This window comes from Sminthopsis crassicaudata, chromosome 4, assembly GCF_048593235.1.
Source record: "Sminthopsis crassicaudata isolate SCR6 chromosome 4, ASM4859323v1, whole genome shotgun sequence".
Lineage (NCBI taxonomy): Eukaryota > Metazoa > Chordata > Mammalia > Dasyuromorphia > Dasyuridae > Sminthopsis > Sminthopsis crassicaudata.
The window spans coordinates 448,732,622-448,803,505 of NC_133620.1; the positions used below are offsets into that span (position 1 = coordinate 448,732,622).

At 44.0% G+C, this 70,884-nt stretch overlaps 3 protein-coding genes and 2 long non-coding RNA genes across 10 annotated transcripts in view; 3 read left to right on the forward strand and 2 right to left on the reverse strand.

Moving 5' to 3' along the window:
- Positions 1 to 22,039, forward strand: part of MYO1D (myosin ID) — a 372,129-nt gene extending 350,090 nt beyond the window's left edge. Inside the window, exon 22 of the mRNA XM_074263605.1 lies at positions 19,579 to 22,039. Coding sequence (XP_074119706.1) covers positions 19,579 to 19,735 — 157 coding nt within the window. The 3' untranslated portion in view covers positions 19,736 to 22,039. The remainder of the gene's footprint in view (positions 1 to 19,578) is intronic.
- A 5,058-nt stretch (positions 22,040 to 27,097) lies between these two features.
- On the reverse strand, positions 27,098 to 28,856 carry CDK5R1 (cyclin dependent kinase 5 regulatory subunit 1). Its single transcript, XM_074263609.1, has 2 exons — positions 28,610 to 28,856; positions 27,098 to 28,254 (listed from the first exon to the last, which is right to left on the reverse strand). Exon 2 carries the CDS (start codon positions 28,094 to 28,096, stop codon positions 27,176 to 27,178), a length of 921 nt encoding a protein of 306 aa, XP_074119710.1. The 5' UTR covers positions 28,097 to 28,254; positions 28,610 to 28,856; the 3' UTR covers positions 27,098 to 27,175.
- Positions 28,857 to 29,371: 515 nt separating this feature from the next.
- Positions 29,372 to 33,594, forward strand: LOC141540039 (uncharacterized). The gene is made up of 3 exons (XR_012481453.1): positions 29,372 to 29,829; positions 31,404 to 31,576; positions 32,694 to 33,594. It is a non-coding gene; the product is annotated as an uncharacterized LOC141540039 (long non-coding RNA).
- Positions 33,595 to 34,441: 847 nt separating this feature from the next.
- PSMD11 (proteasome 26S subunit, non-ATPase 11) lies at positions 34,442 to 58,932 on the reverse strand. 6 transcript variants are annotated; one of them, XM_074263608.1, is made up of 15 exons: positions 58,762 to 58,932; positions 57,092 to 57,300; positions 55,139 to 55,240; positions 51,138 to 51,262; positions 45,453 to 45,524; positions 44,896 to 44,953; positions 43,005 to 43,199; positions 41,703 to 41,847; positions 40,652 to 40,712; positions 38,638 to 38,700; positions 37,084 to 37,209; positions 36,282 to 36,317; positions 36,011 to 36,062; positions 34,837 to 34,979; positions 34,442 to 34,712 (listed from the first exon to the last, which is right to left on the reverse strand). In XM_074263608.1, the coding sequence occupies exons 2-14, from the start codon at positions 57,267 to 57,269 to the stop codon at positions 34,837 to 34,839; spliced, it is 1,356 nt and encodes a 451-aa protein (XP_074119709.1). In that variant the 5' UTR covers positions 57,270 to 57,300; positions 58,762 to 58,932; the 3' UTR covers positions 34,442 to 34,712. The 6 variants fall into 6 exon arrangements, 3 of the variants coding, with proteins under 3 accessions (XP_074119709.1, XP_074119708.1, XP_074119707.1); XM_074263607.1 differs by lacking the exon at positions 58,762 to 58,932 and adding an exon at positions 58,506 to 58,615; XM_074263606.1 differs by lacking the exon at positions 58,762 to 58,932 and adding an exon at positions 58,410 to 58,553.
- LOC141540040 (uncharacterized) lies at positions 34,865 to 51,406 on the forward strand. The gene is made up of 2 exons (XR_012481454.1): positions 34,865 to 35,008; positions 49,643 to 51,406. It is a non-coding gene; the product is annotated as an uncharacterized LOC141540040 (long non-coding RNA).
- Positions 58,933 to 70,884: the final 11,952 nt, after the last annotated feature.

A 70,884-nucleotide genomic window follows, 5' to 3' on the forward strand; every position in this document is an offset into this window, starting at 1 on the left:
CTACAGAAGTGGGTTACAGTCAGATAACAGGGCTTAAAACCCAAAGTAAAAAATTCAGATTTGTTTCAGGGTCAAATGAGAAACAACATGGTGGACAAGAGGCGGCGGGGTAAAGTAGAAGGAGCAGTGTTCTTGAGTCCTGAGGACCTGAGTTTGATTCCCAAGTCAAGCAGTAGTGGAGTTCCCCCTCCAATTTAATTCAAGCAAAAGCTGGATGACCACATTTCAGATATTCAGATATACATGAGAGATTTTTATTCAGATGATGTCAGCTCTAGGATGCTGCCATTCCATTTATGAAAAGGGTTGAAGGGAAGAGAGCCTAGAGACAAAAAAAAAAAAAAACCAGTTTGACAAGAGTCAGCAAAATCCTGAACCAGACTTAGTGGGGTGGAAATGGAATGAAGAATCCAAACTTGAGATGGTTATGAAGTCCTAGGATAGAGAGAGGAAAAGAACAATCACAGACCTTTGGTGGAAAAAAAAGAAAAATTAAAACAGGAGACAGAAAAAAGGTGGGAAAAAATAAGAGAAGAGGAACAGTTAATAAAGTAACTAGACTAAAAGTGAATGATTGCAAAAGCTAAGAGTGAATATGGGGTAGTTACCATTGTTAAATGCTATAGGGCTGCAAAAATGACAATAAATTTGGTGATGAGGAAGGAGCATGCGTATGAGAGAGTATTTTGGTAGAGAATTGGGGCTGGGGTTAAAGTTGAAGTGAGCAGAACAGCAGGTATAGACTCCTAATTCCAAAATTATTTGGAAACTCCTTAATTCCCCATAGTATCAAATTCACCAGTCATTTCTCTTTTTTTTTTTTTTTTTTTTTTTTTTTTTTTGCATGTCTCTAGAAGAGTTATCCTGTGGAATTAACGTAATCATTATTACAATCTAGCTCTTCTCAAAGAATACAATGAGTTCAAATTACCAAAATATAAACACATTTGTCTTTAGTTTATCATACTAGTTATTTCTAATAAATGTTCCTGATTATGAGTAACTTGCGAGGCTGACCAACAGTAAAGCTGAGGTGAATTGTGTAGAAGGATGTTAGGTTTGAGGGGAGGAGGGTTGTAACTATGATATAAATAAGTTAACTCGAGTCTTTGGTCAGAAAAAAGAGCATTACAAATCTCTCAAAAGAAAGGGGGACCCTCTGGAAGCTCTATGGAGACTTCAGTCCTCAAGAAAATAAGATATTTTCTTTGGCAGTTGACGAATATAATTGTGGATAGGGGAAAGGGGGCTTGAGACAGTAAGAACTGAGTGACTCTCGGTTAGCCAAATTTAGAATCACAGATTCTCTTGGGGATCATCCCCAGAAATTACAGAATTTAGAGGTCTTGTTCTTTTCCTGCTCCTGTGGTCTCTGAAGCGGTTTCCTATTCTTTCATGTTTTATAACCGTACTGCAAAAATGTCTAACAAATATTCATCGATGATCAGCCTTTTGCCAGACTTGGCAAACACTTTTGATATGCTAAGTCCCTAATAAGAAAACTAACCATATGGAGTTTATAATTATTGTTATTATTATTAAGTTGGGAGCCTAATGGTGACCATATACATTCTATTTTCTGATTGTTTTTGTACCATCACCATTTTAGGTAGCCGCTCGTCCCAACACTCAATTGGGAGGGAGGCTTATTTTTAAGCAAAGGTACAATGTTTCATTACTTAACTTTACTATCTGTTTTTATCTCCACCATCTCGAAGACATTCTAAAAAAAAACGATAGAAGAGTTATCCTGTGGAATTAACGTAATCATTATTACAATCTAGCTCTTCTCAAAGAATACAATGAGTTCAAATTACCAAAATATAAACACATTTGTCTCAGATATAAAGTTAAGAATGTTAAGGAAAGTACACAGTCTGCTAAAATATATTGAAATTGCAAACGTAATAATACTTTACAGTGCTGCTAAAGGTCTTTACAATTGGCCTGCATTGTCTTGATTTAATATTTTGTTTTTCACCCAGTTACATGGAAAACAATTTTTTTTTACATTTGTTTTTAAAACTCTGAGTTCCAGATTCTCTCCCTTCCTCCTTCCCCACCCCCACTGAGAATGCACATATGAAATTATGCAAAACATTTCCATAAAAGTCATGTTGCTAAAGAAAACATAGATTTCCCCCTCCCCTCCCCCCCCCAAAAAAAAACCTTCAAAAAAAAAAAGCATACTTCAATTTGTGTTCAGACACAATCAGCTCTTTCTCTGGGGATGGATAGCATTTTTCATCATAAGTCCTTCAGAGTAGTCTTGGATCATTGTATTGCTGAGAATAGCAAAGTCATTCACAGCTGATCATCCCACAACATTGCTATTACTTTATGCACAGTACATTTCACTTTCCATGAGCTCATGGACTTTCCAGGTTTTTCTAAAAGCATCCTGTTCATTGTATCTTATAGAACATAATATTCTAGCACAATCAACATAATACAATTTATTCCCCAATTGATGGGCATCCCCTCAATTTCCAGTTCTTTGTTCTCGAGAAAAGCGCTGCATTAAATATATTTGTACGTATAGGTCCTTTTCTTTTTCCTTTTAAGAGAAAACAAGCATTCTTTTCTCCTTTGTCTCTGTGGTATCATCCTTGAAAGTAGATAATTTTACTTGTGACTTTTCAGTCTATCAAATTCTTATCATTTATCAAATGAGATGCTTTGATATCATAGTATCTTGCTAAGACACTGATAAGTACATTGTCTTGCATCCAGTAGGCACTTAACAATGAGCTTTCCTTTCCTCTCCCCTTACCCATGTCTTCCCTAAAACCTTCTGTGGAAATCCTTCAAGAGACCCTCTCTGAATCTTTTCTCACCCTGAGACCTTTGTGTAGCCCTGAGACAGGTGGTCTTGATTTTTCCCTCCCTTATGAACATCCCAAATTATTTTCCTGCTTCTACCTGGCTCCATTGATTTCTTTGTTGCTATTTCTAGCATGTTGCATCATCATTAAGACATCACAGGCTATTGAAACCTATCATAAGTCTTTCCTTGGCCTTTTGGGTCACTTATAATTTTGATTCTTCCAAGATGATAATATTCTATGACCCACAGAAACATTAGCATCATCAGGAAAATATGAGTGTTAGAAATGAGATTTTGCCATAACAAATAGTTGAGGGGTCATTGAAAGTAATACGAATTTTCCTAAAATTAATCCAAATCTGTTTCCTTCTATTGTACAATTCCAAGCCTTTGTCCAGAGAACCTAAGTTCAAATCCTGCTTTTAAATATTGTTACCTGTGTGAGCTTGGGCAAGCCATAAGCATCCTCTACCTCAGTTACCCCATATGTTTAATGTTGGAGTTGGACTGGACAGGCTATGATTTTCCTTCCAGCTCCAGATCCATGATTCTATGATGCGTCCATATCACCCCATCCAAACTGTAGATGTTACTAAATCTTAAAACAGAACTAAGACCTTGGGGATTGCATCCACCTGATGATAGATCTTTTCTGTGGCTCTGCCATCCAGCTGTATATCATCCTCTAAAATTCTTTGTCTCTTTTCCGTTGCTATGGATTTCACTGTAGAGTATTTCAGAGCTCAATAACATTAGGGTAATCACTGACCATTTGGAGAATTCCCTCTCATTGAGTAGGAAATTTGTAATTTAGCTCCATTCTGCCGAGTATAGCTTTATGAGACTGTAAGTTCCATAGCTTAACATCACATATATACCCCCTCCCAATTTTACTTGTCTCTGTAACCACATCTGTCACAGCCTTACATAATTTTAAGATATGGGTGATTAACACCTTGTTTGTAGAGAGCCCACAAGCCCACGTTTTGTGCTATCGAGTCAAAAGCTTTTCCCCCTATTAAAAAAAGAAGCCATGCTAGCCAAGATCTTAAATTTTCCATGCCTCTGTCAGTTGAGTAACTGAAAAGCTAATGAATATAATAGAAAAATGTCTGTGAAGGCCTTCCCATCCACCTCTCGGGTTTTTATAAAGGGTACCCTCAATGTATACAGACTATTCTGATAAATATTTTATAGCAGTGGAAAAAGTCAATAGTTGCTAATACCTTCTTGATTACTTCCTCCCTCTTTCCCCTCCTTTTTTTGTAAAAGCAATGACTAAAAATCAGTTACATTCAGTTCCACAAACACTAACTGAGCACCTGCTGTGGAGCAGATATACAATACTGCTGGGTGCAAAGTCTCCTCAGAGAGCTCATGGGATCTTTTCCTTTTCCCACAATCTCCCATTATTCAAAGGATCTAGAAAAGCAATCCCCCCTCAGATTGTTTCACCTCATATAAAGTTGTATCAAATCAGATTCTGCCCTTCTTAGGTTCCTCACATCGTACATTAGGTGCTGAGCTGGGGAGAGTCCAGATGTGTTGTTGTTCAAGTATTTTCAGTTGTGTTTTCTTCATAATCCCACATGGGGTTTTCTTGGTAAAGATGCTAGAGTGGTTGGCCATTTCCTTCTTTGGCTCATTTGACAGAAGAGGAAACTGAGGCAAACAGAATTAAGTGATTTGCCCAGTCACATATCTAGTAAATAAAATATCTGAGGCCACATTTGAACTCAGATCTTCCTGATGCTGTACCACCTCGCTGTCCATTTCCACTTATTTTTGCTACTCATTTATTCCTATTGACTTACAACTTTTTGGCTCCAACTCAGTGCTCCAGTTTATCAATATCCTGACTCTTCCTTTATGTGATAGTTTTCACATTTGATATATACACCAATCTATACCTTTGTCCAATTCATTGATAAAAATGTCACCTCCTTTTCTTAGATAATATTATTCAGAGCTTGCCAAATCCAACGTCCTTCTACTCTCTCTTTGAAGAGTATAATCATGATTTACAAGCATAAAACTTCTCTGAGTTAACCTACAAGACTTTGACCTGCCGAATTTCTTATTTTCCACCATAATTTTCACAATTCTCTCACATCTCAAAGTCACTCATCTGCCCCTTTCTGTCACCATCTCTTTGCAGATGAAGAAAGATTCATAGGATCATTGACTTAGATTGAAAGGAAACTCATAGACCATCTAGTCCAACTCATTTATTTTCAGAGAAGGAAACTGAGGTCCAACAAGTTTAGGTGGCCTGCCAGGGTTTTACGGGGAGTCAGAGGAAGCTATTTTGGGGTCACCCTGTATTACCTGTGGGCTAAGCCCCTGGGGGTAAGTCAGTAAGGCTGACAAGTCAGCGGAGTCACAGCCTTTTCCCAGGCTCATGCTGGAATCTTTTCCTGCTCCAAGTATTTCTCAGAACGTGTTTTCCACTGGCACTAATTCCAGGAACCCAGGGTCACGTGGGTGACTCCAGCAAGATCCAATTCCCTGGCAAGATTCTGTTCCTCAGCCTTCAACAGTGTTCAAAACCCTACCTTCCAAGCCCAGAATCCTATGGAAATATTGATTGTGTCTGTTTAGGAGCCTTTCGGGGATTGGGCCTAGATGTGATCTGCTTTAAATAATCAACTTTTTGAGTTATGAAGGGTAAAAATGATGAATTATATCCCTTTCCTTCTCCTACATCTTCTTCTTCCACCCCCGGAATCAAATGAACCCAAAATGCTGCTTGATGAGAAGGAATAGAATAAATGTTGTTCCTAATAAGTCATTCCAAATCTCCTTCTGTTAAAAGTGAGAAGGGAGGATCTATTGGGACTGAGTTCGATTCAGCCTGCAAGAACATTAATGATGTGAACAGCAAGCAAATAACACGCTAGCAATGTTCACAGATGGTGCTAAATCGGGAAGTGCTGTTAGCACCACGGCTGAGAGAGGGGGAAAGGAGGCAGAAATGTGGGCAGGAAATAACCAAGATTTAAAATGTCACTAATAGAACAAAGGAGGAAAGAGCCTCAACAAAAGGAAAAGAAAAGCATTTTGTGACAGATTAAAGTATGTGTGACATAATGGGCAAAAGCAGTGAGAGAAAACGCATCCGGGGATTTAAGATGGAGACCCTGGAATGGATCTGGATCAGACCACCCTAATTCACAGATTAAGAAACTGAGGTCCAAATGGGGGAAGTCGCCTGGTCCGACACCCGCCAGTAGGCAGAGGCTCCTCACCTACAGTCCCATAGTTCTTTTCACCACACCATGATTCAGCTGTCTTTATCACTTCAAGCCACATAATTTCAGAGTTAGAAGCTGACCCCAGAGATTACGTTCTCCAAGCTATTAACCCACTCGATGGAGAAAATACTGCTCTCTATAGCTCATATTGGCGGGCCAGATCCCCAGGCAAACCTAAATCTAACAAACTAAAAGGAATTTAACTAAGAAGGAATTCACCTGAGCTTTTCTGAGAAATGCCACCCTTTGGCCATATTATTCTTATACACTTCAGTGACTTCTCTTTTCAATTTCATTTAGAATCTTTATGACCTACAGAAAGCCTATAGGTTGCCTTGAAGGTTTATCATATTCGCACAGCAATCTAACTACTTAGAATTCTGATGCTCTTTCCCTGGTGTAGGTCTTCAAGAAAAAATGCAATTATCCTTTCAAATTATTTCCCCAAAGTTTCTTCAAAGCATCAATTTTGTATAAATCATATGATTGTTTACCATTTAAGGGGAAGCAAAGAAGGAAGGAAAATAATTTAAAACTCAAAAAAAAAATTTTAATTGTAAAAACTGTTTTTGTGTACAATTAGGGAAAAATAAAACATGATTTAAAAAATAAATTATATACTATAAATCATTAATTTTAATATTTAGAGGCTCAGATTCCAAAGTTTATAGAGGGAGGTATGGTAGTCAGATCACTGTCTGTCCCAGTGAGGGAGAAAAGTCTGGGCAACAAAAGCCAAAAGCCTTTTTCTAGGCCCTCCATTGAAGTTGGGTGATTCAGTGAGGGTGAGGGAGTGGCCTGGCCCAGGAGAGCGAAGCGGAAGAATGCCAAGGTGCCGCCCAGCTCTGCCATTCAGCGTCTCATTCTAGATCAGGAGTTCTTAATCAGGACCTTCTTTATTTTTAAAAAACATTTTAATAACTATATTTCAATATAACTGCTTTCCTTTGTAATTTGTGATTATAAAAATATATTTTTAAATTTTATGCATTTAAGAACATTATTTAATAATAATAAAAATAAGAATGTTTTACATTTTTTAAAAAAGAACATTATTCAAAGAAAGGGTCCATAGACCTCACTCGAGTACCAAAGGGAGTCTGTGACCCCCAAAAAGGTGAAGAACCACCAGACTAGAGTTGTCCAAAGTGCAGCGGAAGTAGAGGTTTGTTAGTTGCCAAACACAGGGTCCCAAAACATGATAGAAGCCTCTTATTCCCATAGAGACGTGACCTCAAAAGCCAGCATCCTTCAAGAGCTAGACACAAGATGAAGGCCAGTCATAGCAATGAGGAAGTGAAATCAGTCTGCAAAACCCATCAGTGCCCTCTCCCTACAAAGCTACAGAGAGTCTTTGGTTAGATGAAACCTAAGGGGAGGGAAGCATTAGAAATAGGGTGAATATATTGGATTATTTGCTATTTAAGAGAGGGCATGGGGAGAAGTGGAGAGAGAATTGGAACATAAGATTTTGCAAGGGTTAGCGCTGAAAAATTATCCACGCATATCTTTTGAAAATTAAAAAGCTTTAATAAAAATAAAACATTTTTTTTTAAAGAAAGAAATAGGGTTGGAAGAGGCAGATCCTGGGAAAAGAGAACTGCGTGGGGCCAAATGTGTTTATGTAAATATAACTTTTTATTAAAGCTTTTTAATAGAATTGTCTAACTCTAGACTAGAAAACAAACTGGGGCGAGGTTACCTGAGATGCATCTGGAAGCTGCCCAGGGCTGGCTGTGAACCCTTCCTTGTCAGGATTCCAGAAATGTGGCCAGCTGGTCCACGGCGCTCTTTCACATACAACAACAGTGTGACCTTGAAGCCAGAGAGTCCTGGGTTCAAGTCTCACCTCTGACCCACACTGACCCACACTTGCAATGTGGACTTAGAAACCCATTTAATATATAACTGATCTGCTCAACTCTTACCATAAATTGCAAACATAGAACCGATTCCCATTGTCAGGGGTGAGGATTTCTCTCCTGAGAGTTACCCACGCCAATGAAATCAGAGGTCTAGACCCTGTCAGACAGAATTAGACATTCTTCAAATTAGACATTCTGAAGAAACTCCTGCCTGCCTTAGCTACTGGCTGTGGGGAACTGGGCAAGTCACTTCGGAGCTCTGGGTAATTTTTTAAGAGCATGAGTTGCAATGAAAGCACCATTTCAAATTGGTAAAGGGAATTTCCTCACTCCAGAATTCTCCATAGTCTAAGGTCTAAATCAAGAAAATCACAAGCCCAGGTCCATCCCTGTCCAACATTTAAGGACTACATAGGACATGGGCTTACCTTGATTTTAAAAGTTAACTTTTATAAATAAGGTAATAAATTAGAGTGATTATTTCCCTACAGAAGGATTCTGGTTCATAAGCCCAGAGCCCATCTCTGTCCAACATTTAAGGACACATAGCACATGGGCTTACCTTGATTTTGAGCAAAATCCAGTGAAAGTTAATTTTTGTAAAATAAGGTAGTAAATTAGAGTGATTATTTATCCTACAGAAGGATTCTGGTTCACAATACGCTTCTTAAAATGATGGGTTTCCTGGAACCTGATTCTGTTGTACACAACTTTTCACAAGCACTCATTGTATAAAGTGAACTCCACCTTATATGGAAAGCTGTACAGTATGTCCCAATTTCCTGGTCTCTTTCAGGCATAGCCTTATTTCTATTTTGGGACCTTGGTCTCTACTCATTGTTCCAGCTCATGCTGACCCCCCTTTGGAGAAGATCCTCTCATTTCTCCAGTCAGTTCTTTAGGGAGCATTCGGCCCATTACCAATATATGTCATCTGGACCAAGGATGTTTACTATTGAAGACTCAGGATGTGCTAAGGGTCAGGAAACATGAGATACACTTCCTCTTCCCTCCTCCCTTCCAGGGCTGAGGAGGATCGGAACTTTCCTTTTCTGAATAAAAAGTTTCTTTTCTACTCCCCTTTAGCAGATCAGACTTTTAAGAGCTCCTGGGGACCAGGTGATGCAAAGCCATCACTCAAAATTGTGTGAGCTCTGGAGTTTTGGTTTCAAAATTTAACAGTTTAAAAACATTCTCACTGATGCTGAGAAAATACCAAAATAGACTTCCTTCAGGCCGGGTGTTGAAAGAGATGCTCTCTGTGGTTTGACATCAGCATCGGGGCCTTTTGGTGCACTTTTTAAAAGGAAGTGGGATACAGAAGTGGGCAGAAGTCAATATCAAGAGCTCTTTGTCATTGGGGGGGACAACAAAGAGTAGATTTCCTCTCACTGACATCGTCATGGGGGGAGAGGGGGAGAAAAGCTTCTAGATTATCTTTATAAATCCAGGGTTTATAAGGAAATGTGTTCACTAGCGTCATCGTTTCCAAAAGTATTTAAGCACCTGCCTGTATTTGGTGCCAGGTTGGGCATTTCACAGCAACAGCTGTGGCTGAACAGGAAAAAACACTGTACTCATCTTGTAACAAACAGAAAAGCCCCCTGGATTCCCCCAACGTTCACCAGTCAAAGAGATTTGCATCGGCCCCTCCCAGACTTGCCAATCAGTGCCTTTCCTGACTCACTTGCAGTGTCTCACCTTAAGGCAGAGTTTATGGGAAATGCCCAGAAAGAAAGAGAAAGAGGAAAAGGGAAAAGGGAGGAGGAGGAAATGAAAAGGAGAATGAAATGAAATGAAAAAGAGAGAGCGAGAGAGGGGGGGGGATGGAAGGAGAGAGGCAGGGAAGGAAGGAGGAAAGGAGAGAGAGGAGGAGGAGGAAGGAAGACTTAAGGAAGGAAGGAAATTGAGTTTATTAGAGTTTCTTTATATCTTTTCTCTAATGCATTTAAGCAGGTCTGATTTTCATTTGACCCTAAGCAAGAGCCAATAATAAGTATAATAGTTAATATTTATATTGCACTTATTCTGGGCGTTGGCACTATATTAAACATTTCACATTTGTTATTGCATTTGATCTCATAACAACCCTGGGAAGTGGGTGTTGTCAGGATCCCCATGTTACAGATGAGGAAAGTGAGGCAAACTAAAGAGTTTTTATTATTATTATTTAATATTGTCAGTGAGAATATTAGCTCAAATTTGGAGGCACCAGCAGAGCAAAGGAACTGCCGAGTTTTTGTGTGGGCTGTTTCCCAAGGAAGACTCGGGATGTACTGGAGTTTGAGAAAACATGAAGAAAATATATTCTCTAGTCTTTCAGTAAAAGGGACAACAGAAATTTTGATTTGGTAAACAAAAAGTAGTTTTGCCTTTTGCTTGGCAGACAACTACAAATGTCTCAAGAAGGGTGAGACGTCCCTCCGTGTGACCCTCAGGAAGGGCAAAGCCCGAATGAAGTGACATTTGTGAAGTATGCTAAGGGAGGAGGGAACACAGGTATAAGGGTTTGTCTGTTTCTACTACATTAGGGAGAGAAAAAAAGCAAAAAAAGGGACGATAAAGAGAAAGAAAAGCAGCTTCAGTTTGGTCTAACAAGAAAAATGATCTCTATTAGGAACTATAATCAAACGATTAATAGGAAATTGGCACCCGAGATTAATTCGGAAGAGGATGAGAGAGCACCTTAGTTACCAGCTGAAATTTGTTACCAAGCCTCAGTAATTGCATGCCGGGATCTCCAAAGATCTTTGCCACTTGATTCCTGAACTCTATTCAGAATGTGACTTCTGATAAATCTCAGGGAGCTGGAGAGATGCTGCAGGGTTGAGAACTTAAAAATGGCATCCCAAAGACGGATGGAATCTTCAGCTACTGTGACAAGGGCAGAATGATCAGAATAAGGGATTTTAATGAATTTCCAACCTTGACCCTTGACCCATCTTGCTAATATCATGTAGGTCTGGACACCACATTTTAGAAGGGACACGGACAAGTTGTTGTGTATCCCAAGAAGAGAGGACATGATATGCTCATGGGACTTACCCAGGAGCAGTTTTAGAGGAGCAAAGCCCACAGGCCTTCGGAAATATTATACTAAAAGCAATGGGAACCACTAGGAATATTAAGTCAAAGAGAAGTCTTCAGGGAACAGGAAAGGCCATCTTGTGAAAAGGGGCTTAGGTTTCCTTTACTTGGCCCCTGCAGGAAAAACTAAGAACAATGGAGAGGGGAGAAGCACATCAAGCTATTTTCTGCTTAATAATTGGAGGGGAAATTCCAACTCCAACAGTGGAAAGAGCTGCTCTGAGAAGTAATACCTAGAGGTCTTCAAGGCAAGGCTAGGTGGCCACTGGTCTAGGATGTTGGAGTCCAAAGGTTCTTAAAATTGTTGGTCTCAGAGATGAGGTCAGGGTAGCAACAATCCCTTATTCAAAATAAACATGGGACAAATTCATAATGACCCTTCTCTTTGCCAAAAGGGACCTTTATTTAGGATAAGATCCCAATGAAGAGACATAGTAAAGAGACACCAGGGATGGTAAATATGAAATAGATCTGGGAGAGTATTTAACAATTAACAATGGAAAAGACAAGTCTCCTAGTGGAATTCACAATTAGCCAGGAAAAAGGAAATACTCCATGAGTTGAAAATATGCCATTGACTGGCAGGCTGAATCCATAGAGGAGTTTAGATACCTACAAGAGATACCGTGAGGCAAAATGCTACAGCAAAGTATTCAGCAAAGATGATGTGGGCTACAGACAGATTTATAGGGGAAATTTAACCTTGGGGATTTGACATACTTGGCTTTCTGATTGGGAACAGTAAGGTGGGGTTACCCAAGACCTCCACGGGGGTGGGACTATAAGGCTGAGCTGATCCCCATCAGTGTCCTTCCTTGCTTGCCTCAGGGAGTATCATATTCTTTTCAGACTTTATTCTTCTTCAGCCTTTCTTCTTTCTTGTTCTTCAGGCTTTCTCTGCCAACCTCCTGGTAACCCAGGACCTCATCATCAGGACTCTAATCAATCGACATTTATTATAAACATTATTAATAGACATTTGAATAATAATAAAAACACTTTTAACCAATCACCATTATAAACATCATTAATAAGCACTTGAATAATGTTAATAATAAAATGGATAAACATTTATTAAGAGCTGTCTACATTCAGACCAGTTCCAATGATCTTGTGAAGAGAGGCATCTACACCCAGAGAGGGGAGTGTAGGAACCGAGTGTGGCTCACAACACAGCATTCTCACTCTTTGTGTTGTTGTTTGCTGGCATTTTATTTTCTTTCTCATTTTTGTCTGATTTGATTTGATTTTTCTTGTGCAGCAAGAGAAATGTATACATATGTATACATCTGTTGGATTTAACATACATTTCTACCATGTTTAACATATATTGGACTACTTGCCATCTAGGGGAGGGGATTGGGGAAGGGGGAAAAAACTGGAACACAAGGTTTTGAAAGGGTTAATGTTGAAGACTATCCATATATGTGTTTTGAAAAATAAAAAGCTTTAATTAAAAAAAAGAATAAGAGCGTCTATAAGCCAGGCTTTGTGCTAAGTTCTGGAGATACAAAAAAAGCAAAAGTCAGTCCCTGCCTTTCAACCTAACCAGGAGACAACATGCAAACAAGCATATACAATGCCAGCTTTATCCAAAATAAATAGGAAATCGCATTAGAATTAAAAAGGATTAGGAAAGGCTTCCAATAGAAAGATGAGATTTTAGCTGAGACTGTTTAACCAGGAAGTTCAGCACAGGAGGGAGAGCATTCCAGACATGGGGACAGCCAGAGAAAATGCAGGGAACCTTGCTTCTGCTTTTATAGGTTAAATCCATCAATACTTACTGTATTAAAAATTAAGATGTGTTATTATGAAAATAAATCTGACTCTAATGAGCTCCTGAAAGGATCCTGGGAAATCCCAGGAATCCCCAAGCCACACTTTGAAAACCTGCTATTTAAAGAGATTCCTGTTCGTGTACAGGTTGGTCTAGATCAAGGATTCTTAACCCTGAGATTGATGATCCGGTGAGGGGAAGGGATTTTGATGACTTCATTTCAATATCATGGGTTTCCTTGGTAATCTTGTGTATTTTATTTTTTACTTTTAAGAACATGATTCCAAGAAGGGCCTCCGTGGTTCTGCAGGCTGCTCCCAAAGGAGTCCATGTCATCTAGAAATTCCAGGAAGCCTTGGGTTAGGGTCTGTGAGGCTCCTGTTTGCTCTGGGGCTGGGGTGCAGAGCCACAGGCTCCATTCTACTGAACTTCTGACCACTTCAGACTCCCCACCTAGGGAGAAGCCAGTGCCTGAGGTCCTGCAGCTCCTTATCTTAGAGCCATTTCCACACACACCCCAGCACTTCCCCTTCTCTGCTGTATCACATGCAGACACACCACAAGTGTTGAAACAGGTTTAGGCTCAACACATTATATGAAAGTGTAAAGAAATTCAGGGTTGACCCTTGGAATCCTGTCAAACATGGAGCAAAGGTGTCCATCCAAAAAGAAGGGGCAGGGAACCGGACAAAGGCAGCGGCTGGCCACCACGGTTTGGAGTAGGTTCTTGAAGTTAGTAGGAACAAGTAAAAATGAGGGAACACACACATACACAAACATACACTCACCAACCAGACCCCAGTAACTGTCACTTGCTTTTCCAAGTTAGTAAAGCAAACCATGGTCCTTCTCCTTCTCTCTCCCCTCTCCATCTCTTTTCTTCTTCCTTTCTGCTTCCTACTTCCTCCTTTTTCTCTTCCTTTTTTCTCTCCCCCAGCTCCATCTCTGTCTGTGCCTCTATCTCTGTGTCTCCATCTCTCTCTCCCTCTCTCTCTTATCTCTCTGTCTCTGTCTCTCTGAGCTGAGAAACATGCCTCTCCCCCAAATCCCCTAAATCCTTTTTTTTTTCCCCATCAAAAAGCTCTAAAGAAACACCTGGTGGATGTTATTATGAGGAAACTGGAGGGACAGGGACCTGAAGTCTCCCTTCCCTGGGGTGGCCATTTCCTGCCTGCTGACCAGCCTCTGCTTCTGTCCAGTCCCCCAAAAGAGACACAAGTAACTCCTTCATGTCATTTTGAATGGTTTAAGGAGAGGAAGCACCTAACTTGCCCTTCTTCTCAGTCCCAGCCAAGCAAACTTTTTGCCTCCTATTGATAAGCTGGGAGGATGGTGTGGGAACGCCCTCAGGAAGGAAACCTTTGCAGATCTGTCCTGTAGAGTTCTAGGAGCCGAAGGCTTCCTTTGTGCCTGCTGCACCCCTCTCCCCACCTTACAGTTGGGGAAGTGACAGGGCTCCCGTTTCTAGGGTAAGTTTTCTATGGTTTAAGAACTGTCCCCTCTCTTCCCACTTTGTGAGGGTCCAGGCAGGGCAGAGCAGGCTTCCTCAGGTCGGCATCAGGGGGCCCAGAAATCCTCCCCAGGGATCTTGCCTGGTAAATCCACTCAGCAAAAGGCGATAAATCCAGAAGATGGACTCATCCGTCCCCTGTGATCTCACTGTCCAGTCTTCTGCTCAGCGAAGCTTTTGGCCTTACCACCCCCGTTCCCTATTTGCCAGTTGGACGCTCGCATCAGTTTCCCATGTTTAAGCTGGCAGCGAAGTCTCTCTGGGTGAAGCATAATTGGGCAGGCCTGTGGAAAGCAAACTGCTGGGCGAGTGTCCTGTGATCGAAGGATCCAGGTTATGAGGATGACAAGTGGCCTGACATGTTTGAGATGCCTGTGGCGTGAAGCAGCCGAGGCAGAAGACTTCACATTCACAGTTAACCTGTTCTGAGACTCTGTTTAAAAAATGACCTGCTTCCAGATCCTCCAGAACATGGAACCAAAAAGGGCAAACATCCAACAGGATGTTGGGCCGCTCCTCGAGGGCAGCTGTGGAACAGAGCAAATATTTCCTCACCCTCGGTCTCAATCTCTTTTGTTGAATAATTAATCCTTCTCCTAACTGGATGAGCAGCCCTGGAAAGCTTTAGCAAACCCTCACCCCAAAGCACTGGTCCTCCCTGCCAAAAAGCTGTTCATTCACCTCTGGTGTCCACCTTTAATTTTATTTATTAATTTATTTTGTTAATAATAACTTTTTATTTTTCAAAATACATGCAAAGACAGTTTGGCTCCTTCCACCCCAAGTCTGTTGGAATTGCCCTGAATCACCTCATTGTTGAAAAGAGCCCCATCCATTGCAGTGGATCATCACATAATCTTCTCGTTGCTTCATCCAACTTTCACTTGGGGCTTCAAGAAACTGCGGTCACACCCAGGAAACCATCTTGGCAGACGGGCCAAACCAGGTGTTTAGCACTTAGTAGGCACATATGTGCTAGCCATCATCATTAACAACTCTTTCCTCTCCCTCACCGCCATAGCCAATCCACCTACAGATCTTTCACCAACCCAAGCAAACTGGCCAGTTGTGACAATCCCTTATAGCAGGGCTGGATGGAAAGGATGCTGATCATTAAAATATATAATTATGACATCCTCTTCTTTACATTGCTACTGGTACAGGCTCTCATCACCTCTCCTTTGGACTACTGCAACAGCCTCCTAATTGTTTTTTCTGCTTCCAGCCTCTCCCCGCTCTAGTCCATTTCCCACACAACTAGATTCATCTTTCTAAGACATAGCTATGACTACGACACAAAAAATTAGGTGGAGAGGGAGGAAAAGCAAATTGGTCAGTTGTGACAATACCAGAGCTGGATGGAAAGGATGCTGATGATCATAATTATGAAATCATGGTTCTTTCCAAGTAATATATAAGCCATTGACCCCAGCTTCACTGGAGGAGACCAGATTCAGAATTAGGGGCCCGGATTCTAGCCTCCATTAGACACTTCCTACCCGTGTGATTATGGACATGACTGCTTTTCTGACCTGTTTCCTCCGTAAAATGAGAAGGTTGGATCAGGTGACCTCAGAGGGCCCTTCCAGCTCTCCATCTAGGATTCCAGGATGATGTCATATTCATAAAAGCTGAAGTGAAATTCTTTAAAAATGTGAGCCTTGAGGAGCATCGTGAAGGAAGTGATTGCCCTGAATTAAAGCTGGGAAAACCCAGGTGCAAATGAACTACGTTGTAGAATGACCATTGCCTTCCTGGACTCGGACCCAGGAGACCAGGTTGGCGGGGCATGAGGGCCTGTGCCAATGGCTGGCTTGGCAGCTGATGGCTGAGCGGGGGAGGCTAGAGCCCTCCCGAGGCTACCTGTCTAGAGGCAGGTGGCCCCCGTTCCAAGCTCTAATGGAAAAATGCCTGAGTCACTGCCTTTGATGGGCTTTGCTATTTTTGTGGCCTGGCTTGGCTAAAAATAACTCCCTAAGCCAAGATTTCAGCTGCAGCTGACTGAAGCAAGAACCCATTCGGGATTAAATACCTGGCATCCCATCAATGTGAGAACCACATGTCTTTTTATGGCCTGGCCTCTGCCCCCACGGCACGCACAGCGAGGGAGAAGAACGCACCCTGCGGTTCCCAGGCTTCTCTCACCCTCCCAGTTGATCAGCGCGCCCATGGAGCGCTGAGAGAAAACCGGATCCAGGTTTGGGGAGTCGGTCACCTTCCGGTCCCTTTGATCTCAGTGAGTCCCAATGGAACAGTAGGGGAGGACGTGGACAGCTGCTGCCCTTTGCAGGGCCTTCCACTCACCGGGAGAGCTCCCTGGCCGGTCAGCCCTTTGTGACGGCAGAAGTGGCCACTGATGATTTCAGACCCAAACTCTCCATCACAATGGTCAAGTTGACCTAGACTGAAATTGAAAGCTACTGGACCGGAAGCCTGATGAGGGCAGACACTGAGTCTAATTTGTAACCGCTGTATCCACCATGGTGGGTACCAAGGACACCAGCCCAGCAGCTCACCTGGTATGGGTCCTCAGGATTAGCCTGTTTTAAATGATCAAATGAAATGATCTGTTTTGCCAGCCTTAAAGTGCTATACAAACATTAACAACAATAATAAAATAATAGTTGGTAACAGTAATAATTAGTAATAGTAGGGCTGCCTTAATAATGATAGTCACAGCTAGCATTTATATAGCAAAAGTTTACAAAGAATTTTACAAATATTATTCAGTGTTCACTGGGAGGAAGATATTATTATCCACATTTTACAGATGAGGAAACTGAGGCAGGCAGTGGTTAAATGACTTGCCCAGAAATTTGTTTTTCTCAATGATCCATATCTGTTATAAGAGTTTTGTTCTTATTTCTTTTTCAGTGGGGAACAGGAAAGGAAAGAAGATCGATTTTCACTAATTAAGGAAAATAGACCGGTAATTTTTAAATTATCTGTCCTGGATCTATTTTCAAGGAAAATAAAATTTAATTTTCAAAAATGTTTTTAAACAAAAAAAAAAAAGAAGAAAAAGATTTTTTCACACCCAGAGTTATTCAGATAATGACTGTCTGAGACCATACTTGAGGCCTGATTACTGAGCTCCCCCCAAAAAAGTGTTTAGGATGAAGAAAGTGCACGCTGCCCTAATCTGACCACAATTGGAGCACGTTGCTCAATTCTGGGCACCATGTGTTAGGAAGGACTTGACAAGGGGGGGAACGTACAGAAGAGGGATGGCTTGGGCTGGTAAGAGGATGGCCTCAGATGATCAACGGAAAGCATCAGGACTGTTTAGCCCCGCTAAAAGCAGTCTTCAAGGAACCATGAGGGCGCAGATGTCACGTGGGAAAAACGATTCTACGCATTCACTGTGGCGCTAGAAGCAAGAATGGGCAGAAGTGGCAGATGGCACATTGCACAAAAGGAAAGACTAATATTTAGAGCTTTAGGAGGTGGGAGGCTCCCGTCATGGCAGAGTTCTGCAAGCAAAGGTGGGGCGAGACCCAAGATAATTCGATTAAAACGGAAGCCCGCCGTAATAGGGATTGTTTCCGTCTTTGCCCTTTTGGCCCTGGTGCTCTGCCTGTGTCTGTCCTACTTTAGGTGCTTCGTAATGCTTATTGATGCGTTGGTTGATATTGTGGAAAGGATTCTTGTTCAGATACAGGGCGGATTCCAAGTTCCCTGAAGTCCCTTCTTCCTCTAAGGTTCTATGATTGAAATTAGCTTTCTGCTGAGAGGTTCTGTGTCTCCCAACTGATAGAAAGTGGAGACTGATGAGTCCCTGACTCCAGCTAAAACCCGGGCTCCCCAGAGCTGTGATTCACTGGTACCTTGGTACAAAGCTCTGCGCCCTGTCGGGCAGTTCTGGGAATCCAGGTGACACCCAGAGGAAGACCTGGCTTGGATCTGTCTCTCCTTTCTCTCTGTCTCTGTCTCTCTCTTTCTCTGTCTCTCTCTTTCTCTCTGTCTCTGTCTCTCTCTCACACACACACACATCACACCGAAAATCTACAAATACAGACATTAGAGCGGTAGCTTAGTGTCCCATACCGAGCGGGTTGAGCGCGAGCACTGAGTCACAGGAGGACCCGAGTTCAAACACAGCCTCAGACTCTCCAGCTGCGTGGGTCGCGACCCCCAGGCCTTCTCTCTCACACAAGAAGGGTCTATGCTGCATAAAGTCCCACCAAGCCCCGCACCCGCGTTCCTGACACCCGTGGGCCCCTGGGCCCCCGGCCCATCTTGGCGGCTCCCTCCACCGTACTAAAAGCTAAATGCGACATTAGATCTGGGCCCATTTTGACAAGTTTCTTTGTCTTTTCCCAAAGCTTCTTAAGTGCATTCAGTGGCGGGGAGCCCGGGAGGAGGAGGATGACCGAGGCAGAGAGGGCCCCCTCCTCAGCGCTTCCCCCTCCAGTGTCACGGGGCATCTCGGGGCTGAGGGCGCGCGCCTGAGGGAACATGGTGACTGGCATCCCCAGGGCCTGTGAGGCTCCCGCTCGGCTGTTCTGCGGGGATGAGGAGGCGCCTTCCCCAGCCCTTAGGCCGGGAGCAGAGCGGGCCCTCAGCCCCCACCGCCGCCCGGTGTCAGTGGTCCCCGCGGCGGGCCCAGCCCCGTGCCCTGGGTCAGAGAAGACCCGAGAAGGGGGCGCGGCTGGTTCTGTCCGCAGAGCGGCCGCAACTGGGAGTAGGTGGAAGGGACAGGATGATTTGGCTAAAGAAGGCCCGAGCGCGCTCTGTGAGGGCGCGCGGCAGGAGCCATCCCTGCATGCCCCCCTCCCCCAGGAGAGAAGCCATCTGGATCCCCACGGGCTCGGCCCCCCTCCCCCCCTCCCCCGCTGCGTCCCCGTCAGATGGGAGCCCATGTGTGCGCCTCAGCCAGAAGAGCCTCGGCGGCCTCCCGCTCCCTCAGCCGGCCGGGGCGTTTTCCAGGCCACCGCACAGCCGGGTGAGCCTCGGCCGTCTCCTAGAGCCTCACTGCCGGCCAGACGGGGCTTTCTGCCCCCGACCCCCTGGAGACTGCGGCCCGGAGGCTGACCTCGCCGCCTGCTCCCCCTCCCCCCGGGTCCCGGGAGCGCTCCCAAGGCCTGCTGGGAGCCCACCTGCCTCCCTCAGTCCCGCAGGGCAGTCTGTGCCCCTCCCCCTTCCCGGCGGGGCGGGAACCTGCGGGGCTCGTGAGGTGGAGCCGGGAGGGGACCCTGAAACCCGCTCCCAGGCCGAGTCCGGGGCTCATTTGTTGTCCTTGTTTGTTCTTTCAGCGAGAAGCGCCATTTACAAGTCACCGTCAACAACCCGGTGCAGTGCAGCTTACACGGCAAGAAGTGCACCGTCTCCGTGGAAACGCGCATCAACCAGCCCGAGCCCGACTTCACCAAGAGCCGCTCGGGCTTCACCCTCAGCGTGCCGGGGAACTAACTAGCGGCAGCCCGGGGAGATCCGGACCGGGAGGGGGAGGGGAGCGGCGGGGCGCCCCACCCCCCGCGCGCCTCGGCCAGCCTGCAAGTTAGGGAGCAGACTCCCAGGAAGCTTTTTGTCCTTGCTAAGCATAATAGAGTCCAATCTAATCTGCTGAACCGCCTGCTAATGTAGCTCAGGCTACCTGACTAGAAATTAGCTCTGAGGGGGCTTTCGGGGAGGGGGAGCGCTCTAGGACCGCACTTCCTCTTCCCTCCCCCTCCGTCCTCCTCCCCACAGCCCACGAGTGCTCCTGAGAGGGAACTTCTCCTCTCCTGCCTCTCCTTTGTCCCCAACTTCCCCCTTCCCAAGCTTCGGTCACCCCCGCTGGAGAAACCAAAGAGCTGGGGGAGGGGGAGGAGGGGAAAGCTGCCCTTGCACGGGGACAGGTGGTGATTTCTAACCTAGAAAAGGGCGGGGAGGAGGATGCCGCCCCTCCCCCAGCGCAGCCTTGGAACCCAAGGCTGCCCACCTGGCTGGGCCTGACCCTCCCGTCCCGGCCGACAGGCCGGGGGCAGGACTCTCCACCTGGGAGATGGCGCCCGGACCGAGGCTCGAGGGGAGAGCCGTAGCTACCGGGAGCTTGGCCTCTCACTCCAGGAGCCCGCGCCATTGTTCGGAGGCCACCAGCCCGGCGCGCGGCCACTCCGGAGATTCTGCGCTTTGCAGCCCGGGCCCTTGGAGCTTGTGGCCGGGGGCTGCCTCCCCCAGAGGCCTTGCTAAGAACCATTCTCCTTACTCCCCGCGGAACCTCTCAGCCCTTTTCTAGAGCCAGGGTTCCCCCTCGGCTTTCCTGAGGAACCCTTGTGGTCAGTCCTGAGGAGAGGCGGGAGCTGGGGGGCAGAAGGACGGGGCTGGGAGCTTGTTTTTAATGCATCTAATTGGGCTTGGGGCTTATTTGGGAATGTCTGAATGGGGTAGGAGGGAAGTGGCATCAGGGGATTATGGAGAGGGGAGAGATTAATAAGTAATTCATTAATAATTCGAGATTAGCGACAGATCCGGGCACTGCTGGCCAGGCCAGGACTCCCACCCTTCATGCTGCACAAAGCCTGATAATACAAACAGGCAGAGAGAGGCTGTCCCGGAGAAATGCCACCGTCGGGCATCCCGTGCCCAGCTACAAGCGCGGCCGCTCAGACCCAAGCAGGCGGGCCGGCCCTCCAAGGCTCCCAAGAGTCGTGTTTTCTGGAACAGCCGAGCCCAGAGGTGATTGCTCCCTGGGGGGGGGACAAACCTGCCGTCATTCCCCTGGGGGGGGGCTCTCAGATGCCACCCTAAGGGAGTGCTGAGGGAGGAGGATACTGCATCTGGGAACAGGACCAAGTCACCGGACCCTGGGAGCTTGGATGATTGGGGGTGGGGATTCTTTCCCCATTTACCCTGGTTCCGCTGGATCCTCTCCCCACCCCCAGCCTTCTGCCCCACAAGTGCCTCTGGACATCCCAGCCCCCAATGCCTGCTGGCCCCCCCAAACTCCTTTGGTCCAGCCTGCCACCCTCGCACGGGAGCAACCCCAGAGGTGACCACCCACGTTTGCACTGTATGGGACTCCCCAATAAGGAGTCTCATTGGCATTCTTGTCTTTTTTTTTTTTCTGAATTCTTATTAAAGAAGCCATATCAACCATTAGCAAATAGAGGCAAACCTCTCACCTCTGCTTTAATAGCCAGTGCCTGCCAGGCCAAAGTTTAGCAATACTCTTAGTGGTGCCAATTGTAGAAGAGACCAATGGGAAACTTTCTCTTTTCCATGTATTCACCCAAGTATCTTGCTTTGAATTAGCTGTTTGTTAAAGTGCTCCCCCAATTTGTTAAACGAGCCATCCTCTTCAAGGCCAGAGTGAAGGAGGCCCCTCAGATTTTTTATTTTAATTCTTCCTGACAAAACAAAGGGAGGCCGTCCTTTCTGAAGATCCATTTCGGTTCTGCAGCCCAGTGCCAGAGTCCCCAGCCTGGACAACAGCAGTCGGGGCTGTCAGGTGGGCTCGTGCTTCTGATGGGGTCGCAGGGAACTGTGACCAAAGGGCAAGGGGGGAGCTCCAATAATGTCTTTGCATCTGGGCAGTGGTGGAGGGAGGAAGAGGAGGGAGAGGAAAGGGATCTATATGGTGATTGATTGTATGTAATGAAGTGTTTCTCTGATTAAATTAAATGCAGTTGTTTTTTTTGTTGGTGGTGCATATATTCCTATTTTCATTAAATTAACTTTATTTCCAAAGCCTATTTTGATTCACCACAAAGAGCAATAAAGCATTGAATCTTATTTTTAAGGTTGTTCCAGTTGTGTGTCATTTTTAAATGGGGGTGTCTTATAGGACAACAAATAATGTCATTAACTATTTCCAAAGCCCATTTTGATTCACCATGAAAAGCAATAATAGCACCTTGAATCTTATTTTTAAGGTTGTTCCCATTATGTGTCATTTTTAAATGGGGGGGGGCGCTGGGTCAGTGGGGGTTAAGTGACTTGCCCAGGGTCACACAGCCAAGGAGTGTTAAGTGTCTGAGGTTGGATTTAAATCAGGTCCTCCTGACTTCAGGGCTGATGCTCTATCCACTTAGTGTCATTTTTAAATGGGGGTGGCGGTGTCTTATAAATCAACAAATATTTTCCTTAAATTAACTTTATTTCCAAAGCCCCATTTTGATTCACCACAAAAAGCAATCAATAAAGCACTGAATCTTATATTTTTAAGGTTGTTCCAGTTGTGTGTCTTTTAAATGGGGCTGGGGTTACAGATCAACAAATACTTACTAGGTAACCTACTGTGTACCAGGCATTGGGCCTACAAAAACAAAGAATGACAGGATCCAGACTGGCCCTCAAGGAGCTGGCCAGCTCCCAGTCATCTGAAAGACAGAAGGCAGGTTACACAAAATGGAGAATTAAGTTTGTCTGGGCTTTTCCAGTGAAAAGACTAAATGAAAGAATAAAGTTAGGTGATAAAGACAATCTAAATTCAGCAGCTTTTCTTTCTTCCACTTAGCTGAGGCCTCTCCTCTTAAGAGTCCCTTTCCAATCCCTTTACTCTATGACAACAACCCATTTGAAAGATGGAGGATCTTCTCACACTAAAAGGATGGGCCCAAGTCGCTTCCAACTCCCCCAGAACACACCAGGGAAAGCTTGGGAGGAAATCCAAGCCATTACCTTGCAGCCCCCCATCAATGCAAAGTGAACATAAAGGGAAAGCAGGAAAAGCAAATAAACCTGATTTTATGAGGTTGAAAAGAGGGAAAACTGGGGGCAAGAAGGTGCAAGGGCTGGATCTGCCCAGTTGAGAACTCTGTGCTATTCCCTCCCTCCCTCTGTTACGAGGTAATGAGGGTTGCCCTGAGAAAGCCGGGTACCTCTGCAGACAAAGACCGGCTCCCTGCCTTCTCCTGGCTCTCAGATGTGGGCATCAGTGCCATCCAGCTGTGTTGGCACCCACAGTGGGGATGGATGCTGAGGGCAGGGAGGGGCTGAGGGGGAGCTCCTCATGCGCTGCTCTTACCCACCAGCCCAGGGGAAGCTGGGTCTGCAGGAAAAAAAAGATGAGTGGGCGCTTAATTCTACCTGGGCGCTTTTCCTTGAAGGGCAGGCAGATGGTTTCATTGAAATATTTTAAGGACTTTGAGTAAATGATGGCTATCAGAACCCGGGAAGAGAAGGGCTTTTCCTCATCCCCATTTTTGCTATCAGGATTGGAAATGTGGCCACAATCACGGGTCCTTTAACCTCCAGTTATGGAGCCACAGTGAGACTCCCAGACCTAGATTTTACCTTGTCTCCCAGGGATGGCTAGAACTGAACTGACAGAGCCAGGAGGGTCATATCAAAGAGAGTCAAATCCGATTCAAACAGAGAATCCCCTGGGAAAAAGGAAATGGCGTGAGCCCACAGTGCCAGGGAGCAAGCAGCACCTGGAGCGTTCAGACCCAAGTCTCAGAATGGGAGACAGACACAAGTGTCACTCTCCCTCCCATCAGGCCGAGTGGAGCCAGCCCTTAAACCTCCTTAACAGCTGCTTAGCCATGGGGGTAGCCCCTCGCTCCCACTTGGCTCCAGGTCAAATGGCTCAGAAATACCCCCCTTCCTGCTTTCCTGTCCATTTGAAGATCCCATGTCTCCCTTCAGGCCTTCTTGCCTCAGATATCAAAGCCCAGAGGACAGAAGCTGTGTCCCCTCCCTCTCCCTAGATTGAGGCTGAGGGAATCTATTCCCCACTCTCCCCCACCCATACACACACCCTGAATAACCAACCAACCACAGAGAGGGACCTGCAGCTGCATAATGGATGGTCAGTGCATTTTATTTAATCAGCACGGTACAAAAATAAATAAAAATAAGGGGAAGGAATTAAATTACAGCCAGACTGAGCTTCATGACTTTGTCAGATTATAAACCACACATACTTACAAACACGCTACACATACATACAAAATGAGACAAATATAAATTAATATTAACAACACCCACAATTTGGTCAAAGGAGATCTACAGAGGAAATTGCACTAAAAAAAAGAAAAACCCAACATACACCGCACGCACATGGGTAATTAGCAGTTTCAAATATACAGCTGTGGATCATTTCAAATGGGGGGGGGGGAAGAGGAAGAAGGGGGGAAATGGCACATTTTTTTTCATTGCAAGTTTAACAACTTCTGGAACCAAACTATACCCTAAAAACTGCATGGTTAAGAAATCCATCGATCCCCCCCAGGGCTGATGGGAAGAAGAAGGGGGAAAAAGGAGAGAAACCAGATACTGAGAAAGATTCCTCTGACTTGGTTTGTGCATGGGTGTAAATGTTCACAACCATCTGTTCTAAGATTATTTTCTGAAGACACAGAATGCGCCTGTTTGCATGCACAAGATCACTGTAAAAGCAACAAAGAAGAAAGGGTTTTTTTTTTTTCTCATTTTTTTTGTTTTTTTTTTTGTTGGTTAGTTTCTTTTTTTCTCTTTTTTTTCTTTTTGTTCTAAAAGTATTCTTCATAGCAGCATGTCAGTTGTGTTCATTGCTTGCACACTCAAGTATATCAGTTGGTCCTTTACACAACACTGGTGATTGGTGCAGGGAAGGAGAGGGGCAAGAAATATACTTTACAATGATTTAACTACATGGTTGATTTTCCTTTAGGCCCCAACTACCTTTGAAATTTGCACCTCCACCTCCTCCTTCCCTAGGAGAAAAAAATAAATAAATACAGGGAAAGAGAAGGAAGCAGACCCAAAACTGAAATCCAATCAAAGGAGCTCAACCATAGAGTCTCAGTCCAGGCTCTGCTAGCCGGACTTAGGATTGAAACAAGTCACCCTCATTCCTCTTTCAGTTCCTCGGCACCCAAAGCTCCCTCCTTTTGTGCCATGTGAGGGGGAGTCCGAGTCCCACACTAACGATGTGGGAGCAGAAAGGGAACAAACCCCGGGAAGAGTCCATCAAAGGAGACTCCAGCTGTCCAAGCAGGAGTCATGCTGGTCACTTTGCAGAAACACCTTCTTCTTCCAGTTCCATGTCCAAAAAGTATCTTACAGTCCATGTTAATGGCTCAGTTTAGGCCTCGACACTGAGGCTGGGCAGACGTTCTCCTTCCTTACCTGTGTAATCCGGACACCCTCGCCTACATCCCTCCGGACGCCACAGTGTGACTCAAGTTGGCTGCCTGCTCCAGACATCATAAGCCAAAGGCCTCAATTTCACAGCTTTCTCTTCTTTTTTTCTTTTTGTTAAAAAAAAAAATACATTTTGACTTTTCAATCCAGGAGTGCCTGCTGCTGACCCCAGCAGCCATCTAATTAGTGTTCTATTTGACCCTAAGCAAAAAGACCCTTTATCTCCTATTCTGTAAGAATTCCAGCACCAAGGTTGTCAGGCCAAAGAGAAGAATCTTTTGTAGTGTTAGCCACCTTTGTTCCCCAGCCACGGCAGGGGTTACTGAAACAGACTTGCTCCCTCCTCTCCATCAACCCCAGAGTCCCAAACTACTAAAGGGAGAGCCGAGCATCGACAGTGTCACAAACTGGTGTCCATGGCAGCCACCGGAGAAGAGAACCAGTGCTTTTAGATGACACACTGTCAACAGAACAGGCTCCAGGAGCCATCAGGGTGTGAGTCCAGATTTCATAATTGTCTACAAGATCCAACTCCCATCCTGGGACCTGTGGGGGCTTCGCACAAGCTGTTTGGAAACAACTTGAACTTGTCAGGGGCGAGGAGGGAAGCGGGGCACCTTGACGCCAGGGCTGGCCCAGATCAACTGAACCAGCTGCTTGAGCTCTGTAGACTCCGTGCCATGTAGACCTGCAAGTGGCACCAGTCCTGAGCTAAGCACTAACTTGAGACTCCACTGGGCCTTCCCACAAAGGAGCCAGGCTGCTGCCAGGCAGTTAAAGCGGTATCCCCCATCCCCAGGTGTGACACACCAGGTGACTAAGTGGAATTATTCAGATAAATTATTCAGCAAGAAAAAAAAGAAAAAAAAAAAAACAACAACAATAAAAAAACAAGTGTCCCACCCCTTTCACTGGGACTCACAAAATTGCTGTCATAATCCAGAGAGCCTAAAGAGCTGGGCCGGCTTCACTAGCCAGGAATGAATACCTAGGACCTGAAATAAATAAGCAGCAGGATAGGGAGAATGGAATTCTAAATTACAGGCTTTCCCTTTTCCTACTCTGAGAAATACCCCCCCCCCAAAAAAAAAAACACCCAGCATTTACATATGGTTAAAAAAAAAAAATTTCAAGACTGATTATCTTCCCTCTATCAGCCATTTTCTGTTACATTAGAGTGATGTGGGCTACAAGTTGATTCCAGGGCAGCCAAGAACTGAGAGGTTCCGGCTCAATGTATTAATTAGGCCCAGGCTGGTATCCTGGGGAGAAGTCCCCCGGCCATTCCAGACACAGCCGCCACTTGGGGAAATGAATTCTCCCCCTTCCCGGGAATGGGAGGGGTAAGGGTAGAGCTGGATGAGTAAGGGGACTTCAGGCAGGAAGAGTCCATTTCTAGGACAAGGGGTCTCTATGGGATAAGCTAAGGCCGCTCCATCTCCAAGTTCAACACCTCCTCATCTCCCCCTATTCCCAAGATCCCCAAAGGGAAGGGGACGAAAGGGGCGTAATGAGGGGCAAGAATAGTCAATCCTTCAAAGTTACGGAGAGCAAGCCTTCGGTGGCCAGAAAACAACTGGGAAATCGGCTCCTAAACTCTGCAAAGGTTCCCAGACAAAAACGCTCCCCAGAGCAGTCAGAAATTAAGGACCAGGGCCGGACTAAACCAGGGGTGGGGGAGGCCAAGAACAGGGAGGCCCTTCGGTGGCTTTGCTAGACACATATGTTCACAAAACTGTGTGTTTAATAATAAATTAAAAAATGTACTGTTCCCGTAAGCCGCATACGCGTGAGTGGAATTCACCGGTCGAGCCCGATGAGGAGCCGATTCTTGTCCTCCTGACTGCACTCATTCTTCAGGTCAGCAAACACCTGAGTGAAGTAGTGGGGGTCAGCGTTAATCTGGAGCATCTTGGGGCTCATGAGATTGATAATGGAGAGGCAGCGGTCCCAAAAAGCCTCCTTACAGCTCTCCACCAGGAAGGGCTTCAGTGGGTAGGAGATCTCATTGCCCATGTAGGAATAGGAGAGGTACAGGCAGGTCAACAGGACAGCCTGGAGCTCATGGTCTGTGGCGACCTCGGAGGAAATGACGTCCCTGCAGAGCATGTACAGGAAGACCACGTTGGCCGGCGTGATGAAGCCCTGGTCCTGCCAGCCTTGCAGGAGCAGCGAACGGTCCACGCTTCGCAACCAGAGCACGGGGTCCGTGGGGGACAGGTGCTTCAGGCGGTAGCACCTCCGACACAGGAACTCCCCCAGGCAGCGCAGGAGTTCGCTGGTGGAGGCCTGGACGATGACCCGCTTGGGTGTGCCAGGAGCAGTGGAGCTGGGGTGGGGGGCCTTCTTGACGGAAGACACGGCAGTCTGGGAGCCAGAGAGCTGGTTGGCGCTGGGGGCCGGAGGCTGGGCGGGCTGGGGCTGGGCGAAGGTGGACAGGTTGGCACAGGAGAGGGACTTCTTCAGGTTCTCATTGTTCAGGTGGGTGATGTTGTTCTGGTAGCTGCTGTTGGGCTGGACCTTCTTGGAGTTCTTCTTCTTGGCTGACACGGCCACGATCCTCTTCCAGGGCAGCACGGAGATGATGGAGTGCCTTTTCAAGCTCTTGTCCTTGGCGTTTTTGCTGTTCTGCACAGCGGTGTAATGGCCCACGGTGGCTGAGCCATCCTCGAAGATCGTGGCCTTCCGGTAGCTGGGGGACAGGGACAGGACGGTGCCCATGGCGTCGGGGGGGAGGCACAACCGGCGGCTCCGAGGCAGGGGCAGTCCACCCGGGGGCCCCGCCTGCCAGGGCCGAACCCCGCTCAAGAACCCCCACTGCTCGGGAGCCCCTGGCTCGGGGGCTGGGACTCAGGGAGGGGCTGCGGCCCCCTTCAGATCTGCAGAGAAAAACAAGATGGTTTCTCTTAGCCCGGGGAAGGCTGGGGCCGCCCCGCGCCCACCCCGCTCGGCGGGGAAGCTCCGGGAGCCGAGGCCGGGGAGCACCCGGAGGCCGGTCTCCCCTCCGCAGCTCCGCCGCCCCTCCCGGCCTCTGCGCCCTGCCCCAGCCCCCTCGGGCGCAGCATCTCGGCCCGGCCTCCCCCGACTGCAGCATCCTCCCTCCTCCTCCCTCCCTGCATCCCTCCCTGCATCCCTCCCTCGATCCGGGACACGCTCCGGGCCGGCGCCGCTCCCTCTCCCACCCGGCTCCCCTTCCTCAGACCCCCCAGGCGGCTCGGGCGGGGCTTAGCTTACCGAGAGAGCAGCCCCCGCAGCTGCAGCGCAGCGCAGCGCGGCTCCCGCTCCGAGCTGGCTCGGCTCCCGCCCTCCGCAGTGCGCACCGGAGCCGCTCCCTCAGTGCCAGCCCGCAGGGGCGGCAGGGGCAGGGGCAACGGCCGGGGCGGCGGCGGCGCGGAGGGGCGCGCGGGGCTCCCGGCTCGGGCTCAAGCTTCTGTCCAAGGTTCTGCAGCCGACGGCTCCGGCCCCGCCCCCCGCCGTGCCCCGCCGTCCCCCGCAGCCCCCCGCCGCCTCCGCCGCCGCCGCCGCCGCCGCCGCCGCGCTCCCGGAGCCCAGCGACCCGTCGGGGCCGCGCGCCCTGCCCACGCGCCGGCCGGCCAGCTCCCGGGCCCGCCTCGTTCCGCCGGGGAAGCCGCTGCCGTGGCCGTGGCCGCTGTCAGCGCTCGCAGCCGCCGCTCGGAGGCCGGGGCGGGAGCCGGAGCCGGAGGAGGCGCCTCTAGTGTCCGCGTTCCATTTCAGAATCCCGAGACACCCGCGGCGGCGGCGGCGGCGGCGGAGGCGGTGACAGCAGCGGCACGCGGCCCCGGCCCCGCCCCGGCCCCGCCCCGGGCTCCGCCTCCTCTCCGCCCCCGGCCGCCGGCGCAGCTCCCGCAGCAGCTGCCGCATGGGCCGGGGTCCCGGACGGCGACCGCGGAGACCCCGCCCCGCCCCGCCCCGCCCACGCACGTGCCGCCTTTGTTCCCACCCGAGGCGGAGCCCGAGGGACCGGACCGAGCGAGCTAGGGGGCCCGGCCCCCGGCGCAGTCCCTGGGCCGGCTTTGGGGGCTTCCTTCCCCGCAGCGGCCCCGCCGCCAGCCCGGGCCGCGGCTCACGGCGCGCCCACCCACCGGGGCCAGCCCGGGCCGCCGGCTCCCTCTCCCCCCCAAGTCCCCCCTCCCCGCCCTCGTCACCTCCGGAGCCTCTGGGGCCAGCCGGGCCGGCGATCGTTAAGGGTTAGCGAAGGAGGACATCTGGCTGACGGTCGGCCTACGGAGTCTTTTGTACTAGGCTCTCCTGGCTCATAAGCTCTCCAAAAACAAAAGGAAAAGCCCCTGCGTACTTCCAGTCTTAGCGATAGCGCCCAGACGAAGCCTATGCGTCCGTAAAGAGCGCCGGACGGATTCTAGAGCGCCGGGGAGCCTCCCGCTCTCTCGGGGCTTGGCGTTCCTCCTTAAAATAAGGGGGCTGTCAGACAACGGGTGAGCTTCCTCCCGCTCGGGACCGATGATCCCTCTGCACTCGAGAGGCAAGAGCCGATGTGGGGCTCCCTGGCTGGGAGCCTCTCAGAATTTGGGAAGGCTGGGCTAGAGACAATAGACCGACCCTGGGCCAGCAATCAGTCTCTGTCTCTGTCCCTGTCCCTCTCCTTTCCTCTCCTCCCTGTTTCTCTCTCCCCTTCGCCTCTCCCTCATTCTCTCTCCTTCCTTCTCCTCCTCTCTCTCTCACACATACACACCACACACACACACAAATGTCCTCACAGCAGCTGGCAAGATGCTCCTCACATAATAGATACTGAACACATTTAAGGTCCCTTCCAGCCCTATATTAATGGCCCTGCAAATAAAGCACCATCTTCCCCATCTCTTTAGAGCATCCCTTGTCCCTAAGACAGGACCTCTGCCCAGTCAGAGGAGGCTAAATGTTGTTTGAAGAACAGTTCAGAGAGACTTCGGGTACAAATCTAGATTTTCTATAGCTCATAATGGAATAGAGCTAAGCCTTAGTACCCAGAAATTAAAACCTGAGTGAATATATTCCGTGTTTGCAAAGAAGCTAGCCCTGAGCCTCCCATGTGAACATGAAATCAGAGGTTTCTAATACAGGCCTTATTAAGGCCTTGAGCTCACATAGTGTTTCTATGCTGCTGTCCAGAAGCAGTGTGGTATGAGAGCCAGTCTAGTCTGGAGAAGAGCCTTGAGTTCAAGTACTCTGAGAGGTATGGAAGTGTGAACCAAATCAAATCACTTAGCTTGTTCTAAGTAATTCTTAATTAAGTTAATTGTATTGGTAGAGGAAGGTTCCTAAAACTAATGAAATAAATCCAGTTCCTATCACCATCCTTTTCAACTAGCAACAGACAAGAATAGTCTGTCCCTCTTTATTTCACAAAAACCAAACCCTACTGCCTCTCTTCCAAATCAGAAATGAATTTATTAATTTTTAAAAAAATAATTAATATATGAACCGAAGCAAAAAATACCTTAAAAGTAACCTGGTTTAAACTTATTTTACCAATAATAAAACTAAGACCCAATGAGAAGCTAAAGGGACCAAACTAGGCCTAGAACTCGGGGTCTCCTGACTTTTAAGCCTCAGACCCCTTCCTATGCTACTTCCCTAGTGTCAGGTCTGCCCCTTTAATCTAAGGAGGTCAAAATTAGGAAAGAGGTATGATGAAATATGCCAAGTTTGTTGATTCTGCCATAAAATTCAGCTATATTAGAATTCACTGCTCTACAAGCCTGAGAGTTTGCTTTCAGATTCATTGGCAAGAAAGAATGAATTTCTACACTCTGAAATAAAATATCTTCCCCTTTTCCCCTCCAAATCCTCTCACAAGGCACCTTGGGAAAGGGTTCCTTTTTCAAATGTCCCTAAGCACATCAGGATTGTTTTTGTGACATTTTCAAGTCCCATAACATCCTGACCTAGAAGAATGAGACATTCCTAGGCTGAATCTATGCTTTCTCTAAATAGGCATCCTTCACGACCTACCAAAAAAAAATTTTTTAAATTAAAAATAACCTATGCTGCCCTCTAAATTCTATAGGTTGCACCCAAATCTTGTGTTGTTTTCTAAGCTATTAAAGAGTTGTCATCTTTGGAACACATTGGATTAACTGCCTCAGAGGATCATAGGAATCGGAGCTGGAAATATCCAGTCGTTGAATAGAGGAAGAAAATGAGACCCCAAGAGTGGAGTGATTTCCCCAAGTCCCAAAGGTGAGTCAAGTAGTAAAACCTAAATTCCAATAAACCCCAGGTCTTCTCAGATTCAAAATCCAGAAGTCTTTCTATGTCTATCTGCCTGCAGAGGAACAAGAGTTAGCACACTACCACCTTGTCCAAAAAGCTATCCACTCTGTTAAAATCCAACCCGTGGCTTTTATGCCCCTCAAACAACTCTAATTAACCTCTCCTAGTATCACCTCAGTGGAATTGAGCCCACTCTCCACAACAGCTTCTTGTGAACACACACACATACATACACACACACCAAGAAGAGGTGATCTAGAAAAAGTAACAAGAGTTACAATGCAGCCAGAAATGTCTGAATCAAAGACCCCAGGGCAAAACCGTCTATTGGGCCTGCTTTAGTCTTCCCTAGCCTCTCTGAGTACAGGACATTAAGCTTCCTGAGGCTCATCTCCATAAATCAGGAAAGAAATGAAGCCCTTCCCCATCCCTTGCTTCATTCCCAGCCACACCTCCAGAGCACAGTTCCTACTGGGATCCTAGGACGCCACCTAGTGGCTCTTCGAAGCACCCGCCACGGAAGTGCCACATGTATCCATCCATGAGCCACAAGGTTTGGCCATTTCTCCCTGGCAGCACCGTGTTCCCCTCAGAGCATCCATGTGGTTTATACCCAATGGGGCGCCTCCTCAGCCTGCCCTGCACCACAAGCCGGAATTACATTTTAGTCTGGTCCCAATCTCCCAGACCCCAAAGCTCAAGATTTGTATTGAACTGGATACAAAAGATTAATTTTGCTCCCCAGCTAACTTATAGGTCACATAGGAGAGAAGCGGTAGGTCCCCCGGACAAATTCCCACAGAAGAACAAAGATGAGGAAGGCTAGGGACTTGGGATAGGGAGAGGGGAAACCTAAGACAAGTCCAGAAGATATGATACTTGGTGAGAATTAGAATGACTTAACATCTTACACCCTCCCCAGAGATTCCCTTTAAAGTATGTTCAAAACGTGAATGGGAGTTATGTGACAAATTTTGACATTTCCCAACTAAAATATTTCTAACATGTAATTATGTATTAAAAACAGTTTTTGACACGTCAATTTTTTAGTATGAAAATATGCTTCATTTCTTCCATTTTTTAGACCCAACCCCAATATTCCAGGATTCAAAATTGACAAGTTTCGATCAAGCCCAAGAGGGTTCTGTGGCTAAATGAGGTTGGAAAATAATGCTTTCCAGGAGTCTCGATGAAAAAGATTGCTCACCATCAGGGATTTTCAGTTTAAAAGCTTCTTCCCATACCCTGGTTTGGGCCCACTGATCTCACCATGAACCCTTCCTCATCTACTATCTTATTAACAGAAATACATCTTTTTTTTTTCTGATCAGAAATATACCAAGGACTCAAGATTCACATCCAGACATGTCAGGATTTCTGAATGCCCAGGAGGCACTCTGGGTTGCCAATACTCAAGAAATGACACTGGTTGAAAAAAAAATTCTTTTTATTGGAACTCATCTGAACATCAGATATACCTGGTGTTGGTTAGCAAGAACCGTTTGTACATTTGATATTGATGGTGCCAAAACCAAAACAGTGACTGGACATGATAGGGACTGAGAAGGAAAGGGTAAAGGTGATGGTAAGAACAAAAAGAAATGATTCTGGGGAGAAAAGGAAGGGAAGAAGGGGCAGGGAGGGAATGATGGGAAGATAAAAGGAACATAGCCAGTCAGAGATTAAGTGAAGATGCAAAACTGGGTACAACAAAATCCTTTTACAAAATATAAATTTATTAAGAAAATCTGGGTGAGAAAAAGGGCCAGAGAGTAGGAGAAAGAAGGAAAGAGAGAAGGGGAGAGGAGGAGGCAGAAGAGATGAGAAGAGATTAGACGAGAGAGAGAAAATGGGCACAGGTGAGAAAGATGAAAGGAAGAATAAGAGAATTCAGCACAACAAAGATGCAGAAGCTTACACTGCCCAAATGGCATTAAAACCTTGCTGAGTTAATCTCATCATAAAACAAAACATGCTGGAATACAGTGCTCCGCCTCCCACCAATTTGATTTTAAAGAGGTAAATAAATAAGCTCCCTGGGAGGGTGACATGAGGTTATTTGAAACCCCACTCCCACCCCACCCCCAAAAAATGGTTACAAAAAAAAAAAAAAAAAAAAAAAAAAAAAAGGAAAAACCCTAAAGACACCCCCACAGTCTCATTTCCAATGTTCATTGTTTTAAAAAAAGGAATAAATCCATTTGACAGCAGGAGAAAGGGGAGTAGAAGAGACGGAGAGAAGCCGGTCGATTTCAGAATAGCCTCTCTCCACCACGAAGAGACTGCCGGGAGAAAGGAGGGGAGGAAGGAGACATCAGACGGCCTCCACTACTGACTGAGGCATGGGGTGTGCCGGGGCAGAGGGGGCCGTTAAAACACTGAAGTCTAGTCTAGTTTTTCTGTTCGAGTTTTAAAAAGAATAAGAGCCACATGCACAGCAGGCCCCGGAGGGCTGGAGGGCCTGCAATGATCCCTCGAGTGGCCGTGCCGGAGGCCGGCTCCAAGCCCCACAACTTGGAGCTGCCAGGCCCTTCAGGACAGGCTGTTGGAGCGGCGTTCTTGGGGGACCACGGGGTGGGGAAGCACAGCAGGGGGAAAGAACATCGAGATGCCTCGTTTCCAATAGAAAAGAAAAGAGCAGTCTACACACCGTCGCTTGTTTTGGTTCAGTACAAACAGAATATAAAGTTGGCTGCTTTGGACGGTCGGCAAATATCCAATTGACAAGAGGAGGAGAGAGACAGCCCAGCGGATGGAGCCTGTACCCTGGTGGGTGGCCACGATGCCGCCTTTGTGGCCCTCTCCCAGGAGGCAGAGAGCACAGCTATTAGGTAGTGTAAGCCTTTTTCTTTTATTTAGAATAACCTCTTTTTTTTCTTTTTTTTTTTTTAAACAATATTCCCCACTCCCAAGTTGGGCCAGTAAAGATTACATGGAAACTGGCACACCTATCGGCTGGAATACAGATGCACCGAATGAGGAAATTTAAAAACTTTCCGAGCGAAAAGTAGAACAAAAAGAAAAAAAATCTCCTAGCATTTTCCCCAAAGGTTTCACTCTCCTGCCACACACACTCTCCAAACGACAGCTACCAAATCCAACTCTGCAAGAGAAGACAGAGCAGTGTCAATCGGGGAAGCCGCAGGGGCACAAGGAGGAGGCATTTGGTCTCGACAGGCAGAAGACAGGACACTGTCGCTAGCCCTGGTCCCGGAGCCAGCACTCACCTATGTCAATTTCTTGGCTTTGTTGTAGAGTGAATCCACTACTTTACTCATATTCTGAATCGTCTCCAGAGCAGCTTCGTAAGTTTTATCTACTGGAGGTTCATCAAAAATAATCAGGACTCCCTCCCCCTGGTCCAGGATCCCTACAGGAAAGACAACGAAGGCATCTAAGGTAAGAAACACGGTCCATTATGGGGGATTTCCACATTAGCAAATTAGTTACCACTACTTTCTCCAGAAATGGACATACACAGGTATCCCATTCACACTGGACTTCCTGACATATTTACTGATCAAGCATACCCACATTTTATATCTTATAAAATCAGCAAAAAAAAAAAAAAAAAAAATAGTTTCACTACAGCGTCACAGATCTCTCATCTACAATTAGCCTAAAGCACTCCTGAGTGTTCAGAGTGTAGAACATCTTAGGATGAGAGGTGTGCTTACTGTGATACACCTATGGGACACTTATTCCTCTCAAACCTTTTCTCCACTGAAGACTGGACCCTGGCACTTTCCACTCCTAGCCTGTAACTCCCCTTCTCAAGCACCTTCCCTGTCATATGATCTGCCTCTTGTGAGGAATAAAAGGGCTACTTGCCAGAGTCCCAGGGCCTATGTACCTCAGTCTGATCTTCAACCCAGATCTTCCCGGCTTCAATGCCACGCCGCCTCACCAAGACTGCAAGTGATGCTGTATACACTCACAGAGCGGCCAGAACTAAGAGTCTGTCTCAGAGAGCGCCCCAACTATCATTCAGCTTACAAATACTTCTTTCCTATACATGCTGCCTAAAGACCAACACTGCCCTGGCCCTTTCTTGTCAACACTCAAGAGAAATCTAGTCAAGAAAACAAGGCCTCCCCACCAGAGAGCCAAACAGAATGTGAACTGCCTTACAAATTACTATGTGATCGGAGTAAAGGGGGAAATCCAACATTGGATACAACAGAGCTGTTGCTACTCAGGGAAGGATGAGGCATATATACCTTTAAAAAAGCACAGGGAAAACCTGCTAAGTAATAATAGCCCCTACCTCATAAGGTTGCTGTGAGGACCCAATGAGGTAATATTATGTACAGTGCTTTCAAAACTTTCAAGCACTTCATAAATATCAGCTGCTGCTATTATTATTATGAGGTGTGCCCAGGCCCCATTTCACTCACTCACCATGAAATTTCTTGTCAAGAATCATCTGTGACAGTTTCCTTTCCACGTCGGCCTAAAATCAAAGCACAGGATTAAGGAGACAGATCTGCAGACACTAACCAGACAGCCCAGCTTTGTGCACAACTGATAGAAAGGGCCAAAGGCAACTAAAGGCCTCAGCAGCAGCAGAAAGAAGCGGGAAGGCCCAAGCAGGCACAAATGGCACCTGCTCCTCCCACTCCCAGGCCCTCTCCCAAGGGGGCTTCAGAAGTCTTCCACATTAATGACTTACCTTAGAGAGTTTGATGAGACTTGATATATGTTCAATCTAAAAAGAAAGGGAACGACATCAATACTGAAGTAGAAATTTATGCCAAAACCAGAACGGGCAGCCAAAGGGGACAGAGGTAAAAAAAAAAAAAAGCAGGGCAGCATTGACTCAGTGGCTCTCTATGGCTCTAGTGCTTCATCTTCAGAGAGATCTAGAATCATATTGTCCTCAGATGGTTCTGGGCCCACTCAGGCCTCCCTTACCTTCTGAACTTAGTGATTTAACACTGGAGGTTTCAAGTCGCCCCAGAAGACTACCTACATGGGAGAGGAGCCCCCAGAGTTGTCAAACTGCTCACTACAGAACAAAGAGAGAAGGCCTTGGGCACTGCTCTTCCTCACTGAGCCTCCAATTGTCTTGTCTGGGTGCATGTGTGTCACCCTCTAAGATGTAAACAGGAAACATTTCTCCTTTACAATGAATGTTAGCCCTCAAATATTCAGAGAACCGGCCAGACCCAGGTCTGACTCTGCAGCAGCCTCCCTATCTCCCTCCAACAGTGTGGCTGCACAGTACCCTTTCCCACTTTTTTTTTTAAGTGATCCAGCCAATGAACCATCTTGAACCGTCAGAGCCCTTCCTTCCAAAGGGCATACCAACCAACGTTAGTCCAAAAGCTACCACCAGTGACTTGGAGAGTGGGTGAGCCCTGGGAGAGGTTGGAGATCCGACTGTTCAGGTCTGCCCTCCATGCCATCTGACCGCATGTAACTTCCACCCACCCTGGTCCCTCAGCTGCTTGTTGTCCTTAGGAAAGTTTTACCTGGACTCTGGAAAAGGGTTCAATAACCCGGATCAGATTCTGTTCCAATAAGTTATCATACAGCTTGGCCAGGTGAGTGTTGATAATAGGGTCATCCCGGAGTTCTACCCGGTAATCCGTCAGTGCCTATGGGAGAGACACCACAAAGAATGGCAATGAGAGTCACCACTGACTCCACTCAGTTTGGATCTCTCAAACCACAGGCTGAGAAACTGCTTCCAGTCCAGAGACACTGACCATAGGTGTCACAACCCTCAGAACAGCTGGGTGCGGTCCTCCCAACAATTTCTCTTGTATTGATGTGCTCTGTCTTAATATGGACACGGCGTCTCCCACTCCAACTGAGTATAAACCCTCTGAGGGCAAGATTGTTTCATTTTTATCCTTGTATTCCCAGATCATAGCCAGTGACAAACAGTAAGCATTTGATTAAGTGCTTAAATAAAAACGAAATGAGCTCATGGGTCTCAACCAACTTTTCAGGGTCAATAATTGCAATCCCTTATGACATGGGAAGCTCTTTTACATAATAACACATTATGTGGTTAAGGCTAAGGCTCTGATTCTCTGACTGCAGTGGCTTAAGGAACTCCAAAGAGAGAAAAAGTCCTCCACTAAGACAAGTCAGCCAGCACTTCTCTGCATCTTTGAGCCTTTCCCAGAGCACAAGAAAGTAGGTGATTGCTCAGGGCCACATAGTCAGTATTCAATTGGAACAGAAAGGAAGTGTAGCTCTTGAACCCAAGTCTTAGTGGCTCGAAGGCTGGCTGTCTACACCATGCTATCTAATATTCATACAGGATGCAACAGAGTTCATTCTGAGGCTCAAAGCTTTTCTGCCCATGTCCACTCTTCAAAATTTCTTCTTTTATCCATACAAGGAATAGGTCAACCACTTTCTGGAGCTAAAAGAACTAACAGGGATCACAAGAAATGAAGACAATTCCTGAGGCCAAAGGAAATGGAACAGGAAAGTTTAGCCTATGCACTCTTTATTCCAATGGATTTTTCATGAAAAAGCTTAACTTCTAAAAAATATTTTAAGGATTTATTCTTTGAAAAAAAAAAAACCACACTTCCATTTAAATCATTATTTGCTCTGGGAAAGAGCAATGTTGAATTGTGGATTAAGAAAATGTATTAGCATCATTAATAGTACCACCAAGGCTTCTTTCAGGATGGCAAACCTAGAAGCAGATGCCAGTTTATTCATAATTATCAAGCCACAGTTTAACTTTTTCTGCTGCAATCTTTCAAATCCATTTTGTTTTTTAGGCATGTCTAATCATACAGTTTTCATGACCCCATAAAGAGTGTTCTTGATAAAGATGCTAGAATGGGTTTGCCATTTAATATCCTCTCCAGTTCATTTTACAGATAAGGAAACTGAAGCAAACAGGTTAATTGACTCGGTCGGGGTCACAAAACTATTACGTATTTGAAGTAGGATTTGATCTCAGGTCCTCCTGACTCCTGAGTCAGCATCTAGCTACTGCATTACCTCACTATTCAAAAGTCCATGCCCACCCAGTCTGGTACTACCCATTAGCTCACCTTTTCAAAGTCTGCCAGCGATCGATTCTTGCTAGCCTGAGCCACACATTTTAATGCTTCTGTCTGCAAATAAGGAGAGAGTCAAGGTGATCTTTCTGCACATTCATATATTCATCCAAACACAAATCTCTTGGGTTTCCTTCTTCTCTTTTTTCTTGGCAGTGTGATTTCTATAAAACTTTTGACTACAAAGACAAAACATTCAATCTGGTTTCCCTCACCTGGACACAGTAAGAGAAATTTGACACTGACCTCAGTGAAAGTAAAAACACAAATGACATGCCCACTATTCCCTAAAATCAATAATCTCAGGTGATTTAGGAATATGTGGATAGAGCTAAAAATAGGAACAATTCTTTTAGCAGAGTAAGCAATTTATTCCCCAATCAACCAAAGACCAGCACCGGGGATGGAGAAGCCAGGCTGAAGTCTAGTCTGTGTCTTCTAGATTTACATCACAAAATCTCTAGAGAATAGAGTGAATTCTAGGTTTAATCCAAGGTTAGGAATGTTACTGGTGCTATCTTACTTGCTAAAAAAGCTACTGGAGGGCTGACTTAGGGTGAGCTATCACAACCAAGAAATTAGCTCTTGACAAGATCCAGTGCTAACAAGTTTACCCACACTGGGATGATCACGCTTTACTCCAAGTGAATATTTATGTTATATCTGGGCTAACAGCAACATGTTCTGGTTATAGGAAATCTTAAAAGGCTGTTTGTTAGGTGTTAAAGGCACCTACACACCCACAATGCAAGTCAGAATGTATTTTGTTCTCAGCAGAAAGCTGATATAAGAAGACAAAGTTATTTTTCATGAAAAGGTTAAAAATGACTTTTTTTTTTTTTTTTTACCCTAACATCAAATCACCTAGAATAAAGAATCAAACAAAAGGAGTCTCCTCCTGACCCACCCAGAAGCTCACTCTATCCATCTCTAACCATCTTTTATGAGTGTGGGTATTTGTGAGAGGAGAAAAGGAAAAGGAGAAGAGAGAAGAGCTAGACAGAAGAGAACATGTCCAGTCCATTTTACTGAATCTGGGTGATTTACTGCCAATAAACATTTAAGTGTGGTGAGGCTCTCACCACTATAATAAAAAGTGCGGTTGTGGCTGACAATAGAAGCATCTCTTAAAATGTTCTTGATCAAAAGTCAATTAAGATTCTATGTGGAGAAGAGGAAAATTCTTGATTATGCCATCTGTGCTTCCCTAGAGAGCCAAGTGATCGATTCAGCAGATCACCTTCAGTGTTCTCATCTGACTTTGGAATCCAAAAGGACCAAGAGAGTTGTTCAAATCAGAGATGGAGATGGGGGGAGAGTGAAGCACAGAAGCAGACACAAGAGCACAATTTTAACAAGAATTAAGTTATCACTTTTCCAAGAAAACGATTCATACCAACTCCAGCATTACGCTATTGTACACAAGAACAATCAGCGTCACCTCTCTTTTTTAATCACACCCAGCCAAAAGGTACAGACTAAGTTGGGAGGAACAGCTCCCTAAGTGGCACCAGCATCAGGAATATTTCTAGGGCGGGCTGCACATACAGTAACCTGATCATGGGGTCAGAGTAGCATCAGTGAGGCTTCCACAGTATGCTGGATCACTATGGGCTCATCCACAATTTCACAGGCTGGACACATAGAGCTACCATGACCAAGCCATTAAAGCTGAAGATTAGGGTAAAAGTGACTGGGCTGGCCTGGCCTGGGGAAAATGCCTGTTTCAAACTTATAATCACAACAGACCAGGGCCACTTAATTAAAAAAAAAAAAGGTTTGGTTTTTTTTAAGGGCCACTTTCTTAAGAACACCAGATTCTGGACAAGAATCAGAGAAAGTCACAATGGCTTGAGTTTGGGGAGGAAGGGAAGGGAAAGAGTTGCTGAGGGAATGAAAGAACATGGCACTGTCCAAATTTTTTAGCCTTTCCAATTGCATCTAAGTTAACTGAGCTCTGAGCCTCACCAAGAGGGGGCTCACCAAGAACATAATAGGTCTTCCCTACCTGCCTCCCTGCATACCGCAGTGCGAGCTTCCCACTCACTAAGGCTTGAACATCTTCTGGCCTGGAGGAAAAAAAAAAGGAGACATTCTTTTAATGGGTCACTTACCTTATTGAACATTCAAAAACACTGATCTTATCTGAACTGTGATTCCCCGAGTTCTAGTTGCAAGACTAGACTCCAAAACAGAACCAGCCTCAGACTGTCAATCTAATTTGTTCATTACAAATGCAAATGAGCCCTTGGATTTTTATGACTTCTCTCAACACTAAGAAGTTTTGGGCAATACAAGAGTTAAGTTAACAGGTCAATCAGATGACAACAAAACCAGTATAAGATGAAATATGGTAATTTCAATTTTTTTAAAAAATTTAATTTCAGTAGAGTAAGCATTTGAGAGCTTTTTAGTGATACTTTTTGATCAGCTATCATAATTAATTCTGCTGCAAATTCTCTTCATCTTCATTCCAAGCAGTGTGTGCCCAGGGCTTCTAGAAAATATCCTAAGTAGGACAGAATTCCTAGCTGGAATCTCCACCAGACGTTCTCATAGTGTGATCTGGAGGCCTCTAAGGGTCCCCAAGTCTCTTTCAGGAAGTCCATGAGGTCAAAACTCTTTTCATAATAGAAAGACATTTAATTTCTACTATGATAATATCTCACATAAACAAACTCTTGGGGACATGCTCAATAATTGTTAATGATGTAAAGGAATCCTGTGATCACAAAGTGTGATCTAAACCAAGCTACCCTCCCATTTTATTTAGGAGAAAGTTAAGACTCAAGAGTGGGGAAGAACTAGCACTTGAACCCCAACCCTCAAACTCAATCTTCAGTGCAATTCTTTACCCAGTGTTGAGCACAAGATATCTACCATATGATAAAAATTGTGCAGTACAGGTTTCGGAAACAGTTTTGGACACCTGCCCACTAGACAGGCATGCCCTAAGCAACAATGGAGTTTGGGAGAGCATGTTAACCTGCTCCTCTTGCCCTGCCTGCCCCCCCCCTTCCCCACAGCTGTTCCCATGTCCCATCTGTTCGAGCACCTACGTGTTGAGCATGATTTTGCAGAGCAGCATATATTTCAGTGCTGTGATAGCCTTGGGGCTATCGATGGAGTCATAGCCCTCAAATGCCTCATAGAAATAAGAATATGCTGTTTTCCAGTCCTTCTCTTCTGCTGCATGGATGATACCTAGGCACAAAGGAGGATTCAGATCAAAAGGAGCTCACTCAGCTTTTACACAGGATCCTACAATAAGTTACATCAGTAAGACAAACTGATATTGCCTCACTCTCACAGCCAAACACAGAAAAGAGAGGGCTAAAAAAGAAGTTAGTACATTTTTAATTTAGTCAAATTTCATTAAAGAAATAGAATGTAACTTCCAGAACTGGTGAGACTTTTTCAAGTCATGGGTAAACATGGGTCAAGATGGAGAGAAATTATAGGACCACAATAACTTTTGGTTAGCTTCAGTATCTCTGATGCTGTTTTTATTTTATCTATAGACAAGATGACTGACACAACATACCCCACAAGGAAATCTCACCAGCCTGTGACATCCACAGGAACCCTGCTCAAGCAGGGCCAGCCACAACTCCAGTTACTCACCATAGGCCAAACAGTCAGCAAGACTATGCTCATGCTACTCCCTCACCCAGGATCTCTAAACACTGCCCCATTCCCCACTCTCCATATCTGACAGCTGCCCACCATCTTCGGTCCTTTGGTTCAGTACAACAAAGTGGCAGGGCTTAGGTCTGTGCTAGGCAAAAGGCATCTTTCAAAAGGCCTCAAAATGATCATTAATCTGAGTTAAATGATCTTGAGATAGAGAAGTAACAATTCCCTCAATTAAACAAGGAATCAAAAATGAGAGAGACTGGGAATCTGTTGAACCAAAGCTAGAATTCTGGGATCTAATTTCTAGTTTCTTCCTCTAAACATGAAGCTCCTTGGCCAATCACTTATGAGAGCTCAAATTACATTGCTCAGGTAAGAGGAGGTAGTGGACACCTCACAGGTAGTTAGGAATGATGTAATGATATGTTCCACACACACTAAGTGCTTAATGAATGGTTTGGTTTTTTAAAATTTGAACTGAATTGCAAAATGCTAGTACTCCTCAAATAGTCAAATTAATTGGTCCCTCTTCTCCAACTTCCCCAAAGACTGCTATCCTTCATAAATAGTAAAACAATAAAACAAAATGGCAAAGAGTTTCTCTCTTTTCCCTTCCCCTCCCCTGTAATGGAAAGAGTGAGAAACCATCGAAAAGAAATGAGTTTGGAATTGCATCAATGAAAATCCAAGACAATTGCTCCCCAAGACTGGTGAGAGGCTATTACCTGACTGCATGTCCAAGGTAGCCTGCAACTTAGGAGGGCAGTAGATGGCATTTGCTGTGGTTCGAGCAGACGTTAAGGCGGCTCGCGCTTTGGGAAGATTGCTCAGGGCATGGTATGTTTTACTCTCCAAGAGCTGCACTTCCACCAGAAGGGCCTTGTCATCCATTTTTTTTAATTCTCTCAGCAACTGAGAACCTAGCAGGTAAAAGATGCATAATCCTCTATTAGATTCCTTTCAAACAAACACTTATTAAATACTGATTAAGTGCTGCTTCTCTTCCTCCCAAACAAAGTTCCTTTTCAGGCTCAGGCCTAATCCAAACACAAAAGGTTCCACACCCCGATCTTTACACATTCATTTGTTATGGTCACTACTAGGCCTTCTGATTTCTTCCCCAGGACCCAGGAAGCTCATTAGGAAAACCTCATCATCCTTCTAAGACCCCACAGCCCTGGAACTACACCTCATCACTGCCCTCTTCTTCTTAGCTAGGAGGCTGGGGCCATGGCCTCCAGACTTCAGAATGTCTTTCATATGGCTGTCCTTCTAAGATTTTTCTACCAGGCCCCTTTTAAACTCTATGTCTCCTCAGTACAGGGCCTGGCACTTACCTCGTAGGGCTGTTGTGAGAATCAAGTAAGAAAATATAAGTGCTTTGCAAACCTAAAAGTACTGTATGAATATAGTAGCTGTGAGCCTGTAATACCAGAATGAGGGATGGCTGGGACTCCATAGTTTGCCAGGAAATCAGGACTCACTGGGAGCTTCCCTGAGGTGTAGTTTTCTGGCTCTCCAGATGGTAAGTAATAAATCACTTTACATTATACTGACTGGCTAAAGTGTTTGCTCTAATTCTCATACAATCAGTTAACCAGGCCATCAGTGATAACTAGGCCATACTGACACAGAAATAAGGAGACATCATAACCAATCTTTTCTCCCCACAATCCCTGTTCATTTTCCCCAGCAATCATTTGAATTAACTCTAAATTCACAAATACGATGCTTTCCAGAACAGCTACTCCCATCTGCCTTTGCAAGAGGTCACAGAATTATAGAAAACATTCTTTTTTATCACAGGATCATAGCTCTGGAGCTGAAAAAGACCTGAAGGGCCATTTCCTCCAACTACTCACTTTATAGTTGAACCTAATTCCCAGAAAAGTTATTTAGTGACGTGGCTCAAGATCAGACAAACTGTAAATGGCAGAGGTGTTACTCAGACCTGAGTCGTCTGATCTTTTTTTTTCTTTTTTATTAACTTTACAATTATAACATTTTTTTTGACAGTACATATGCATAGGTAATTTTTTTTTTTAACAACATTATCTCTTGTATTCCATTCTGTTCCGAATTTTTCCCCTCCTTCCCTCTACCCCCTCCCCTAGATGGCAGGCAGAGTCGTCCGATCTCAAACCCAACAATGTTTCCACTGCCATCACCACAGTCTCTCCCGTGACAAGTCACACAGCTCAAAACAGTCCAGAATCATAAGCATGTAATGCTAAGGCTCAGAGTGCATGAAGGCTTCATAGATTCAATAATAACTGACTGCACAAGGAAGGAAGGAAGCAGTTCCATACAAGGCAATGAGCAGAGACCCACTAAACCTTGATTTCCTTGTCCCAGCTCTGAAGGATTTTTAAAAAAATAAATGTGGAAAGAGATGTCATTATTACTTTAGACTCAGACATGAGGCAAATGTGCAAATTAAAGATCTACATTCAGGAAAATTTGTTTTTTATGAAAGAACTTCTTTAAATTTGGGTTCATCAGGATGCTAATCATTGAGATGCCTAATTTTAAAACATTAAGGGGTTTCTTCAAAAGATTTTACATGTTACACATTGAACTAGTACAAATCCTGTTGCTTTCTACAAAATCACTTACCCAACTGTAATGCTTCTTGGTACCTCTTCGTATCAAAGTACAAAGATACCAGCCTCGCCTGAAAAAAGAAAAATATGATTGATTTGAGGGCAGAGAGTGCGAATGATGAGTATGTAACTCTTGCTGAGGACATTCAATTTCAACCTAACAAGTAAGAGGATTAACAGCAGCAACTCAGAAGGTGCAGGAAGGCTCAGTGCTTGAGGCAACTAGAGTGCTACCAAATCTAGGCCCAACAATGCAACTGGTTCAACACTTGAACTGAACTTCTTGAACTTCTAAGGAGGAAAGATAAAATGTTTATCATACTAATTCCAAAAGCAGTAGTGCCTAACCAAGTTTATTATGTAAAACTTCCTTTACAGTAGAGCATCCTGTTAGAATCTATAATTTTCCCAAATAAAGATCTGGATTGTAAAAAAATAAAATAAAAAATGTAAGATTTCTTTTGAATATTCAAGAAAGATTAACTATGAAATCAACTTAATATATCTGAGTACATTTGAGGCCAATGTCTCACTTATAGGCTTTTAATTTACAATCCATTTGGCACATACCTCCAGAGCCTGACGTAAGAAAGTCCTCTTCTCAGATTTGGCCCACTCAATGCACTCTAAGCATAACTCAACCTACAGTGGGAAGAGAAAACACATGCAACAATCCTAAGTCCCATTGTATAGTACAACTGATTCGTAATACTGATATGAAGAGTAGGATCAAACCCCATTACTACTATAGACTATGTGTATGCTTTCTAGTTTCTGTCCCAGATTTTCAATACATATAGTTAAATTTAGTCTACAGACAACATTCCAAGCCATGTAACAAGCTTTGTTACAATGAGGTCCTACTATGCTGTTTTTCTTTTCTAACTATTAAAAGTTCTTTTGGTTAAATAGTAGCCTTTTTTAAATGGACAGCTCTAGTACCCTACTAATCTATTTGGCCTTCCTCTCTTGCTGAGGTCCTTTTAGCACAATCAGTATAAAAGGATCTAGAAGTAGTTCTGAGAAACCTTTCCAGAGTTGGCAAGTCTTAGAAATTTGCAATGAATATCTAAAGTAACAATGTTCTCCAAATTTCCATACACTATGGGTAAAGAGCAGAGCGTCACAGTTCTAACATAAAGACTTTTGTTTCCAACAGTTGCTTCTAAGACTCAAAAGGCCCAGCTGGGCAATTTCCCTTTCATATTCTGGACAGAACAACTAGCCAATTCATAGGCACTCTTGTGAACATACCAAACCTGTTTCTTAAATAGATTTTTTAAATTTTCTAATATATTTACCCCAAAAAAAGGTTTTCCAAGTTTTATTTAAAAGTCATCTGCATTTCCTGTTGCATCAATTATCCAGACAAAGAAATAAGTCAATGATCTTGCAAAAGAAAATACACTGAGGCAACATTGGAGATTAAATACTTTTTAATCAATCTCTAAGAAGCAGATATGTGATCTAAATTTTGGCATTTGAAAAACTACTGCAGCTGAACTTACAGGACACAGGAAAGACTCAAGAGGCAGAATGAGCTTTAGAATCAGAGGAAAAAGATACAGATCCTTAGATTTTATCACAAATTTCTTAAACTTCAAAACAGAAACAGGATCAAAAAGAGGGTCAATGATTTTGCTGCTGGCTCTACTGTTAGCATTAACTTTTTCAAACTTATTCCAGCATTAAGCACAAAAACATTCATCACTTTGGTTCAGTATAATGTATCATAACTCTTAATTGGGATCCATCACATAATTCCCAATATATCAAGAGATTAGTCTTATCTAATACAATAATTTCTCATTACATCTGGGGATTCCAGAAGAACCACTAGAAGGAGAGGGGCTAAAAAAAAAAAAAAAAAACAAACAAAAAAAACACGTCCTTATTCCATGAGACTGCTCATTGGCCATTAAATCACAGGCAAAAAACTAAACTCCGCAAATAATTGTGACTTTTTGAAAATACCCAATACCACAGTACTTTTCCAGGAAGGTGAGATTAATTAGCTCTAATTCTTTATCAGGGATTGGTCACTGCCTTAAACTGACAAAAACTTGAAGAAGCTTATTCAGAAGCTGCTTAACCCTGATTTTCTAAAACCACCACTCCAAATAACTATCAAAATGGAAAGGTATTGAGTAACAGCAACATTGTACAATGATCAACTATGACAGACTTAACTCTTCTTAGTAATGCAATGACCCAAGACAATTTCAAGGGACTCAAGTGATAGAAAATGCTGACCACATCCAGAAAAAGAACTTTGGGATCTAAATGCAGATCAAAGCATATGAGTTTCAAATTTTATTATTTGTTTTTTTTTCTTTCTTATGATTTTTTCCTTTCATTCTGAGTCTTCTTTCACAACATGACTAATGTGGGAATGTGATTAATAGGATGATACCTGTATAAACTATATCATATTGCTTGCTATCTTGGGGAGGAGGCAGGAAAGGGAGGGAGGGAAAAAAATTCGGAGCTCAAAATTGCATATCTTTACATGTAATTGGAGGAAAAAACTATTAAGTAGAAATGTTTTTTCCCTAAACAGAAAGGTGTTTTGATTCAGCAAACCTAGTTACACTCTCACTCCTGCCTTTAGACAAGGGGGGGTTCAATATATACACTGAGACTCCCTCAAACATCCTAACTTTCCAATTCCTCACCTTACCCATTTCCCATGACTAGCTCCTCCCTTCACCTCAGCAACACAAAAAGATGGCCAGCAAGACCTTTAATAACCCATGTGTTCCACTTCCACATTCATGAACTCCTAAATTCTTTTATCTCATAATCTAATGTCATTCCACCTTTCTCTCTGCTTTGCAACTCCGACCTTTTCTTCACTCTCAATGTAACCTCCAATCCCTTCACTTCATTCCCAAATCATCGCCCTATATTCTCTTCTTCCCCAATGTTACCCTAGTGACCCAGTTCAAATCCATGTTGTCCTCCTCCTCCTCCTCTCTCAAGTCCCTGGCCCCTTTTATCTTACTGAAGATTTTGACCCACCAAACTTCAAATCTGGATTACTACTACTCTGTCTCTGCTCATACCTACAGAAACCAGAGAAGATCAGGGAACTGTGCTAAAGGAATCTAGTATAAATTCATATGACATAATCTCAATGGGGCCCTCACCACAACAACACAATCCCTTTATACCTCCCTAACTAAATCACTCTCTCTTGCACCACAGTGGCTCTTCCACACCTTTTCATTCCTCAAACTTGCCAAAGCTCCCACACACACTCTCTGCCTCAGAGTTCACTGAAAACACTGAAATCCTTGGCTTCTCCCCTTATCTTCCTCAGTTCACACTGTCACCCAGATACCCTCCCTTCTCTTTCACCCGTCTCACATGAAAACCAAAGAAAAACCCTCTACACACCTGTGCCTACATTCCATACCATCTTCTGTCTGTCTCCTGGCTGCTTCCCTCCTGCTCAAAACCTGTTCTTGTCCCCCCTAGCCCATCCAAAAAAGAAATGAGTTCTCATTTGATCCATTGATCCCCACTGACTATCATCCTTTGTGTCTCCTTTCTTTTGCAGCTAAATTTCCTGACCACTTCCTTTCTTCTCACTCTCTTACTGCAAATTGGGTTGCGACTTCATAATTCAACAATAATTGTTGCTTCTACAGTTACTAATGTTCTCTTAATTTTTCAGTCTAATGTCATTTTCTCAATCTTCATCTCCTTAATCTTCTCAGTAGCCTCTGACAAAGCTGATTTTTCTCTTTTCTTAGATACTCTCTGCTCTCTCCTGTTTCTCCTCCTTCATATCTACTTGCTCTTTCTTAGTCTCCTTTTGCTGGATTTTTCATCTAATTGTACCCACTAATGGTGGATGTCTCCCAAACCTCTGTCTTGGACCTTCTTTTTTCTTCTAATGATACTAGTTGAATACTATGGATTCAATTATCATCTCCATACAGATGATTCTCAAATATTATCTACACTCTCTCCTGACATCCAGAATCACATCTCTAACTGCCTATCAAAAGTCCCAGACATCTTAAACTTATCATGTGCAAAACAATTGATATTCTTTCCCCTAAAGCTTTTTTCTTCTTGCTAACTTCCCTCTCACTGTCAAGGTCATTGAGGTTCTCAATCTAGATGTCTGTCTCCTCAGTTTCTTTCTCTCCCACCCCATTCCTATATCCAAATGGTTGCCAAGTCCTATCAATTCTACCTTCCTGATTATCTCTGGTATGTTCTCCGCCCTCATTACTACACAAGCTAAATGTTTAACAAGTTTAACAAGACTTAAAATATACTGCTGGTTAGTCTGTTAGCCTTTCCCCACTCCAGTGGTCACTTAGCTGTCAAGTTGATTTTCCTAAAGCACAAATCTGTTACTTTTCCATCCAATAATTTCCAATGGCTCCTTCTTACCTTTACAACCTGGGCCCTAATTCCCTTTTACTTTCTTATATCTCTCATCTCTCCACAGATTCGTTGATCAAGCTGGTCTCCTTGCAGCTTCTCATATGATACTCCTTCATCTCCCAACTCCAGCATTTTCACAGACCTAGTTTTCCTTCCTCCTAGTTTCTTTCAACTTTCAGTTGAAGTCTCACTTTCTCCAAGTTTTTTCCAGTCCTTACTCTTTGTACCTTCCTCAAAACTATGCCCACTTTATCCTGTATAAATCATGTTTATACACAGCTGTTAACTTCTTTCTTCATGAGATTGTCCATGCCTTGAAGCACGAAACTGATTTTTGCCTTTCTTTGAATCCCCAGGACTTTGCACAATGCCTGGAATGTGGTGCTTAATAAATGCCTACTGGTTGACTGAATGAATCAATGAATAAATGACACAGGAAACATTCAAGTTATAATTGAAGTAAGAAATATCCCACCAAAACTGGCATGAGAAGAATTCTTACAATTCATTCAACAAATGCTACTATGCCTTCCAATAAGTCAGCTCAATGTTAAGCGAAGAAAGTCAAAGATTCTAAGCAAAGACTTAGCAATGGCAAAAAAACTTTCTATGAGTTTGTGTAATTCTGCTGTTCAGGGTCAAAATTAACACTGTATTTATTGAGGCCTATGTTAAGTTCTGATATTCCAAGTAAATGACACCACTTAATGAAAAAGGAATAAGAGAGGATCACTGGAAGTCAATGAAAATATGATTCTTTCTAACATTGATAATTTTGTTTGAAATTAATCAAAATATATTTTTATACTTTCATCCAAAAAACAAGCCTTTAAGAAGTTTTGTAAACGAAATGGCTTACTATACAATCCTGCCAAAAACAACACAATTGAATTTGACAACTAATTATTCTAAAATTAATTTCTTCTGAGTACTTGGCATATTAACTAGACTTCAGTGAGCTGTCACAACAAGAAATTGTTTTGTTTTGTTTTTAAGTTGGGAGTTCAAGATGAGGTCCTGCTACTTTAAACTTTTCTACAAATCTTTCACCATTAGCACCTCAGAACTATGGCCCTATAAATAGATGAGACTTTTCCTTTCTCTCCTATGCCACAGAGAAGCTAATTTCAATTTATCTCCACAATCCAAGACCACTAATCACCTCTACTTCTACAACGGATCCCAATGGCATGAGGTCTACAAAAAGAAACTAACGGCCAAAATGAACCCATAAAGTGCCTGCAGCATGATTTTTGCTTTGTGATTTTGTAATTGTTCACTTCTTTCTTTCTGAAATGAAAATACAAAACAAAACAAAAAAACTGGCAGTCACCTTTGTAAGTCTGAAAACAGGATCACTGGCCTACAGAAGTCTAATTTCATTACAGCCCTTGGACTAATTTCATGGACAAGAATCACTCCTGTAAAGATCCACATAGAAAGATGCTTGATACCCAGTAAAAGGCAGAGCCAAGGTGAGAAATGTTCCAAAAAGATACAACACTAGAGTTAATTAGTGTTCCCAAGAAGCTTTGTGACAGATGATGAAAGGTTTCACAGAAGCAGAAAACACTACAAAGGCACAGCAAAATACAATACCTCAAAGACAAGAATCTGGTTTTGACCCTGATGTAATGAGGATTCTAGGGACCACTGGCAATCTCCACTTACAAAGCCAAGCATGGAACAGACCCAAAGTATCAAATACCCTGTAACAAAGGGAAACTGATGTGATCAGTCCCAAGTCTGCCTTTCCCGTTGTCGCTTCTACAACGGCACCACAGCCAAAGCAAACAGCTTCAACCAAACAGGTTCTCTCTTTCTTTATTCCCTGCAATCAATGTGACTCACCTCCTGCCCTGTGGCTGCTTCCATGTCAAGGAAGAGGTCCAGCAGAGATCGGACCAGACGAGCCGCCTTCGCCTTGCTGATGGAGTTCAAGAAGGGTCGTACATACTTCAGGAGCCCCCCAAGCTCTGTATGTAAGTCAAATCAGAAAAAAGAAAACTGTCAGTCATTCAAGATGTAGCACAAATACCAAACTGTACGGAAGGCCCCACCTCTTCCTTCTAATCTCTTCTAACCTGATCTCCCCACAACCTGGAAATGAGAGCTAAGTAGGTGACTTGTCATCTTTTAGTCTCCCATTTTTGTCAGGAATTTTTTTTCAGTTGCAGCACACCCTACAGTAGCAAAGATCATTTTTTTTCAGGGATGGGTCAGGCTGGCTGGTCAGCCTCTATGATCTTTTCTATCTCTGAAATTCCTTGTCTCCCTTTCTCTTTGGGGAATACCACTTCTTTTCTTAGTTATCTTCCTGCTTGTCAGGAAGCTATGACATTCTTTCAAAACTTTCCATTTAAAATGTCAAACACAAGTCTTCTTAAACAATGATCAGTATTATCAGTTACAAGGAAAAGTTTTTATTTAAAAAAAAATAGGTCAAAGCAAGAGTTTTGCTTATAAAAAGTGTAAAACTTTGAAAATGGTTCAGCCAAAAACCTCAAGAATAATGGTCTTTCACTTCAATGAAAGAGTCTACAGAAATCTAGACTACAAACTAATACCACCTTGATTCATAATCCAAGGGACCCAGAGCTTAAATAATGAGTCTTCAATTTAATGTTTCTCTCTGCAGATCAAGAAAAACCTTTTCCTTCCAGTTCAGGGACAAATTCTATTCTTACCACTAGGTCCTTGGGGTCCTCATTAGCCAAGACTTAAATAGCTAGCATATGCCAGCTATTTACAAATTGTATTACTAGTGTATCACAAAAACATATTGCACGATAGTTTATTAGGTACTACAGAGATTTGGCAAACAAAGAACGAGACTCTGATTCTTCTAAGTGTCCAACCTTCTTTGCTCTCAGGAAAGTCTGCCTCCTAAAAGGTCCTTCACATTTTTGTTTCCAATGTTCCTCCCACCTGAAATTCTGATGACTTGCTTTAGTTCCTGCCTCCCTTGAGGTCTTCCTTGATGATCACTCCAAACACCTTTATTTATTGTCTGTACCACATAATTCAGTGCTTTATTACAGAGTAACCCACTCCTAGAGTTGGAAAGGACCTTAAAAGTAGCCTTTCCTCCAACACAGAAATCCCTTTCCTGACAAGTCAGTCTCTGTCTGAATATTTCCAGGACCTGGGAATTCACTAGAGTGGCTCACTAGACAGTTTTAATTGTTAGAAGGATCTTTATACTGAATCAAAGATTTACATACTTAAAACTTCTCCACAATCTGTCCAGTTTACCTTATAGACTAAGCTACTATTTTCTTCCAATTGACAGATCTTTGATATTTGAAGGCAGTTATGAAGTTTTTCCCTCACTTCTCTATGCTGGGTTACAATACCTTCAGCCCTCCCTCCACATGACAATCTCCCAGATCCCTCTTACTCTACTGGCCACCATTCTCTGAATTCTCCAGGTCCTTACCAATCCACTTTCACGTGTAATATTCAGAAGATACATGACTAGCATAGAATACAGTGGAACTAAACCTCCCTTGAGGTGAATTTCTTTCCACACACTTAAAATGTGTATTCATATACTCTAAAACTGCACTAGCTCATATTTAGCCTGAACTCCCAATATCTTTTTCACTCAAACTACTAAACAGTCCTTTCCACATTAACTGAATTATTTTAAACCTAAATATATTGGCTTAAAATTTACATTTCAGCCGAAGAAGATTCTGATTACCTTCATCTGATGTATAAGCTCTCTCTCCTCCCACTTCCTACAAGAAATAATGTGGTGTTGAAAGTGAAATCAAGAATGAGTTGGGTCTAAATCAACCCCAGCAGTGTGACCAGGGGCACGTCACTTAATGTTCCTCAGCCACTTCTTCATCTGTAAAACAGTATTACTTGTAGCATCTGCTTCACCAGTGTGTTGTCAGGGACAGAGGAGCTAATAAAGGTCAGCTATTATGGTTAGTATCTCTCAACCATTCTGAACCATATTCTTTTTAATATTCCCTGATAAGAAATCATGCCTCATTTTTCAAAAATGCTGGGTTACAATACCTTCAGCCTTCCCCCCTCACATGACAATCTCCCAGATACCTCTTACCCTATTTGTTCCCTTCCTTGGAAATTTTGACCTCCCAAATGGTACAGTCACTTTCCCCCAAGATTCCATCACTTCCAGATCAACAAATTTTGTTGTTCAGAATTAAATCCTAAGTAGCTGCTTTCCTCTTGCTGCTTATACCTTCTGGGACAAAGTTGCTAGTATGTAAAGCAGACACATAAAACACTGCCTTGTTTACTGATGGATTCACAGATGCTTGTAGTCTCCCAAAATAGACTCTAAAATCTTTGTAGGTATGGAATGTGTCACATCATGTGTACTTCATATAGTAGCAGGCATATAGGATTTCATAAGTATTTGAAGAATTATTGATAGAAAAGATATGGTTCTTTCTTACCATACCTACAAAAAGTTTAGAATAAAAAGAAACAAGTTATGAATCTATCTAGCTGCACACACATCAATGAAATAAGACTCATCACAAGAATATATACTAAATACTGGTTATATTGGCCAAACTATGATCCCAGAAACAGCAGACTTTCTAACAACCCTTATTCTTTTCACCACTCCCAAGTTCACAGGTCTCAGTGTTAAGTGAGAGTGGGATGGATGAGAGAACTGAAGGAACAAAAGACTTTAAGGATCAGTTACAATCTTTTTTTATTTAAAAGTGTTTGACAATAGTATGTTTTATACTATTCATTCTTCATTATTCAGGTTAATAAATGGCAGTTACTCAAAACAGATATTGTTATTTTAATTATGGTTTAATTTCACAAATTCTCATATCAATTTGCATTCTTTAAACTTGTAATCAACTGAATACAGTGAGAAGTAGCTCAAAAGCAGAACAAGTTGATTTGAGATTAAAATTTTCTAACAGACATCTTGTAACTGAAAACTGACTACATGAGCACAGTTAAGTTGCACGCAGAATAAGACAAGTTTCACAAAAATGTACCTTGTAGATTATTTTGTCTTATAGCTACCAACGAAGTGAGTTTGAAAATCTGCTACAATTCAAAGTATCAAAATCAAGGGACTGTAACAATGTACAGGATCAACTTTTATACACCGAATTATGATCTTGAGCAAATTATTAATGAAGTTATTTTCCTGCACTTGTGCCAAACTTCCTTTAAAGTTAGCAGCACTTACCTGATTTAGCTGTCCTACCTCTTAACTCCTCACTAAGAACTGAGCAGGACTTTTCAAACTTCAGGAATGCCTCTATCTGAGAAAAGAAGCAGCACCACTCTCTGAGCCCCAGAGAACCCCAGGGCCAGTGCATCTCTCAATGAACCCGAAGTCATTCTCACAGGCCAATAAGCTGACGCCAAGAGCAGTGTCAGAGGAGCACTGAGTCCCAATGTAGAAGTTTCAGGAAAGCTTTGTCCAACTAGCAGCTTACTCATTTTGTACCAGTAAGGATGATGAGTCACAGAGAAATTCGAAGTCCCAGCTATTTTACAGTCAAGGCTAAAGGTCCTAAAGCCCATCATGCAACATACTAACGCTGTTTCTTGAGTTCGTGATCAGTATGTGAAGTCCCAGAATAGGAAAGACACTGGAAAAAAGTTATGAATCACAGCAAGGGCAAAATGGTAATTGACTGTAAGAACTTCCAGACATCAGAACAAAACTCTGACCTAAGTTTACCGTCTATATAATTCCTGCTGAAGAGTTCACAAAACATACCACGTGACCACAGAGCTGAGCTGTATATGCCTTTCTATGTGCATTGATCTTAAACAGAATATGGATGATGCCTTCCAAGGCCAAGATAAGGCACTGGATTTGTCTCACTTACCTGCGGCCTGTCCGGTCTTGGCCAAAAGCGACCCCAGCTCCAGGATGCTCTGCTCTTTGACCTGCACCGCCTCTTCATCATTTTCCTGAATGTCACGCTTCACTAAAAGAGAAATGCAAAACCCTCTTGAAATGTTGACTGAAGACTGAGACCCAACGCTCAGCCAACTCAGCTCTAGTTCTCTTCACCCTTCACTACCTAACAAAATGAGTAAGGGACACACCAATTTAAAGAAAAACTTAATGAAATAAACTATCCCAGGATTCAGTGAAAATTTTTAAATTACAACAGTAAAACAATGTAAATCTGAAAGATAATTCAGGTTCAAGTTATATAAAGAAAACAGGTTGGATACAAAGTTTAACTCTGGAAACCTATTTTAAAAAAAAAAAAAACCAAACACCAACTTTCCTTCAGTTTCAAATGGAAGTCCCTTTTCTTCCCTCTCTCCCCCTCTATAAGAATGCCAGCCACAGATTTAAGTTGATCAAGGCAGGATAATAAAAAACTATTTCCTACTACATAATACTACGAAATATGCTCAATATAATTAACATCTCAGCAGACACCAAACTAGAATCAAAATGCATAAGAGACTAAAGGGGTTAACAGCTTCAGCATAAAGACTGCTGGCCAGGTAAGGGGGAACTGGAAGTCCCATATGTATAACACAAGCACTTCTACAAAGGCATTCCTCAAAACAAAACAAAACCAAGTCAGCCTGTGGAACGCGGAGTCAGTGTCCGACCTGTACATTTACTGAACAGGGCTTTTCTGTAAAACATCCCGACTGCGCTAAAAACAACTCGGTGCTTTCTCTATCAGAGCAGAGCAAAAAGTCCAGCAATTGATAAAGAAAAAGTATTGTTCCCTAACTGTCGATGATTGAACAATGATCACCACTAAGTTACCCCTGATTTCGAGGCTACCATGACTTGACAAAACCACGAGTAGATGCACCATGATGGAGCAGGAAAAAGTGCAGCTGAGTGTCACTAGTGGGTCTCAGGTTTACTCCACTCAGAGGTTTTCAAGTCACCCTTCCTCCTCGGACGGGAGCCCAGGACCAGTAACTCGTGTTCTGGCTGTCTCGGTGAATGCGGGATGAAGCCTGTTCCTGCCACACTCTGAAGGCAGGACGCAAAACTTCCCAAACAGCTGAGAATGATCTTGAATCGGGAGGATCTGAGTTCGAATCCCGCCTCGGATGCTCACTACTATGTAACCTTGGACCCGTCTCCCGGCCTACGGGGGCCTCAGTTTACTCCTGGGTCAAATGAGGGGGTGGGCTGGCTTGCTGCTCCAGCTCCAGAGCTATCCTAAGAGGGGGCGGCGCGCCTCGCCGGCTGCTCACTGCCCCCCCCATCCAGCCTTAGGACCGTGCTCTGCACCCCACGCTAGGCCGGGGGCACCTTTGTCCTCGGGCCAGGAAGGTGACCACGCTGAGGCTCCGCAGCCGCCGGGCTACTTGTTGCACCATCGATCGGGATCCTTTGATCTCGGGCACGGGGCAGCCCTGGCGGCTTCCCCAGATCGCGGGGCACCCGGGGCCCGGGCGACCTGGACGACTCGGGGAAGGGGGCCCCCGAAGCGACCAAAGTCACGGCGGGCACGCGCGGGGGAGGCCCTCGAGAGCGCGCGTGCGTCCGTCCGTCCGTCCGCGCCAGGGTCCGTGCCAGGGTCCGTCCCGCCGCCGGCCTCGGCGGGGCCCCGGAGTGAGTCAGCAGCGGCGGCGGCGCCGGGGCCTCCGTGCGCCCGTTCCTCCACCCGTCCTTCCCTCCCTCCGGGCAGCGGCGGCGACGGCGCGGCCTGTGCCCCGGCCCGGCCGAGCCCGGCCCCCTCACACACCGTGAGTCAGCAGCGGCGCCCGGAGCCCCCGGCCCGGCCCCGGCCCCGGCCCCGGCCCGCGCGCCCAGGCAGCGGCGGCGATCCGGGCGAGGGGCGGTCGCTTACCGATGGAGTGCAGGATGTCGATGGAGGCCTCCCGGTCGGTGCTGAGCAGGGACTGGGCTCTCTGGAACTCCACCGCCGCCGCCGCCATCTTACCACCTCTCACACCGTCCCCGGCCGCCGCCGCCGCCGCCGGAAACACCAGCGCGGCCGGCCCGCCCCCTGCCTCCCCAAGCATCATGGAAGTTGTAGTCCTTCCGCCGGGCAGACGTCTGTCCGGACGGGAGGGCGGGAGTGAGTGGAAAGGACTTGGGGAGGAAGGAGGGGGCGGAGCGAGGGACGGCGCGAGGACCGGCGGGAGAGGGAGGGGGACGAGGCTTTAGTAAGAGGGGGAGGGGGCGCGAGAACGACGGAGGGCTGGGCGAGCGGGGCTGGGGGGCGGGGCGAGGGAGGGCGCGTTTCGGGAGACGGGAAGGAAGGAGGAGGCGCCGGGGAGGGGGAACGAGAACAAGAGAGAGGAAAGAAAGGGGCGGGGCGAGGGGGAGGACGGAGGGAAGGAGGGGGCTACGAGAGCGGGGAAGAGAGGGAGGGGCGAGGGAGAGGGAGAGGGAGAGGGAGGAAGTGTTAGGGAGGAGAACGCTAACGAGAGAGGGAAGAGGTGCGGGGAGGGGGAGCGCGAGGGAGGGGAAAGGGGGCGGGGCAAAGGGGTGCGCGAGGGAGGGGGGAAGAGCGCGCGAAGTAGAGCGAGGGAGCCAAGCGCGCTTCTAGAGCTCCGGCACCTCCGCGCCGGGCGCCTGGGGCCGGCCACTAGGACGGCCAACCGCTGGCGCATCCCAGAGGAGGAACCTCCCCAACAGCCGCCAAGTTGGAAAGAACCCAGGGGGCCGCCTCCGCCTCCCGGGAGTTCCCTTGGACTCCGTCCCCTCCATTGACGGGAAGCTCCTTAATTTTAGGGGCGGCCAACTTCCCACCCATCTACTTCCCTGCGTCCTGCCTCTGCCCCTGCCCACTCCTCTCCGTCCGAGGAAGCCCTCGGGAGCTTTTTAAAAACCCACAATTAAAGGAAGGGCTACTTGTCAGAAAATCTGGGTTTGCCACCCGAGTCTGAGGAAATCTATCCGGGCCCCAAACACTCAATTGACCTCCCTCCTCCCGCCACTGAAGCTCCCCTCCCTCGCGTTTCCCGTCCGCGGTCTCCCCACGGTCCTGGCTCCAGGCTCTTCCCCTCCCTTGCTAGCCTCCCTCCAGCTCGGGCCCACTAGTGGTAGCTCTCCCCCCCAGGCTGTCCTGGATCCCGCCCCCTCTCCTTTGGTGTATCACCCTGAGGCTGACTCCCCATGGTTAATCCTGGGCCGGGCTCTCCCCGCTGTGCCTCCCATACCTCTGGTGGAGATCCTAGACGGGGCCCAAACCCTCCTGTCCCAAGCTTCCCTTCTGACTGTCCGAGTTCCAACCTCCTCGGCTCTCCCAAACTCACAGTTCAGGGTCATCCTTGTGCACTCAACAGCGCGCACACCTCACACCCGATCTCTTGCCTTTGCCGCCTTTACAGTTTCCCAGGAGCCCCCTTATCTCCGACCACTTGGCCACCACCCTAAGGCCGGCCCTTATCACCCCCTGGCTGCCCACACCATGGCTTCAGCCTCCTCACTCTCACCACTCCAAGCCGTCTGTCACCACCTGCCAAAGCCCGTATCTGACCCAATGAGCCACACAGCACTCCCCACACGTACTCGGGCACTAAACTCCGGCGCTCCCTGTTTAACCGTCAAGATGGAATAAAATCTTTTAAAAGTCCTTCAACGACTTTGTCTTCTTACACTTGACCGCCCTGCACAGACTATGACTCCTCAACAACCCTTGGCTCTCGGGTCCTTTTGCTGTTCCTCACATGCCCATGGTGTGGGCAGCCAGGGGGTGATAAGGGCCGGCCTTAGGGTGGTGGCCAAGTGGTCGGAGATAAGGGGGCTCCTGGGAAACTGTGAAGGCGGCAAAGGCAAGAGATTGGGTGTGAGGTGTGCGCGCTGTTGAGTGCACAAGGATGACCCTGACCCTTCATCCCTTGCCTTTTCCCTTCCTGGGATGCGCTCCTTTCTCATCTCTGCTTCCTGACCCAAATCCCAGCTTTCTGCACACCTGCCCTTGAGCTTACCTCCCATCTGTACCATGGGTATCTTGTAGGAACAGCCGTCTGTGCTGCTTCCTCCATCAGGACAGGAGTACCTCGAAGAGAGGCGCTGGCTTTGCCATTCTTTGTACTGTTTGTTGACTAAGAAACAAGATGATAAAACTATCATCCTCTATTAGATTATTAATAACTTGAAGATAGGCTCTACTGTCCTGCTTTCTTTTATTTGTGTTACCAGCACTGAGCACAGACACAGAGGAAGCATTTAAATGTTCTATCTATCCAAGGTTAAATCCTGCTCACTGTTAGGATTCGGACAAGGTGCTAAGTCTGGAATGGATAGAGACAATAATTATCTACTTTAGCACGGCTCAGTATGATTGGTCTGACCCTACAAGAAGATGTTAGGGGCCAGAACTTGAAACAAGGAACTTAGAGGAATTGAGGAGACAATGGTTAAATCTAATTTAGCATTGATTTAATCCTACAACAAATAATGTTTCCTAGTGATGTAATGATTGGTGTATACTCTATATTAATATATATATATATTAGTGTATATATTAGAGTGGAGCGTATAAGGGAGAAGCTCTCAGAACTTCGGGAGAACTTCAAGGGGATTTTGGGAGATTCACAACTAGGATTGACTTTCAGGAGATTCACAAGCCCACAGAAACCCACAATCCCACTCTGGGAGGCGGAGTCAAGATTCATCCCATTTCCACCTTTGTGCTGGCTGGGGACATTTGGACAAGAGCTCTCGGGAACCAAGGAGAGAGGTAGGCCTCTATTAAAGCTCACCAGGCCCAAGGAAGGAGAAAGAATTAGGAGAAAATAAAGGATTTGGACTTTAACTCCTGGCTGCATTTGGGATTATTTAATTGAACTGAAACTAAGGCTGCCTCCAGAAGCTCCCCAAGGAATCTGTTCACAGAAAAGGATCACAATTTAGAGAAAAGAACATTACAGCTCACAGTGCTTACTAGCCAATCGAGTAAACTCTTCCAAGACACCTCTCTTGGATTCAGTTTTGAGGCATCTAAGTGCCACAATGCACAGAGTACTGGGATCAAATAGATCAAATGAAGCCTCAGACTCTTACTAGCTGTGTGACTCTGGGCAAGCCACGCTCTATATGCCTAAGTTTTCAAATGTGTAAAATGGGAGAAATAATAGTATCTACTTCTCCAGGGTAGTAGTGAGGACTAAAGGAGATAATATTGTTTAGCACTATGCCTGGAACATCTGTAAAATGAGGGTTGACCTCCAAGGTCCCTTCCAGCTTTTAATTCAGGATCTTATTAATATGATCCCTTTAACAAATAATAGCTCTTCAACAATTAATGCCCTCTTCTAGCTCCTTCCCTCATCTTTTCTTCTCCAGGATGAATCTGCCAGGTTCCTCAACAAGATTCTCGTGTGTCTCAGTCTCCAGAATACTTACCATCTACTTGAACTGCCCTCTGAATTCCTTTCAGCTTCTCAAGTCAACAAAACATTTCAGAAAACTTTTATTAAATACCTGCTCCATGCCAGGAATTGGAGATTGAACGATAAAGAGGGAAACAGTCCTTGCTCACAAAGTTTAAATTAAAGGAGGAAACAAGACATATGCACATATGAGTTTTGTTCATGTTTTAATAACAGAATTGTTATTTCATCAACTACATATCCCAATAAATGCAAGAAAAATGGAAGAAGAAGCAGAGAAAGCTTTCTAGACGACCTGAGCTGAGATTTAAAGGAAGAGAAGGATTTTGAGAAGTCTGGTTGAATGAATGTCCTCTAGGCCTGGGAAATGTTTGTGCGAATACATGAAAACAAGTGTCATGTTCAAAGTCCACCCAGTATTCCACATTGGCTGGAACACTGAATGTACAAAGGTGAACAATAGTAGGGAATAAGGCTGGAAAAGAAGGCGGGGTAAAGAGTTTGTATTTTACCCTATAGCCAGTGGGAAAGATTTTTTAAGCAGGGTCAAACTTGAGCTATAGAAGTCTATTTTGGCAGCTCAGTGAAGAAAGACTAGAAGTAAGATGATCACTTAAGATTTGATTACAATTGGGGCAGCTAGGTGGCGCAGTGGATAAAGTACCAGGCCTGAAGTCAGGAGGACCCGAGTTCAAATATGTCCTAAGACACTTAACACTTCCTGGCTGTGTGACCCTGGGCAAGTCACTTGACCCAAATTGCCTCAGCAAAAAAAAAAAAAAAAAAAAAAGATTTGATTACAATAGTGCAGACAGGAAGCCTCAACTAGAGTGAGGGCCATCTGAGAGAAATGGAGACGTAGAAGAGGTTGAATAAGTTACATTTGCCAATGAATCTGACTTCAGGAGTGAGAAAGGGAATAGTCATGGGTAACTCCAAGTTTACAAACATAGATGATTAGAAGAATTACAGTCTCCTCAATAGAAATAGGAATAGTTGGAAGAAGAGTAGGTTTAATGGGGAAATAATTTCTCACTAGGGAATCCCCAGATATTCAAATAAATCTGACTTTATCAAAATGTTTCCTCAAACATTGCAGATCTGTCCCATCCATGCTGTGTAACTCTTGCCTATCTGTTCATCAGTGGAGACCTGCCTTAAGTGGTAGAAGCTTTCTTTACTTTCTCCTGACATCCAAGGTCCCAGTGAGAGGAACATTTTAGTTGTCCACCTGTTATCCCTTAAACACTACATGACCAGTCTATCTTCTCTTCCCATCATATACTTCTTTGATGACATCTATTTTTTATTAAAGCTTTTTATTTTCAAAATATATCTATGGATAATTTTTCAACACTGACTCTTGCAAAACCTTGTGTTCCAAATTCCCCCCCCTTCCTCCTATTCCCTCCCCTAGATGGCAAGTAATCCAATATATGTGAAATATGTGCAATTCTTCTATACATATTTCTACAGTTATCATGCTGCACAAGAAAAATCAGATCAAAAAGGGAAAAAATGGGAAAATTAAATGCAAGCAAACAACAAAAAGAGTGAAAATACTATGTTGTGATCTACACTTAGTCCCCACAGTTTTCTCTCTGGGTGCAGATGGCTCTCTTTATCACAAGACCATTGGAACTTGTCTGAATCCTCTCATTGTTGAAGAGAATCACATTCATCAGAATTGATCATCATATAATCTTCTTGTTGCCATGTACAATGATCTCCTGGTTCTGCTCACTTCATTTAGCATTCAGTTCATGTAAGGATGACATCTTTTTTCTTCAAAGGTCCATGTTATGTGTCCCAGCCTGGTCACACTCACCATATGCTTCTCCACTGCCTTCTGTGTGACATTCATTCTTAATTTTTCAGTCACATATTTTCATACCTTGCCACCATATAGAAATACTGGTAGGACAATGGTATTAAATAGATGGGGTTTTAGTTCAACAGGAAGCTTGGGATAATAATAGCCTTTGGTAGTTTCCTAAAGGCCCACTCTTGTTCTATTGTTCAAATCCAGGACTAACATTGCTCTACAGTTTACCATCTACCGTTCTTAGACATGTTGATAGAGAGCTTTAGAATTATTCCATCCAAATACCTGGCATCATCTTAGCAGCAGATATCCATCATCCATTTTTCCTCCATGGATGAAGAGGCCAAACTCTTTTGAGTAGTTACAATGTTCCAGGAATTTACCAGCCAACAGTAGCATCTCAGAAGCATCAACAGTCACAAAGAAACCTTATATTTGCAATCTGTGTGCTGAATCCCTTACATCACAATGTGAACATTTTTGGCTTTTGGAAACAATATTCAATAATTGACTGAATCTTACTATTTTGTAATTGACTGAAAGATGGAGACTATATAAGTCCATTGGGTTTAACATTTGTTAATTATGAGAAATTGATTAGGGGCAAACAACACTGAAAGCCTCTTTTGTAATAAAGTGTCTCTCTGCCACACATCAAAAATTATTCAAAACTTCTTATAAGATAGAAATTATTCAGTTCAAAGACATTCTAATCAGGAAAGGTGTGAACAAGGCTTCTATAATGTTGAAGACCACTAGGAGAAAGGCAGGCTTTGAGTTGACATGATTCAAGCACTGAAGTCACTGAGAAAGATCTGGTGGTATCTGGCCCCATCTTGTTTTTTACAAAGCCGATTATTTTAATCCAAATGCAGAGCTTTTTCTTTATCCCTATTAAATACCCTATTGTTCTATTTGGCCCCTTGTTTTAATATACTGACACCTTCTGGAATCCTGGCTTCTTAACAGTTATCCCTCCCATCTTCATCACCTGCAAATCTAAGGATCATGTCCAATTCAACCTCATCCAAGAAGCTTTTCTTCATCTGCCTCTCCAATTGTCAATATTCTCCCTCTTCTCAAACTATTTTGTATTTTTTTTTATCTGAATAGATGTTGGTTCTCTCTACCACCACCACCACCACTACCCCTCCAGAAGAATGTTAACTCCCCAAACACAAGGACTTTTATTTTTGTTTTTAGATCTCTAACACCTCCTAGGACAGTGCCTTGCTCATAGCACATACTTAAATATTTGTTGAATTCAATAAGCATACCATTTCTGTCTTAATCCAAGTCATCGATAAGAATATTAAATGGCTCAGATCCAAGGATAGATCACACAACACTCTCCTGGAGATATCACTCTTAATTAACCGACGTTCATCCGTTAATGATTATTCTTTCAGTCTCATCTTTTAACCAACTCTGAATCCACCTCACCTCCATGAACTAACCTACATTTCTTCATCTAATGCTTCAAAATACCATAAAAGATTCAAAAATTCTATGCAAAAATCTAGGTATACTATGTAAATAATATTGCCCTAAATTGTCAGTTTAGTAACTTTGTCAAAAAAGGGAAAGGAGCTAAGTCTGGCATGGCTTTTTAAAAAATTATTTTTAAAAAAAATTACCTATGCACATGTACTGTCAAAAATGTAATAATTATAAAAATTAATAAAAAATTAAAATAAAAAAAATTAAGTCACAGGAACAATCACAAATATGCATAGTGTATCTCAATGAGTTTTTATTCTTTTAAGGCAATCATTTATTCAATCCAATTATAACGAACTTTTGTTATCTTTTTCAATTGATCAATTAAAAGTAACTAAAATAAAAATCTGTAGTAAGTAAGCTTTACTATAAAAATACAAACTTGAAAAATGAAACTCACAAAATGCCAGTGTGTGTGTGTGTATTTTTAGATAAAAGGGTTTGCCTAGTTGCAACTTTCACACCCTCAGTGCTTGACAGACCTTCTTCTTGATGATTCTAAGTTTAATTATTATAGTTTGCCTTTCAAATTTCTTCCAAACCATCCATTCAATAATCCCAGCATTTTTTGGTATATATCCTCTATTTATTTATCTGTGAACATGTATATCTTACCCAGTAAATTATAAGCTCCCTGAGAGCAGAGATTGTCTCATTTTTGTATTTCACCAAGTTGGAATTTAATAAATTCTGACTGATTAATTGCTACCAAGTATCACCGTTAGTAGAAAAATCAGTAGAGTGGAACTAATAAAATTAACTTAAGATGAACGAGATATATTTAGCTGACACTATAAAACTAGATATCACGTGTGAGGAGGGAAATCAAGACATACATAAGAAGAAAAGTAGTTGCAAAACTTTCCAGTAATTCACAGAAAAATAAAAATTGGGAAAGAATAATATTTATGAATTCACATGTCTACATACCAATTGACAGAGAGGTAATACGAAGAATACAAGCATCTGGAAGTTAGAAGTCATGGTCATATTCCAGTTTTATTATGTACTAACTGTGTGTCTATGGAGCAAGTAAAAACGGCAGAGTGTCATTTTCTTGATTTTTACAATGTACAATTTGTCCTCCCTACTGCATAGGGTAAATATTCATCAATGTCTTCATCTAAGCTTTTGATGATATTAAACCCAGCACAGTGGTTAGAATATCTAACCTAGAGTCAAGAAGACCTGAATTCAAATCCAGCCTCAGACATTTAACACTTTTTTTAGCTGTGCAACCCAATTTAATCCCAATTGCCTCGCCAAAAAATAATAAAAATATTAAACAGCACAGATCCCAGGGAAGATATTATTAGTAACATTGTACAAGGTAAATTAACTTGAGATTTTAATACAAGGGGCAGCTAGGTGGCGCAGTGGATAGAGCACCAGCCCTGAATTCAGGAGGACCCGAGTTCAAATTTGATTTCAGACACTTAACACTTCCTAGCTGAGTGACCCTGGGCAAGTCACTTAACCCCAGTCTCAGGGGGGGGAAAAAAAAAAGAGATTTTAATACAAAGTGGCAAATATAAGAACAAGTCTCAGGATAGGATTCATAATGAGAATGCAGCAGTAGAAGGGTTCTTATTCAAAAGAAACAGTGATAGGAGAAAGAATAGCATTGTATGTTACAAATAGCTGCCTTGCTAATGAAGGGAGAAACAAGGATAATTTTTTAATGAGACATGATGAAGAAACAAAACATTGTAGACATATACAACAAACTGCCTAGGCAGAAAGAGGATATGTACAATACTTTCCTGATGATAGTCTCAAAACAGATATGGAAATGATAGTTATAATAATGACAGGAAACTTCAAATAGCTATTATTCCATTTTCTATGAGCCAGATTCTTATTACGGTAAAAGCAGAGAATTTCATAAAGCTCTTTTTATTTTTTTTTGTTATTCTGAACTTGATAAACACCAATAAATAAACATTTTCACATGCAAGTTACAGTAAAATAAGTCATATGAAATCATAAGGCATATGAAACACCTCCTGTTCTGCTCTATTCCTTTTTAAACTTAAAATTCTTCATTGATGCACTTTTTCCCTTATTTTTTGGAATTATCACTAGCTCCTCCTCCTTGCAATCCCCTTATAAACTCTCATTTGTAACAAATACAGCCAAGAAAAATAAGTTTTCATGTATTCTTACCTAGTACTGGGTTTGGGCTTGAGGGCTGTGGCAATTCGTCCTTCCCTGTTCTGTAATCAGCCATACAATTTCTGGTGGGGTTCAATTCCAGGAGAAACTGCTTCTACTGAGGGAATTAGTCTCTCTTTTATACTTCTCAACTCATTAAGTTATCTATCCCAGTGCCACAGGGGAAAATTACTTAATACTTCTATTATGGCTGCTGTCTGGGTCTCCTCACAGGGAAGAACAAAAAAGATACTTCATAAGCAATATGAATCAGGGTAGGAGAGAGTTAATTTAGTTGTGCACACAAAATAAATGAAAAATATTTTAAAAATCCAAGTATGCATTAACAAAATTATTTGAACAGAATTCAGCAACTTATAACTACCATATAAATAACTATAACTACTGTTATACATCAGAAAGCAAATGTTTAACTTCATCAGAATAGAAAGCAGTTTGCACATCTGCTAATTAGGCATTTCAAATTCTACCTAGTTTCCATACTATCCACTGCCAACCTGATCCTCCTCTGAATTTTAAATTCAGCTGCTTCCACAGCCCTACACCTGCTGCTGCCACATTCAGTGCTTTAGTGAATAATACCCCCTCCAATTTGGCGGACTCTGCTGCCAACACACAGACTTCTGGACCTTTTTTGAGTTCCCAAAGCATCCCACTCAAGCAAGGAAATAGGAAAACAGAAAAGGCTCCAGTTGAGTCCAAGCTTCAGATGGTAGGGTAGGAGAAAAGGGAAGAACACAATTTGCCCCCTGTCTTCCTGCATACTAGATCATGTAGGAGAATCAAAATCAAGAGAGTGAGCTAGACCATCATCTCATCCCTTGCTATTGCCACAGGGTGAGGAAAGACCAAATATCCACTTAGTATTTGCTACATCATTCTGAAATTCTTTCGGCAATGGGCTACCATAGAGCTGGAAGAAGTCTCAAAGCTTCCAGGTGATTGACCCCCACCAGAAGGGACAAAGCTGAGCTTTGCTCCATGCCCATTTCACTTCACTTCATCAACAATTTCATCTTAGAAGTTAAGGGAAATGATAGTGAACTGCTCTTATCCTAATTCTGTTTATGGACAGGTCCATGTTTTATTGTAATTGTTTGGCATTCAAAACCCTTAACCCTCTCAACTTTTTTTTAGGCTTCTTCCAACTTACTCTCCAACACATTCTTTGATTCAGTGACACTGGCCTTTTGGCAGTTCCATGAACAAAACACTCCATCTCTTGGCTGTGAGCACTGTCTCTATATTCTGCATGTCTGAAATGCTCTTTCTTCCTCTATTCACCTTCCTGGCTTTCTCCAAGTCCCAATTGGAATTCATTCATCTACTGGAAGCCTTCCCCAGCCCTTCTTAATTCTAGTGCCTCCCCACTAATTACTTCATATTGATCCTACACATAGTTTGTTTTTTATTTGCATGCTGTCTCCTCCCTAAATTAGAATATAACTCCTTGCGCAGGAACTGTCACCTCTTTTGGTATTTACAGCAATCAGCATAGTGCTTGGCAAATGGTCCACACTTAGTTTACTGAGTGACTGACTGGTTGGTATAGGCTTGAAGACCTAATACAATGTGACGTACATAGGATAGGAACTAGACTTTAGTTTCATTGAAACCAAGAATTCCTAGATGCTGGAATTCCAAATCCCAAAACAGAAGACATGTTCTCTGTCATTTATAATCTTAGGAGAGTTACCCCCAGCACTGAGGTTAATGTGACTTGCCCAGGGTCACACAAAATGTGTCAGATAAGACTTAAAGCCAGGTCTTTCTGCTTTCAAGGCAAGAAACTGCCTAGTATTTGATCCATTGCACCATGCTGTTGCTTACATTGAGATAGCTAGGTGGCTCAGTAGATAAGAATGCTGGGCTGGAGTCAGGAGGACCCGAGTTCCAATCCAGCCTCAGACACCATATGATCCATAGCCTCGGTCCCCAATCCTCAGGAGGTGGGAGTTGGGAAGAGGCAGGAGGTAGGTGGCAAAGTGGTAATGCAAAAAACTATCTGCCCCATGAGGGCGGAACAACAAGAATGAGACACTCAAAGGAAGGTCCAGGGGGCCTAGGCGAAAGATGGTGGACTACAAAATGACAGGGGGTATATGAGGAAAGAGAAGGAGGCCAATTTGTCTGAATCTCAGAGTGGAGACGGGAGAGTATAAAAGTAGGTTGGAGTCACAGTATACTGGTCTGTATTTTATCCAAAAGGCAACAGGAAGCCTCTGTGCTAAAGGAAAATTACATCAGGCACAGAGACCAAATGGGAGGCTATTGTAAAATCTCGGAGGCTGGTGATGACAACCTGAAATAAAATGGTTATTGCTTGAGTGGAAATCAAAGATCAGAAGTCGAGTAATATTTGCTGGAGGGAATATGTGGATATTTTGGTAAAAGTACCTCTAAATTTGTAGTCTACACAACTGCCACCAGGTGTCACCAAGTATGCCTATTATTGAAAGAGAATATGACACATTTCTCCCCCCTCAACTGAGATAAGATTTAAGGATAGAAGAGGCCTTCAAGATCTTCTGGTCCAAGCAGGCTGCATGAATGAGGACACTGTCACAGAGGGCAAATGTGCCCCATATCAAATATAATCAAGCAGTAGAGCCAGTGAGTGTTCTGTATCATTTTGTTTATTTTTTGTGGCTGCAAACTCGTGATTCCTTCTATCAACGCAGCCCAGCTTCTCTGCAAAACAATTTGGAGAACAGCCTGCAGCACTAAGAAGCTAATTTCTTCAGGGTCATGTAGTCAGTATGTGTCATCAGAGGAGGAATCTGAGTTCAAATCCAATCTCAAACATTTGGTTATGTGACCCTGAACAAGTCACATAACCTTACTTGCTTCAGTTTCTTCATCTGTATAAAAAGCTGAAGAAAATGGCAAACCACTTCAGTACCTTTGCCAAGAAAACCCCAAATGCAGTCACAGAGGGCCAGACATGACTAAATTGACTTAAAAAACATTTCTGACCTAGAGGCTAACTCTCTACTATAGCCACAATGCCTCTTCTTATTTAAAATAAACTTTAAAAATTAAATATAATACTGGAACTTGGACATCATCTAAATACATTTTAAAAATTAAAAGGAAAAATATTAAAAATTATGCCTGCAGAAGGACTAATTTAGAGCAAAGCAACTAGGAAATCCACTTTTTGGAAAATCAGAGGTCACCAACAATGACCTAGAGTCACAGCCACTCATTCATTCAACAGGTGTGTACCTCTTCCCTGAGTCAGCACCTGCTGCTTTATAACCTTTTACTTGTACTACATTTGTATTTCACAAATTGTCTTGTTGGGCTGGCTCCAAGGAGGCAAAAAGGCAGAAGATGGTACCTAAACTGCATCTCAAAGAAAAATTTAATTGAATATGTTCAATTAACAAAAATTTTTCTCTTCCATCTCCCTATTGTAAACAAAAATAAAACCTTTTAACAAATATGCATAGTTAAGAAAAAAAAAAATGACCACAGGTGCCATTCCAAAAAATATAGATCTTATTCTGTACTCAAAGTCTATGACCTCTGTGTCAGAAAGTGAGAAACAAAATGTGTAGGAAAACTTGGTCCAGGCTTACAAGAACTGGAGGAATGGGAAATATACATACAGAGTAGAATCAGGAACACCAAAAAAAAATAGAATGGATCACAGTATATCTATCTTCAAAAAAAAAATCTGCTGGTGTTATGGGCCAGAACTCTGAACTTGAAACAAGGATTCTTACAAGGTACTAATTCAGTGGAATTGATGAGATAATGGTTATCTAGTTTAGCATGGTGATTCAATAGTTCTCTAAGTTCAATATGATTGATTTAATCTTACAACAAATAATGGTTTCCTAGTGATAGAATGATTGGTTTATACTCAAAATAGAGCATATAAAGCTGCGACAAATTCAGCCGGAGACAGACTCAGAAGGGGCCAGAGACAGACTCAGAAGGGACTCAGACTCAGAGCCAGATTCATTCACTTTATTTCACACCATGGTGGCTGGCCTCCTGTACTTCCCCCACGGAGACCAAGGCTGGTCTGAAAGGCTCTCCAGAAAGCTGGCCCAGGCCCCAGGCTAGGAAACTAGATTGTGAAGGAGATAATACAGGATTTGGACTTTAAAACCTGAATATTACTCAACTGAAAGGAAGACTGCCCAGAGACCTCTAGAAAACCACCCGAACATTACATGCTGGAGACAGCATCATTTTGTGATGGGTGAGTGTTTAGGTTCCCCCTCTTACAAACACACATGGCCACAGTCTTGGCAGCTGTAAGCCTAGACGGATCCTACCCACATATATACATATACATTTCAGCACTAGCTTCCATCTTTTGGTGGGACTTGAGCATTTCCCACACTGTTACCTGTTATACTAAATGAAAGGGCAGATTAGCTTCTCAGGATACCACAATGCCTCTGGGGCACATAAAACCTGTACACTTACATTTTGAAAATCATTTAAGCTTCTGGAATTATGGTCAGCAATTAAGATGAAACTAAATTATATTTTCCAAATGCAAAATCCAAATATTCTAAGGGAAAAAGGATATTGCTTTGTAACATTTTTATAATTAGTACCATGTGGAGAGAGAATATAATACAGTAGCCAATGCTACTGGGTGCAAATTCTGTCTCTAACACTTACCAATTGTGTGACCCAGGGCTTAGCAAATGTTTGATAAATTAAACTGACCTTGGGCAAGTGACTTAACCTCTCAATGCCAGAAAATTCTCTGAAACTAAGGTCTAGAACAAATGATCTGTATTAGAAGTTCTCTTGAAAAAATCACAACTC

Coding starts and splice junctions, on each gene's coding strand:
- CDK5R1 (XM_074263609.1), bottom strand. CDS start 28,096: ATGGGCACCGTCCTGTCCCTGTCCCCCAGCTACCGGAAGGCCACGATC.
- PSMD11 (XM_074263608.1), bottom strand. CDS start 57,269: ATGATGCTTGGGGAGGCAGGGGGCGGGCCGGCCGCGCTGGTGTTTCCG. Junction 44,954..45,452: donor TCTTACGTCAGGCTCTGGAG/GTATGTGCCAAA, acceptor TTCTTTTTTCAG/GCGAGGCTGGTATCTTTGTA. Junction 41,848..43,004: donor TACCTTGGACATGCAGTCAG/GTAATAGCCTCT, acceptor CTTTGTGCCTAG/GTATCATCCATGCAGCAGAA.